The sequence below is a fragment of the Protomyctophum parallelum genome (genome assembly GCF_964188405.1).
Source record: "Protomyctophum parallelum genome assembly, chromosome: 13".
Classification (NCBI taxonomy): domain Eukaryota; kingdom Metazoa; phylum Chordata; class Actinopteri; order Myctophiformes; family Myctophidae; genus Protomyctophum; species Protomyctophum parallelum.
This window is the reverse complement of record NC_139708.1, coordinates 21431544-21503632: the sequence shown is the minus strand read 5'-3', so window position 1 is coordinate 21503632 and position 72089 is coordinate 21431544. Positions and strand designations below refer to the sequence as shown.

Here is a 72089-nt window from a genome sequence, read left to right as displayed (position 1 = left end):
TGTTTTTTGAATTTTTGATTTTTTTTTAAATCCTCAAAAAGGATGAAAAACGGCGTGCTATAGTATGCCGTACGGTAGGGGCTATAGCCCATGTTCAAAAATGATGAAAAACGAGGTAATTCTTTTTTCAAAAATTCAAAAAACGATGGGCTATAACCCATGTTTTTTGAATTTTAGAATTGTTTTCAAATCCTCAAAAATGTAGAAAAACGGTGTGCTATAGTATGCCGTACTGTAGGGGCTATAGCCCATGTTCAAAAATGATGAAAAACGAGGTTAACTTTTTTTTTCAAAAATCCAAAAAACGATGGGCTATAACCCATGTTTTTTGAATTTTTGATTTTTTTTTTAATCCTCAAAAAGGATGAAAAACGGCGTGCTATAGTATGCCGTACTGTAGGGGCTATAGCCCATGTTAAAAAATGATGAAAAACGAGGTTAACTCTTTTTTTTCAAAAATCCAAAAAACGATCGGCTATAACCCATGTTTTTTGAATTTTTGATTTTTTTTAAATCCTCAAAAAGGATGAAAAACGGCGTGCTATAGTATGCCGTACGGTAGGGGCTATAGCCCATGTTCAAAAATGATGAAAAACGAGGTAATTCTTTTTTCAAAAATTCAAAAAACGATGGGCTATAACCCATGTTTTTTGAATTTTAGATTTTTTTTCAAATCCTCACAAATGTAGAAAAACGGTGTGCTATAGTATGCCGTACGGTAGGGGCTAAAGCCCATGTTCAAAAATGATGAAAAACAAGGTTAATTTCTTTTTTTTCAATAATTAAAAAAACGATGGGCTATAACCCATGTTTTTTTTTTTTTATGTTTTCAAATCCTCACAAATGTAGAAAAACGGTGTGCTATAGTATGCCGTACGGTAGGGGCTATAGCCCATGTTCAAAAATGATGAAAACGAGGTTAAAGTTTTTTTATTTTTAATTCAAAAAACGATGGGCTATAACCCATGTTTTTTGATGTTTTTTTTTTTTTTTAATCCTCAAAAATGATGAAAAACGGTGTGCTATAGTATGCCGTACTGTAGGGGCTATAGCCCATGTTAAAAATGATGAAAAACGAGGTAAATTATTTTTTCAAAAATTCTAAAAACGATGGGCTATATATAACCCATGTTTTTTTGAATTTTTGATTTTTTTTCAAATCCTCAAAAATGATGAAAAACGGCGTGCTAGTATCCCATACTGTAGGGGCTATAGCCCATGATCAAAAAGTATTAAAAACAAGGATTAAAAAAATAAAAAATAAACCATGTTTTTTGAATTTCTGAATTTTTTTCGAATCCTCAAAAATGATGAAAAACGGCGTGCTACTATGCCGTACTGTAGGGGCTATAGCCCATGTTCAAAAATGATGAAAAACGAGGTTATTGTTTTTTTCAAAAATTCAAAAAACGATGGGTTATAACCCATGTTTTTTGATTTTTTGATTTTTTTTTAAATCCTCAAAAATGATGAAAAACGGCGTGCTATAGTATGCCGTACGGTAGGGGTTATAGCCCATGATCAAAAATTAGTAAAAACAAGGATTACATTTTTTTTTTAAACCATGTTTTTTGAATTTCTGAATTTTTTTCGAATCCTCAAAAATGATGAAAAACGGCGTGCTACTATTCCGTACTGTAGGGGCTATAGCCCATGTTCAAAAATGATGAAAAACGAGGTTATTTCTTTTTTCAAAAATTCAAAAAACGATGGGTTATAACCCATGTTTTTTTTTTTTTTTTTTTTTTTTTTCAAATCCTCAGAAATGATGAAAAACGGCGTGCTACTATGCCGTACGTTAGGGGCTATAGTCCATGTTAAAAAATGATGAAAAACAAGGATAAAAGTTTTTTTTAAAAATTCAAAAAACGATGGGCTATAACCCATGTTTTTTGATTTTTTGATTTTTTTTTAAATCCTCAAAAATGATGAAAAATGGCGTGCTATAGTATGCCGTACGGTAGGGGCTATAGCCCATGGTCAAAAAGGATGAAAAACGAGGATAAAAAAATAAACGAAAATTCCAAAAAACGATGGGCTATAACCCATGTCTTTTTTTAGTTTTTGTTTTTTTTCAAATCCTCAAAAATGTAGAAAATCGGTGCGCTATAGTATGCAGTACTGTAGGGGCTATAGCCCATGTTCAAAAATGATGAAAAACGAGGTTAAAAGTTTTTTTCAAAAATTGAAAAAAAACGATGGGCTATAACCCATGTTTTTTTTTTTTTTTTTTTTTTTTAATCCTCAAAAATGATGAAAAACGGCGTGCTACTATGCCGTACGTTAGGGGCTATAGCCCATGTTCAAAAATGATGAAAAACTAGCTTATTTTTTTTTTTTCAAAAATTCAAAAAACGATGGGCTATAACCCATGTTTTTTTTAATTTTTGATTTTTTTCCAAATCCTCAAAAATGATGAAAAACGGTGTGCTATAGTATGCCGTACTGTAGGGGCTATAGCCCATGTTCAAAAATGATGAAAAACGAGGTTAATATCTTTTTTCAAAAATTCAAAAAACGATGGGCTATAACCCATGTTTTTTTAATGTTAATTTTTTTTTCAAATCCTCAAAAATGATGAAAAACTGCGTGCTACTATGCCGTACTGTAGTGGCTATATCCCATGTTCAAAAATTATGAAAAACTAGGTAATTTTTTTTTCAAAAATTCAAAAAACGATGGGCTATAACCCATGTTTTTTTTAAAAAAAAATATATTTTTCAAATCCTCAAAAATGATGAAAAACGGGGTGCTACTATGCCGTACGTTAGGGGCTATAGCCCATGGTCAAAAATGATGGAAAAAGAGGTTATTTTTTTTTCTTCAAAAATTAAAAAAACGATGGGCTATAACCCATGTTTTTTGAATTTTAGATTTTTTTTTAAATCCTCAAAAATGATGAAAAACGGTGTGCTATAGTATGCCGTACTGTAGGGGCTATAGCCCATGTTAAAAAATTATGAAAAACAAGGATTTTAAAAAATTCAAAAAACGATGGGCTATAACCCATGTTTTTGTTTTTGTTTTTTTTCAAATCCTCAAAAATGACGAAAAACGGCATGCTACTATGCCGTACGTTAGGGGCTATAGCCCATGTTCAAAAATGATGAAAAACTAGCTTAATTTCTTTTTTCAAAAATAAAAAAAACGATGGGCTATAACCCATGTTTTTTTTAATTTTAGATTTTTTTCCAAATCCTAAAAAATGATGAAAAACGGTGTGCTATAGTATGCCGTACTGTAGGGGCTATAGCCCATGTTCAAAAATGGTGAAAAACTAGGTTAATATTTTTTTCAAAAATTCAAAAAACGATGGGCTATAACCCATGTTTTTTTAATGTTTAATTTTTTTTCAAATCCTCAAAAATGATGAAAAACGGCGTCCTACTATGCCGTACTGTAGGGGCTATATCCCATGTTCAAAAATGATGAAAAACGAGGTAATTCTTTTTTTCAAAAATTAAAAAAACGATGGGCTATAACCCATGTTTTTTGAATTTTAGATTTTTTTTCAAATCCTCAAAAATGATGAAAAACGGCGTGCTACTATGCCGTACGTTAGGGGCTATAGCCCATGGTCAAAAATGATGGAAAAACAAGGATTTAAAAAAATTCAAAAAACGATGGGCTATAACCCATGTTTTTTTTTGTTTTTTTTTTCAAATCCTCAAAAATTATGAAAAACGGCGTGCTACTATGCCGTACGTTAGGGGCTATAGCCCATGGTCAAAAATGATGGAAAAACGTGGTTATTTTTTTTCTTAAAAAATTTAAAAAACGATGGGCTATAACCCATGTTTTTTGAATTTTAGATTTTTTTTTAAATCCTCAAAAATGATGAAAAACGGCGTGCTATAGTATTCCGTACGGTAGGGGCTATAGCCCATGGTCAAAAATTATGAAAAACAAGGATTTTAAAAAATTCAAAAAACGATGGGCTATAAACCATGTTTTTTTTTTTTTTTCAAATCCTCAAAAATGATGAAAAACGGCGTGCTACTATGCCGTACGTTAGGGGCCATAGCCCATGGTCAAAAATGATGAAAAACCAGTTTTTTTTTTCTTCAAAAATTCAAAAAACTATGGGCTATAACCCATGTTTTTTTTTTTGTTTTTTTTTTTCAAATCCTCAAAAATGTAGAAAAACGGTGTGCTATAGTATGCCGTACGTTAGGGGCTATAGCCCATGTTAAAAAATGATGAAAAACGAGGTTAAAGGATTTTTTCTAAAATTAAAAAAACGATGGGCTATAACCCATGTTTTTTGAATTTTAGATTTTTTTTCAAATCCTCAAAAATGATGAAAAACGGTGTGCTATAGTATGCCATACTGTAGGGGCTATAGCCCATGTTCAAAAATTATGAAAAACGAGGATTAAAAAAATTAAAAAAAACCCATGTTTTTTGAATTTCTGAAATTTTTTCGAATCCTCAAAAATGATGAAAAACGGCGTGCTACTATGCCGTACTGTAGGGGCTATAGCCCATGTTCAAAAATGATGAAAAACGAGGTTATTGTTTTTTTCAAAAATTCAAAAAACGATGGGTTATAACCCATGTTTTTTGATTTTTAGATTTATTTTTAAATCCTCAAAAATGATGAAAAACGGCGTGCTATAGTATGCCGTACGGTAGGGGTTATAGCCCATGATCAAAAATTAGTAAAAACAAGGATTACATTTTTTTTTTAAACCATGTTTTTTGAATTTCTGAATTTTTTTCGAATCCTCAAAAATGATGAAAAACGGCGTGCTACTATTCCGTACTGTAGGGGCTATAGCCCATGTTCAAAAATGATGAAAAACGAGGTTATTTTTTTTTTCAAAAATTCAAAAAACGATGGGTTATAACCCATGTTTTTTTTTTTTTTTTTTTTTTCAAATCCTCAGAAATGATGAAAAACGGCGTGCTACTATGCCGTACGTTAGGGGCTATAGTCCATGTTAAAAAATGATGAAAAACAAGGATAAAAGTTTTTTTCAAAAATTCAAAAAACGATGGGCTATAACCCATGTTTTTTGATTTTTAGATTTTTTTTTAAATCCTCAAAAATGATGAAAAACGGCGTGCTATAGTATGCCGTACGGTAGGGGTTATAGCCCATGATCAAAAATTAGTAAAAACAAGGATTACATTTTTTTTTTAAACCATGTTTTTTGAATTTCTGAATTTTTTTCGAATCCTCAAAAATGATGAAAAACGGCGTGCTACTATTCCGTACTGTAGGGGCTATAGCCCATGTTCAAAAATGATGAAAAACGAGGTTATTTTTTTTTTCAAAAATTCAAAAAACGATGGGTTATAACCCATGTTTTTTTTTTTTTTTTTTTTTTTTTCAAATCCTCAGAAATGATGAAAAACGGCGTGCTACTATGCCGTACGTTAGGGGCTATAGTCCATGTTAAAAAATGATGAAAAACCAGTTTTTTTTTTTTCAAAAATTCAAAAAACTATGGGCTATAACCCATGTTTTTTTTTTTGTTTTTTTTTTCAAATCCTCAAAAATGTAGAAAAACGGTGTGCTATAGTATGCCGTACGTTAGGGGCTATAGCCCATGTTAAAAAATGATGAAAAACGAGGTTAAAGGATTTTTTCTAAAATTAAAAAAACGATGGGCTATAACCCATGTTTTTTGAATTTTAGATTTTTTTTCAAATCCTCAAAAATGATGAAAAACGGCGTGCTATAGTATGCCGTACGGTAGGGGTTATAGCCCATGATCAAAAATTAGTAAAAACAAGGATTACATTTTTTTTTAAACCATGTTTTTTGAATTTCTGAATTTTTTTCGAATCCTCAAAAATGATGAAAAACGGCGTGCTACTATTCCGTACTGTAGGGGCTATAGCCCATGTTCAAAAATGATGAAAAACGAGGTTATTTTTTTTTTCAAAAATTCAAAAAACGATGGGTTATAACCCATGTTTTTTTTTTTTTTTTTTTTTTTTTTTCAAATCCTCAGAAATGATGAAAAACGGCGTGCTACTATGCCGTACGTTAGGGGCTATAGTCCATGTTAAAAAATGATGAAAAACAAGGATAAAAGTTTTTTTCAAAAATTCAAAAAACTATGGGCTATAACCCATGTTTTTTGATTTTTTGATTTTTTTTTTAAATCCTCAAAAATGATGAAAAATGGCGTGCTATAGTATGCCGTACGGTAGGGGCTATAGCCCATGGTCAAAAAGGATGAAAAACGAGGATAAAAAAAACCCCGAAAAATCCAAAAAACGATGGGCTATAACCCATGTCTTTTTTTTGTTTTTGTTTTTTTTCAAATCCTCAAAAATGTAGAAAATCGGTGCGCTATAGTATGCAGTACTGTAGGGGCTATAGCCCATGTTCAAAAATGATGAAAAGCGAGGTTAAAAGTTTTTTTCAAAAATTGAAAAAAACGATGGGCTATAACCCATGTTTTTTTTTTTTTTTTTTTTTTTTTATCCTCAAAAATGATGAAAAACGGCGTGCTACTATGCCGTACGTTAGGGGCTATAGCCCATGTTCAAAAATGATGAAAAACTAGCTTATATTTTTTTTTTCAAAAATTCAAAAAACGATGGGCTATAACCCATGTTTTTTTTAATTTTTGATTTTTTTCCAAATCCTCAAAAATGATGAAAAACGGTGTGCTATAGTATGCCGTACTGTAGGGGCTATAGCCCATGTTCAAAAATGATGAAAAACGAGGTTAATATCTTTTTTCAAAAATTCAAAAAACGATGGGCTATAACCCATGTTTTTTTTGTTTTGTTTTTTTTTTCAAATCCTCAAAAATGATGAAAAACGGGGTGCTACTATGCCGTACGTTAGGGGCTATAGCCCATGGTCAAAAATGATGGAAAAAGAGGTTATTTTTTTTTCTTAAAAAATTAAAAAAACGATGGGCTATAACCCATGTTTTTTGAATTTTAGATTTTTTTTCAAATCCTCAAAAATGATGAAAAACGGTGTGCTATAGTATGCCATACTGTAGGGGCTATAGCCCATGTTCAAAAATTATGAAAAACGAGGTCATTTTTTTTTTCAAAAATTCAAAAAACGATGGGCTATAACCCATGTTTTTTTAATGTTTACATTTTTTTCAAATCCTCAAAAATGATGAAAAACGGCGTGCTACTATGCCGTACGTTAGGGGCTATAGCCCATGGTCAAAAATGATGAAAAACGAGGTTATTTTTTTTTATTCAAAAATTCAAAAAACGATAGGCTATAACCCATGTTTTTTGATTTTTTGATTTTTTAAGAAATCCTCAAAAATGATGAAAAACGGCGTGCTATAGTATGCCGTACGGTAGGGGCTATAGCCCATGTTCAAAAATGATGAAAAACGAGGTAATTCTTTTTTCAAAAATTCAAAAAACGATGGGCTATAACCCATGTTTTTTGAATTTTAGAATTATTTTCAAATCCTCAAAAATGTAGAAAAACAGTGTGCTATAGTATGCCGTACTGTAGGGGCTAAAGCCCATGTTAAAAAATGATGAAAAACGAGGTTAAAGGATTTTTTCTAAAATTAAAAAAACGATGGGCTATAACCCATGTTTTTTGAATTTTAGATTTTTTTTCAAATCCTCAAAAATGATGAAAAACGGTGTGCTATAGTATGCCATACTGTAGGGGCTATAGCCCATGTTCAAAAATTATGAAAAACGAGGATTAAAAAAATTAAAAAAAACCCATGTTTTTTGAATTTCTGAAATTTTTTCGAATCCTCAAAAATGATGAAAAACGGCGTGCTACTATGCCGTACTGTAGGGGCTATAGCCCATGTTCAAAAATGATGAAAAACGAGGTTATTGTTTTTTTCAAAAATTCAAAAAACGATGGGTTATAACCCATGTTTTTTGATTTTTAGATTTATTTTTAAATCCTCAAAAATGATGAAAAACGGCGTGCTATAGTATGCCGTACGGTAGGGGTTATAGCCCATGATCAAAAATTAGTAAAAACAAGGATTACATTTTTTTTTTAAACCATGTTTTTTGAATTTCTGAATTTTTTTCGAATCCTCAAAAATGATGAAAAACGGCGTGCTACTATTCCGTACTGTAGGGGCTATAGCCCATGTTCAAAAATGATGAAAAACGAGGTTATTTTTTTTTTCAAAAATTCAAAAAACGATGGGTTATAACCCATGTTTTTTTTTTTTTTTTTTTTTTCAAATCCTCAGAAATGATGAAAAACGGCGTGCTACTATGCCGTACGTTAGGGGCTATAGTCCATGTTAAAAAATGATGAAAAACAAGGATAAAAGTTTTTTTCAAAAATTCAAAAAACGATGGGCTATAACCCATGTTTTTTGATTTTTAGATTTTTTTTTAAATCCTCAAAAATGATGAAAAACGGCGTGCTATAGTATGCCGTACGGTAGGGGTTATAGCCCATGATCAAAAATTAGTAAAAACAAGGATTACATTTTTTTTTAAACCATGTTTTTTGAATTTCTGAATTTTTTTCGAATCCTCAAAAATGATGAAAAACGGCGTGCTACTATTCCGTACTGTAGGGGCTATAGCCCATGTTCAAAAATGATGAAAAACGAGGTTATTTTTTTTTTCAAAAATTCAAAAAACGATGGGTTATAACCCATGTTTTTTTTTTTTTTTTTTTTTTTTTCAAATCCTCAGAAATGATGAAAAACGGCGTGCTACTATGCCGTACGTTAGGTGCTATAGTCCATGTTAAAAAATGATGAAAAACCAGTTTTTTTTTTTTCAAAAATTCAAAAAACTATGGGCTATAACCCATGTTTTTTTTTTTGTTTTTTTTTTCAAATCCTCAAAAATGTAGAAAAACGGTGTGCTATAGTATGCCGTACGTTAGGGGCTATAGCCCATGTTAAAAAATGATGAAAAACGAGGTTAAAGGATTTTTTCTAAAATTAAAAAAACGATGGGCTATAACCCATGTTTTTTGAATTTTAGATTTTTTTTCAAATCCTCAAAAATGATGAAAAACGGCGTGCTATAGTATGCCGTACGGTAGGGGTTATAGCCCATGATCAAAAATTAGTAAAAACAAGGATTACATTTTTTTTTAAACCATGTTTTTTGAATTTCTGAATTTTTTTCGAATCCTCAAAAATGATGAAAAACGGCGTGCTACTATTCCGTACTGTAGGGGCTATAGCCCATGTTCAAAAATGATGAAAAACGAGGTTATTTTTTTTTTCAAAAATTCAAAAAACGATGGGTTATAACCCATGTTTTTTTTTTTTTTTTTTTTTTTTTTTCAAATCCTCAGAAATGATGAAAAACGGCGTGCTACTATGCCGTACGTTAGGGGCTATAGTCCATGTTAAAAAATGATGAAAAACAAGGATAAAAGTTTTTTTCAAAAATTCAAAAAACTATGGGCTATAACCCATGTTTTTTGATTTTTTGATTTTTTTTTTAAATCCTCAAAAATGATGAAAAATGGCGTGCTATAGTATGCCGTACGGTAGGGGCTATAGCCCATGGTCAAAAAGGATGAAAAACGAGGATAAAAAAAACCCCGAAAAATCCAAAAAACGATGGGCTATAACCCATGTCTTTTTTTTGTTTTTGTTTTTTTTCAAATCCTCAAAAATGTAGAAAATCGGTGCGCTATAGTATGCAGTACTGTAGGGGCTATAGCCCATGTTCAAAAATGATGAAAAGCGAGGTTAAAAGTTTTTTTCAAAAATTGAAAAAAACGATGGGCTATAACCCATGTTTTTTTGTTTTTTTTTTTTTTTTTATCCTCAAAAATGATGAAAAACGGCGTGCTACTATGCCGTACGTTAGGGGCTATAGCCCATGTTCAAAAATGATGAAAAACTAGCTTATATTTTTTTTTTCAAAAATTCAAAAAACGATGGGCTATAACCCATGTTTTTTTTAATTTTTGATTTTTTTCCAAATCCTCAAAAATGATGAAAAACGGTGTGCTATAGTATGCCGTACTGTAGGGGCTATAGCCCATGTTCAAAAATGATGAAAAACGAGGTTAATATCTTTTTTCAAAAATTCAAAAAACGATGGGCTATAACCCATGTTTTTTTTGTTTTGTTTTTTTTTTCAAATCCTCAAAAATGATGAAAAACGGGGTGCTACTATGCCGTACGTTAGGGGCTATAGCCCATGGTCAAAAATGATGGAAAAAGAGGTTATTTTTTTTTCTTAAAAAATTAAAAAAACGATGGGCTATAACCCATGTTTTTTGAATTTTAGATTTTTTTTCAAATCCTCAAAAATGATGAAAAACGGTGTGCTATAGTATGCCATACTGTAGGGGCTATAGCCCATGTTCAAAAATTATGAAAAACGAGGTCATTTTTTTTTTCAAAAATTCAAAAAACGATGGGCTATAACCCATGTTTTTTTAATGTTTACATTTTTTTCAAATCCTCAAAAATGATGAAAAACGGCGTGCTACTATGCCGTACGTTAGGGGCTATAGCCCATGGTCAAAAATGATGAAAAACGAGGTTATTTTTTTTTATTCAAAAATTCAAAAAACGATAGGCTATAACCCATGTTTTTTGATTTTTTGATTTTTTAAGAAATCCTCAAAAATGATGAAAAACGGCGTGCTATAGTATGCCGTACGGTAGGGGCTATAGCCCATGTTCAAAAATGATGAAAAACGAGGTAATTCTTTTTTCAAAAATTCAAAAAACGATGGGCTATAACCCATGTTTTTTGAATTTTAGAATTATTTTCAAATCCTCAAAAATGTAGAAAAACAGTGTGCTATAGTATGCCGTACTGTAGGGGCTAAAGCCCATGTTCAAAAATGATGAAAAACAAGGTTAATTTCTTTTTTTTCAAAAATTCAAAAAACAATGGGCTATAACCCATGTTTTGTTTTTTTTATGTTTTCAAATCCTCACAAATGTAGAAAAACGGTGTGCTATAGTATGCCGTACGGTAGGGGCTAAAGCCCATGTTCAAAAATGATGAAAAAAGAGGGTAATTTTTTTTTTCATAAATCCAAAAAACGATGGGCTATAACCCATGTTTTTTGAATTTTTGATTTTTTTTTTAATCCTCAAAAAGGATGAAAAACGGCGTGCTATAGTATGCCGTACGGTAGGGGCTATAGCCCATGATCAAAAATTATGAAAAACAAGGATTTTAAAAAATTCAACAAACGATGGGTTATAACCCATGTTTTGTTTTTTTTTTTGTTTTTTTTTCAAATCCTCAAAAATGTAGAAAAACGGTGTGCTATAGTATGCCGTACTGTAGGGGCTATAGCCCTTGTTAAAAAATGATGAAAAACGAGGTTAAATGTTTTTTCAAAATTTAAAAAAACGATTGGCTATAACCCATGTTTTTTCTTTGTTTTTTTTTAATCCTCAAAAATCTAGAAAAACGGTGTGCTATAGTATGCCGTATGGTAGTGGCTATAGCCCATGTTCAAAAATGATGAAAAACGAGCTTAATTTTCTTTTTTCAAAAATTCAAAAAACGATGGGCTATAACCCATGTTTTTTGAATTTTTGATTTTTTTTTCAAATCCTCAAAAATGTAGAAAAACGGTGTGCTATAGTATGCCGTACTGTAGGGGCTATAGCCCATGTTCAGAAATGATGAAAAACGAGGTCATTTTTTTTTCTAAAATTCAAAAAATGATGGGCTATAACCCATGTTTTTTTTATGTTTAAATTTTTTTCAAATCCTCAAAAATGATGAAAAACGGCGTGCTACTATGCCGTACTGTAGGGGCTATAGCCCATGTTCAAAAATGATGAAAAACGAGGTTAATTTTTTTTTCCAAAAATTCAAAAAACGATGGGCTATAACCCATGTTTTTAGAATTTTAGAATTTTTTTCAAATCCTCAAAAATGTAGAAAAACGGCGTGCTATAGTATGCCGTACGGTAGGGGCTATAGCCCATGTTCGAAAATGATGAAAAACGAGGTAATTCTTTTTTCAAAAATTCAAAAAACGATGGGCTATAACCCATGTTTTTTGAATTTTAGAATTTTTTTCAAATCCTCAAAAATGTAGAAAAACGGTGTGCTATAGTATGCCGTACTGTAGGGGCTATAGCCCATGTTCAAAAATGATGAAAAACGAGGTTAACTTTTTTTTTCAAAAATCCAAAAAACGATGGGCTATAACCCATGTTTTTTGAATTTTTGATTTTTTTTTAATCCTCAAAAAGGATGAAAAACGGCGTGCTATAGTATGCCGTACGGTAGGGGCTATAGCCCATGTTCAAAAATGATGAAAAACGAGGTTAACTTTTTTTTTCAAAAATCCAAAAAACGATGGGCTATAACCCATGTTTTTTGAATTTTTTATTTTTTTTCAAATCCTCAAAAAGGATGAAAAACGGCGAGCTATAGTATGCCGTACGCTATGGGCTATGGCTAGCCCATGGTCAAAAATGATGAAAAACGACGATAAAAAAAAAGCCCATCCCACTGATCATTCTTTGGTCTAATAGATGTCTAATATTCGTCTAAAGGGCCGTTTAAAAATGGGATAAAAAAACGTCTAAAAATGAAAGTTTTTTAGACGTCTATTCTTAGATTAGACGTTGATTAGCTGTTGATTAGACGTCTATATAGACGGTCTATATATAGACGGTCTATATATAGACGTTTAAACAACACTATTGTATTCGAAGGATTTGAAAAAAAGGTGAAAATATCGGAAAAGCGACAGGCTATAATCCATCGTCTTGGAGTGCATGATATAGGGTGATAAATCATGTAAATACAACAAATTGAGCAGGGCACTGCAGGGAGTTGAACCCCGTTCTGGTAAACCAAGAAGTACCACACTAGTGCCTTAGTTTGTTTTGTTGTAATTTACAGTACATTACATACATTTCAACAGTGAAGTCATTTCACAATTTACACTGTAGGCTATAATAAAAGTATATAAAAGAATAAATCACAAAGCTAACATTTTCGATTTTTGATTTTTCCGTTTTCTCGATTTTTCCGTTTTCCGATTTTCTCGATTTTTCCGTTTTCTCGATTTTTCCGTTTTCCGTTTTCTCGATTTTTCCGTTTTCCGTTTTCTCGATTTTTCATTTTTCTCGATTTTTCCGTTTTCTCGATTTTTGCGTTTTCCGTTTTCTCGATTTTTCATTTTTCTCGATTTTTCCGTTTTCCGTTTTCTTGATTTTTCTGTTTTCCGTTTTCTCGATTTTTCCGTTTTCCGATTTCTCGATTTTTCCGTTTTCTCGATTTTTCCGTTTTCCGTTTTCTCGATTTTTCCATTTTCCGTTTTCTCGATTTTTCCGTTTTCCGTCTTCTCGATTTTTCCGTTTTCTCGATTTTTCCGTTTTCCGTTTACTCGATTTTTCCGTTTTCCGTTTTCTCGATTTTTCCGTTTTCTCGATTTTTCCGTTTTCTCGATTTTTCCGTTTTCGGAAATGGAAAACGGAAAATGGAAAGATCGAGAAAACGGAAAAATCGAGAAAACGAAAAATGGAAAGATCGAGAAAACGGAAAAAAGGTGAGAATATCGGAAAAGCGACCGGCTATAATCCATCGTCTTGGAGTGCATGATATAGGGTGATAAATCATGTAAATACAACAAATTGAGCAGGGCACTGCAGGGAGTTGAACCCCGTTCTGGTAAACCAAGAAGTACCACACTAGTGGCTTAGTTTGTTTTGTTGTAATTTACAGTACATTACATACATTTCAACAGTGAAGTCATTTCACAATTTACACTGTAGGCTATAATAAAAGTATATAAAAGAATAAATCACAAAGCTAACATTTTCGATTTTTGATTTTTCCGTTTTCTCGATTTTTCCGTTTTCTCGATTTTTCCGTTTTCCGTTTTCTCGATTTTTCCGTTTTCTCGATTTTTCCGTTTTCTCGATTTTTCCGTTTTCCGTTTTCTCGATTTTTCCGTTTTCTCGATTTTTCCGTTTTCCGTTTTCTCGATTTTTCCGTTTACTCGATTTTTCCGTTTTCCGTTTTCTCGATTTTTCCATTTTCTCGATTTTTCCGTTTTCCGTCTTCTCGATTTTTCCGTTTTCTCGATTTTTCCGTTTTCCGTTTACTCGATTTTTCCGTTTTCCGTTTTCTCGATTTTTCCGTTTTCTCGATTTTTCCGTTTTCTCGATTTTTCCGTTTTCTCGATTTTTCCGTTTTCGGAAATGGAAAACGGAAAATGGAAAGATCGAGAAAACGGAAAAATCGAGAAAACGGAAAATGGAAAGATCGAGAAAACGAAAAAAAAGGTGAAAATATCGGAAAAGCGACAGGCTATAATCCATCGTCTTGGAGTGCATGATATAGGGTGATAAATCATGTAAATACAACAAATTGAGCAGGGCACTGCAGGGAGTTGAACCCCGTTCTGGTAAACCAAGAAGTACCACACTAGTGCCTTAGTTTGTTTTGTTGTAATTTACAGTACATTACATACATTTCAACAGTGAAGTCATTTCACAATTTACACTGTAGGCTATAATAAAAGTATATAAAAGAATAATTCACAAAGCTAACATTTTCGATTTTTGATTTTTCCGATTTTTCCGTTTTTCCGTTTTCTCGATTTTTCCGTTTTCCGTTTTTCTCGATTTTTCCGTTTTCTCGATTTTTCCGTTTTCTCGATTTTTCCGTTTTCCGTTTTCTCGATTTTTCCGTTTTCTCGATTTTTCCGTTTTCCGTTTTCTCGATTTTTCCGTTTACTCGATTTTTCCGTTTTCCGTTTTCTCGATTTTTCCATTTTCTCGATTTTTCCGTTTTCCGTCTTCTCGATTTTTCCGTTTTCTCGATTTTTCCGTTTTCCGTTTACTCGATTTTTCCGTTTTCCGTTTTCTCGATTTTTCCGTTTTCTCGATTTTTCCGTTTTCTCGATTTTTCCGTTTTCTCGATTTTTCCGTTTTCTCGATTTTTCCGTTTTCTCGATTTTTCCGTTTTCGGAAATGGAAAACGGAAAATGGAAAGATCGAGAAAACGGAAAAATCGAGAAAACGGAAAATGGAAAGATCGAGAAAACGAAAAAAAAGGTGAAAATATCGGAAAAGCGACAGGCTATAATCCATCGTCTTGGAGTGCATGATATAGGGTGATAAATCATGTAAATACAACAAATTGAGCAGGGCACTGCAGGGAGTTGAACCCCGTTCTGGTAAACCAAGAAGTACCACACTAGTGCCTTAGTTTGTTTTGTTGTAATTTACAGTACATTACATACATTTCAACATTGAAGTCATTTCACAATTTACACTGTAGGCTATAATAAAAGTATATAAAAGAATAAATCACAAAGCTAACATTTTCGATTTTTGATTTTTCCGTTTTCTCGATTTTTCCGTTTTCTCGATTTTTCCGTTTTCTCGATTTTTCCGTTTTCCGATTTTCTCGATTTTTCCGTTTTCTCGATTTTTCCGTTTTCCGTTTTCTCGATTTTTCCGTTTTCCGTTTTCTCCGTTTTCCGTTTTCTCGATTTTTCCGTTTTCTCGATTTTTCCGTTTTCTCGATTTTTCCGTTTTCTCGATTTTTCCGTTTTCCGTTTTCTCGATTTTTCCATTTTCCGTTTTCTCGATTTTTCCGTTTTCCGTTTACTCGATTTTTCCGTTTTCTCGATTTTTCCGTTTTCTCGATTTTTCCGTTTTCGGAAATGGAAAACGGAAAATGGAAAGATCGAGAAAACGGAAAAATCGAGAAAACGGAAAATGGAAAGATCGAGAAAACGGAAAAATCGAGAAAACGGAAATCGGAAAAAGTGTGAATGGAGTTTCTAGGTGAAAGTGATTTTTTGACGTGCCACTATATCTGCCATTATAAATTTCTTAATTTGAAAGCACTATATTTCTAAAACTATGAAACATTTCAAAGATTCCTTTTCAGGCAAACATGTCCACCGTAAGATGAACCTAAATAGGTTTGAATGGGGTTTCTAGGTGTAATTATGTAGGACTAGTAGCATGCCAAAGTTATACATTTCTCATATTTGGTTTCGGACGGCATACTATAGCATGTCGTTTTTCATGATTTTGGAGGATTCGGAAAACAATGATGAAAATCATGAAAAATCGACATATATACTATAGTCAATGGTTTCGGACGGCATACTATAGTATAGTAGGCTATGTCATATTTTCATTATTTTGGGACACTATGTCAGAGCCAGGACTTGAACCTGCGGCCTCCTGATTCCCAGGCAGGCTCTGTACCCAGTGACCACTGTGCATGCTGTTCTCAAAAGGCAGAATAGATAATGACAGAAGAGCCACTTGTTTCCATTGTGGTTCATAAACATTCGAACGTCTAGAGATAAACAACAGCAAAAGAAACAATAGACAAATCTCCTGTTATTTTATTTTTTGTATTTTATTTTTGTATCAATGTTGTTACTCAAAGGGAACAGCAGACTACATTGTGGCAGGTAGCAAGTAGATCAGTGACTTAGCACACTGGCTGCATGATCTGGAGGTTGTGGGTTCAAACCCCACTCAAATCTTTGCTTGCCAAAATCTGCCATTGACCCCCATTCTGAATTTCTCAAATTTGAAAGCACAATATTTCTAAAACTATGAAACATTTCAGGCAAACATGTCCACCGTAAGATGAACCTAAATAGGTTTGAATGGGGTTTCTAGGTGTAAGTATGTAGGATTTATAGTAGCATGCTAAAGTTTGTGCCATAGAGATTAATGCATTGGGCGTTTAAATTAACACATTTCAAAGTAAAAAGTTCCAGCATGTGTGCCCACAGTAAGCTGAATTATAAAAAGTGTGAATGGAGTTTCTAGGTGAAAGTGATATTTTGATGTGCCATAGGCCCATAGCCTGCCATTGAGCCCCATTATAAATAAAATTTGAAAGCACTATATTTCTAAATCTATGAAATTTTTTTTGTCTTGGAACTTATACGGAACGCTTTCACCAGGCATAGTGAAACGGGAAACAATTTAACGGAACACCGGAAGCATACTGCGAAATTTCCAAAACATCCGCCGCAATCATCGTAGGCGCGGTAACTTCATTTTCAACCTCAATGAAGTACTACTAAAGTAGTGTAGACTACACTGCGTCATGTCACGGTAGTATGAATAAAACTGATGTAATTACGGGGGACAGAAAACGACCACCGCCCATTAAAGTTCTCTCGCGTCAGCTGAGAGAAGGAGAATGTAAAGGAGGACTGCACGGTAACAACACCGAGTGTCTAGTCAGAGTGGGACGCGGCAGGTCGATCTCCGTCTCAACAGTATGGATGCAGGGGACGGTGCTGGAAGCCAAGCTGGACCGCAACACCGTCGTTCTTCTGGACGAGACGGGCAACTTTGTAGTGCAGGGTGTCAACAACATCCCCAAAGGCAAACCGTGCTTATCTCAAGGTGAGTGAGTAAGTGAGTTATTACTATACTTACTTACAAACATTCACTGGCTGATGTAGCCCAACATTTTAGATTCTCGTAGAGGTTTTTTTCGATTCTGATTCGTCAGAATCGAAAAAAACCTCTACGAGAATCTAAAATTTTGGGCTATGGCTGATGATGAATTGAAAATGGTGGACGGCCCTTTCATGTGAAATGTACCCATTCTGCAAACTGTTATTAAATACTTCAATCAATCTTTATTATTAAATTAACAGTAGAAACACACACACACACACACACAGAGAACACTCCCCATGGAGGACCCTCAGTCCCTACGCTCATTCTGTATGCGTAGGGACTGAGGGAACATATTGGGGCTATAGGACAATACTAATGTAAATATGTATTAGTGCTTTTTCTGGTTTTATCCTCCTAATTTTTGTATTGACCTGTAGTCCTGTACCTTCCTTGAACTATACCCATTCTGCAAACTGTTAACATGTTTCTATCAATCAATCAGGTCTGGACATTAACTCTCAGTGGTTCTCAAATCTTAATTAAGGACCCTCAAATTGACGTGCATTTGGCCACGCAGCCCCAAGATTTGTGGTGGCACTGTGGCAGAAATGTCAAAATGTTCAAACATTAAACAAAAATAGCTTTTTTAGCTATAGAAAATAGCTTGTGTATTATATATTGATTCCTGTGCGTTACAATATGAAATCAGACCACGGACCACCATAATTCAGATTTACAGCCACTTATAGAGGGTATGCGCATGCATAAAGTGATTGGCAAATTGAGTGGCAAAGTGAGTTTAAGATTGCTTAACGTTGTTTAATCAAATGCAATCATATTGGACTTTTCTGATTGGATGTATGGGCTGTCGATGCCATAAAGTTGTCTTTTGCCACTCAGTAGGCGTTCCCTCCCGCATAACTTCCTGGTTTGATGATGTCACGCGCATACCCTCTATTGGTTCCTATTATGCATTTATCTTGAGACCCCTGGGGTCCCCAGATCCCGCTCTGAGAACCACTGCTCTAGGATTATAGGATATAACATTCAGTTAATGCATATTTCTGAGATTGTTATGGCATTGGATTATGGCTAAATATTTTGTTCTTACTCCTGTTTCTCCTAGGTAAATATGTCATGGTGATGGGTCTGATCCAGGCGATTTCCCCGGAGCCTGTGATCCGTGCTGTGAAGATGGCAGACCTCTCAGAGCATGCTGCCCTTCACAGGAGGATGTGGAAGCTGGAAGTGGAAGATCTGCAGCAGATGCTAACTTGAACAAAGTCACGTCCATCGTGAATGCTGTCTTGGGACTGTGTTGCTTCTTGCTTGGGTTATAACCCTATGGATGTCACAAGGATATCTATTCTATACACTATTGGATATTGGTGTCAGGAAAGGGTGCCACTGTCCCCATCGTTAACTTATTTTATTCCTACTCATTAAACTGTCAGGTGAAATAAAATAAATTTTAGACTATCTTTAAACTTAGTGTATATTTAAGGATCACTACATTTCAGTACCTGTTGCAGATGATCTGAAAATAACATGGATACTACTGGATATGGGTTGCAGAGGGTGTCACTTTTCCCATTGTATGTTGACTTATTTTATTCTTAAACTCTAAGTGAAATGTTCAGATTGAATACTGTAACAAGATTGTTAGCAGTACTATTATATCAAAGGTTATACTAAAACAGTGGTTTTCAACCCATTTCATATCAAGGCTCATTATTTATTCAGCATTTGAGTCACGGACCACCATTTGATTACATTTAGCCTCTCGGACCCAAAACTTAGAATATTTAGTTGTCGTTTGATAATATTTTGTGCACATTCCATGCTGTATTGATGTTGGTACCATTAGGAGAGATAACAGGCAAACGATCAAAATAACAATTCTTCTACATTCTCTAATTGTGGAGACTTCTTGTAAATTAACTATTGAAGATGTTAATAATTTAACTCTTAAAAGTGGTTGCACACTGGGCGCGTTTTGGGGAAAACCGATGGAGAAACGCAGCAAAAAATCTGAAAAATGAGCTTGTGTGTGGGGACCTTTACTCTTGAGGTACAAAACATTTTACGCTCAAGAGTTAAAGCTCTAATAAGGTTCCATTTGGTTACCAACTCCATTTAGCTGGGGACCACCTGGAACCCTCTCAAGGACCACTGGTTGAAAACCACTGTACTAAAAGGATAGTATTTACAGCTCGTTTCCATTGTGGTCCATGAGAACATGAATACAGTATGAACACTCCCTAGTGGCCAAGGAAAAACATCTGGTCTGCATTTTCCAAATGTACCTTTTATAGCACCACCAGGAGGCCAACATGTGAAATACATTTTATATTAGTACAAATATCACAAATCTGTACACATGATCTTTAGCCATGTTATCAAGACAGATCTGTCTGATATGCTGTAAGTAATTGTCTATTGGCTATTAACTGCTACTTTGACTATAGAGGGTATGCACATACATAAAGTGAATGGCAAATCGAGTGACAGTTAATTTAATGATGTTTAAAGTCATTTAATGCAATCAAATAGGACTTTTCTGTTTGGATGTATGGGCTGTTAAGGACAAAGTAGTTTTTTGCCACTCAGGCATTCCGCATAACTTCCGGGTATGTCACACGCATACCCTATAGCAAACTGCACGGCTGCACGCCCACAACAAACAGTAATGACCTGGTGGAGACCTGTACTCCTAGAAGCATTTTCAGTTCACACCTACAGATTGACAGGTGTCAGAAGACTACCATTTAACCCATTTAGATCGGATGCCAATTTTAAAAACGCTTCTAAAACCTTAAAATGTTTATTAAAACAGATTGTTGGTACATGTATAGCAATAACTAATGACACAGGTAGCATCCGGATTCAAAGGTAGAATAATGTATAGGTTGCACCAAGTCTAAATGGGTTAATAAATGACTCCCACACACTCACTTACAAATAAAATAAAATATGGGGAACAGGAATGTTTAAATATAGACCATCAGGTCATCTTAATGTTATCTTCAAAGATAAATTGATGAAGGTCTGTGTACTGAAACATACTGTTGCCAATCATTTTTATTTCCTAGTGAAGATCGTGTGAAGGAGTGCTCTTAAACAAGTTAAATATTTTGAGTCTTTGATTTTTTTCATCTCTAGCATGCACATTTAGTTATTTTAAACACAACTGTAGTTAAACAAATCTTTATTTGGTTTTGGTGCCCTTTACATTTGTAACACTATCAAATAAATGGAAAAAGGGTAGAATAACATAACCAAACATTTTAACTTTCAACTAAAAGTATTCCATTTTTAAAAGTTCTTTGATGGGTGAAAGAAAGTCCTCAACCTATATAGGCCTCATTAAAATTAACATGACATTACAGATCAGCTGTAAATACTAGAACACGTCTGATCAGTATTTCCTCATGCCATTTTCAGACAAGTCTACTGAGAGATGCATAGCAAAGCTTCTAGGGTGATCCTGAACCAATTGAAATGCCCCATGATTTCTGCTAACAAGACATGATGTGCCTTTGTCTTTGACCACAGTACCCGGACATGCTCCCTCCGTTTAATTAATTTTGTGATCGGTTCCCTTCATACCATGGAGCCCCGTCAAAGCTCACAATTCAGCAGTTTGTGCCTTACACTGCAACATAGTCTAACCAAGTGAACATGAATATATCAACTTCCCATTATCAACTTCTCATTATTACTTAATGTCTTTAAGCAGAAAACTGTATTTACCAAAGTCATTGTCATTTGGTGCTAAAAGATGGTCTTTTCTAGCTTTGGCCAATTTCATCAAAAGGAATTCCCTGCGCTCTATCCACTCTTTAAGTTCCTGGTTCCCATGTGCCAGTTTACACAAGTTGTCCTCCGTGCAGGTGCTTTTTAGGTATCTGTAGAAATGTGCAAAAAAATTACATTTTCATACATAAAAAAGCAGAAATAGCAGTTAGCAGCAAGTTTTACGTGTTGTAAGCTCTTTGTTGTATAAAATTGATAAAAATGCCAGTAATGTCTTGGAATATTTCAGTTCTGTGCACTTTTATTAGGAAGCCTAATATAAAATCCAAACATAAATCGTAATCTCAATTAATTGTGTGACAAATAATCGGCGACATAAACGTGTAATCGTGACTACACTATATACCATCACTAGAAGCAAATTTTTTGTGGGTCAATAACCTTACCTTTCACAAACTCTGAAAGTGCCGGTGGGAAAACGATACTGCCAGCAGTTCTGGTCATCTTCAGAGTTGAACACTTTGTCTTTGTGTTTTTCTGAAGTGATGTGCTGCTGCCACTGCTTGTCACTGTTGCAGTTTTTACCACACAGCCAACAGTGATTACCAGCCTGCCAAAACACAATATAAGTTTTTTAGGAATACACTAATATAAGTGAATCACTCAAACCCTATCTATATACAGGTTCTCCCAGGGGTCTTTACTTAAGTTGGCCCCCTTCTTTTTTTCTCCCTCTACACCAAATATCTTTACCGAAAGCTGACCTACAAAGCAAATTGTGTGTCACTGTCACAGCATGTTGTGAGCAGCAGCTTAAAGATCTTGCCATTTTCGCTCGCCACATGAAGCACATTCAGGTTCTCTGAGTATAATAATAACTGTGCCTTCACTGCCTTGTGCGGGAATGTCCCGCATAAAAAATTCTGACTGCTGAATGCAATGACTTAAAGATGGGGGAATTATCAAATTTAGGTACCGGTACTGTTGAAATGTCTAAACTTTAAGCAAATGTGTCTTTGAGCCTTGTGTGTTTGGGTGGCACGTTTATCAGCACTGCCGTGTCTGGAGATGTGCTCTCAGAGGAGGTCTGTAAAAAGTTCTAGTACTCCCTCATTTCACCTGATAGAGGACAGGCACTTCACAGAAGCACTATTGTTCAAGATCTGCTCTGAAAGAAAGGCTTACTCCAACTTCTGCTAAATCCAGACAATATTCAAGGTCAAGGCCTTTTATCCGGATAGAGGGGAGAGTGATATATAAAGTTAATGAGAGGAAATGGGGTGATTTTCACAGTGTAATGTGATTGTGGTTTTTGTCCATTATGCATACTCAAAAGGTCCATTGTTCATTATATACATTTCCAGACGCCCTGTCAGGAGATACCAAGGTATATGGCCTACATGAAAGGAAAAGCACTAATGACTATTTACGGATTCATTATAGTTAACTTAATAACTTTCACTAGCTTTTCTAGTATATAGGTAAACAATCCACAAAGAGCAAACTTTCATTTTAGCTGGTCCAGTGTCTATATGGTAGACATTCAAAAGGCATGAAAATTATGCACTGCATTAAAGATTTCATTGAGGCAACACAGCTGCCTAATTGGCCCACCTACGCTTCTGTTACAAATAGAACCATGAATGACACATTATTCAAATTATAGTTGCACCATGCCGCCTTCAAATGTTCTCATACAGTGAAGGGAGTGTATTCGGCAATACGATGCTTGCCGAATGATGTAAATGCACCCTGAGAGTCCAGGCACCACTGGATGGTCATTACAGTAATCTGCATCCAAAAATCACACCTGTGTGAACTGAGTGGTGCAAATCTCAGACATTGCTGTTCCTTGGAGTGGTTGCACCACTCAAAAAGTGATAATTGCTAGGTACATTTCGGGTCAATGCATACATGACTCTTGAATGTATGTATTGATCCGAGCAAAAAGATTTCCCCTTGTGGATAATAAAGGACATCTAGGTAGGTAATCTAACCTACCTACCAATTCAGTCGACATGATAAATCTTGACAGCCTGCTGTCAGTACCATTCTCCATTAAGATGCTGTAGTCCGTTTGTGTGAATTTTCTTAATAGACAAGGGATGGGGAGCCAGCACACGGCACGGGGACAGCACACTTATTTTAAGTGTAGGGTTGCATATTGTATAATGGCAGCTTTAAGCAAACATGGTTGATTTGCATGTGTCGTTGAAAGTATTGTATCGTACTTTACTGAGACAAAAGCATTGGCTGTTGGGAAAATCAACGTAAAATAATGGCCACCACCATGTCAATCTGTCCAAATTGAAGTGTTTTGGTGCACAATACATTCAATGAGCTGTTCCTACCACTTCTTCACTGTAGTCTGTGGGCATGAGAATCTGCTTGCCATTCTCCCTAACGGACTTGTTGGAGGTCTCCTCACTCCAGCCTGGCTTCTGAGACTGCAGCCACTGCTCATAAAGCTGGTCCAAATCTGGAACTTAACCACGGATAAACAATGGGACAAAATTATCATAATGGAACAGTGTCGGGGGGAAAAAGACATACAGTAATGGCTATGGTGCACTTTGACACATCAGTTAAATACATTTTAGACCATATCTCTGCTGTCAGGCAGAAACCACCCAACTCCAAAATGTACATTTTGCAGGAAGTAAAAAATAATCCAGCTCAAGTGGAGTTAGGTTTAGGCTGAAGCGCTTTTTAATACTTTATTGGTTAAAAAAAATAAACAACAATACAAACAAAAAGATGGCTCAATGGGTGGAGTTACATTTGGCAGCTGAAGTGCTTTTTTTTAACCAACACATACAGACGTAAAGGGTGTTCAATGATGCACTGATTTATGACAAAAAGGGGAAAAAACGTATTTCTTTTGTTAGCTGGTTTCTGCCAGACAGTGACGATATACAGTATGATGATAAACTCACTGTTGTTATCCTTCATGTAGGTCCAAAGGTCTCTTTCCTCTGCACTATGAGCAAAGCTGCAATTCCCAATGTATTGGCACTTCTTTCCTGCAGTCACATGCATGCAAATCTTGAGAGGGGGGAAAAGAAAGTCATTTTCCGGTCACTATGAGATTAACACCAACACGTTTTAAATGTTTTGTGGTCAACCTCAGGATATGCTTGCATTATACACAGACATACCTCAAATTGCAAAGGGACAGGCTTTTTTGTTGGAAGTGGTCTCACTTGGCCCCACTTTTTGCGCTCATTAGAGCTGACCAGCACCACTCGTCTGTCTTTTGACCACCTGAGATTAATCAAAGGTTAAGCGTCAAGGTGGTTACATGAGACAAATTGATACAGTATGAAATGGACAGGACAGAGATTATAATACAGTAGATGAATCAAAAGGTTGTAAGTGACAGGGTTTCATATTAGATTAATCAAAGGTAAGTGACAGAGGTTTGCATATAGTATGAGATTGATCAAAAGGTAAGTGACAGAGGGACAAGATCAATCAAAAGGTACAGTAAGTGCCATTAGCAGTGTTACAATTTGTTCTGCGTGAAAGATCTACCATCTGGTCTGGTTAGTAGGGGTGTCCCGATTCTGAATAGACAGCATCACTGTTTTTAACAGTATGTGCTCAATACAGATGCTCTATTATGTGAAAATAAAAATATACTTTGTAAATTAATCAGGAGACAAACAACCCTAAAGAACAGTTCTCTAATTACGAGGTTCAGCAGTTACTTAAATCCATGCAACAGCTAAAGAAAGAGTTATCTCTAAAAGCAGGGTCTAAAAGTATGTTTTGAGCACATTCCAGCAGCAAGAAAGGGATGCATAGTAAACGGGGCCCTAGAACCTTGCTAGCTCTGAACCACCACTGACAGAAGAATCCTGACCCATGTAGGTTCTGGAACCTGCCTACAACATGCGTTGCAATAGGCTCTGTGCATAACCTGGTTTCCCAAAGGTGTCAGCCATTTTCAGGCTCAGATTCCCATAGCGTTAACTGATTGGAGCGGTAGCAGACACGGAGCAAATGGATATTGAATAATATTGACTTGGTCCAATAATTAATGCAGGGGTGGTTGGTGGAAAGGAGTATTGTTTTTCAAACCACATGTCCACTATGTTGTGGATGAGGCATTTGTTTTGCTATATTCAACTTCACTAGCCAGCCTCTTGTGTCTGCTACCGAAACTGTGTTTCAGTTTAAAATCTGCTGGCGCACCAATGGGAAACACTGAACCGGAACCAGGTATGCCACTTTCAGGAAACCGGGTCTACAGTTATACAAAGCCTACTGCATTGGTGGGGAGGCTGTCCTAGCCAAGGTAGAACAACAGACGAGGAAGGGTTGACTTTATGGCAGAAAAAGAAATGTGCTTCTCCTAAGCAACTCCAAATATCCATGACCACCACTACCACATGGCCAGGGTCACTTTCTGGATAACCCATCAATGAGTGGAGGAAACAAAAGCCAAACACTGTTATATGATGCGAGTGCACCAATCACACAGCTTGTATGCCAGACTGCAAAGGCAAAATTCACTACGACCATTCAGTGCATTATGTACCACTCCTACGCTCACTTGTGATGTTTGGCACAGATGTTCATTAGTATGTTTATCTCTGCACTGCAGTAATACTAGGCGGTTTCCTAAAAAGCCATATGCATCTCCTGGCCAGGAGGGAACAAGTCCATCCAAGTATCTAAATGTGGAGAAGCCAGAGAGTGATTCAGACAGCCATGTAAAGAAAAGGTTAATGATTACCATTCCTCCTCACCAGCTGGAGTAGAGACATGTAAAAATACTCACGTGTGCCTGGCCTTGGCTGTACAATACTTCTTGTTCTTGTCTGCTTCAGAGAGTTGTCCATTTCTCCAACACAGTCCACAGACGAACATCATTTTCAGATTTGGCGGTCCAAACCTCCTCTGTGAATGGAGAATTTGCCAAGAGCAACATAATAAGAAAAGTGTTGTAGCCAAATCTAATTAGTGTCCTTTATAAAAACCAAAATAGGGCTGGGTACCGCTCACATTTGAAGCAATACCCAGAATTTGGTATTGGCCCTCAGTACCAGCTGAATGTCCTTAATCGCCAATATAAAACAAAAGGTGCCTTTGAATTTAGAGCCCCAACACTCTGGAACGCCCTGCCTGAGGAGATAAGGCGTGCTGAATCTCTGTCCTGTGTTAAATACCCAGTTGCGTTCAACCCCCAGCACTCTAAATTGTTATGTTTGTCATTTTCTTTTACTTGTGTGCTATTGGGATGCATTGTTTTTAACTTTGTATGTGTCAAGCACTGTGACTTCTTAAAAAGCGCTATACAAATACAATTATTATTATTATTATATAGTACCTCTAAAAGTTTATTTTATTCTTTCTTCTTTATTTTTTACTAAAACATTTCTATGTTGTAGAAACACCTGTATGAATATAGCTCCAGTGCTAGCCACTGACCGACATGCCAAGTAACATTAAAGCGCAAATAACATGCATTTTAAAACTGCTTTTAATATTTAATAATCATATTGTCCCTCAAAGTTATTTCTAATGGTTTGAGCCTCAATCACCACTCTGATATAAACAGGCCTTGTCAATTCTTTCTGGACTTTGAAAGCAGTTTTAGCTGCAGTACCACACTGTCCTGAGGTGGAGAGGGTGCTGATATGCAGATTATTTAATATTTGAGTCATTATAATACTCATGCTAGATAAAACCAGGCTTGTTCCCATTCCATGCCAGCTTGGAAAATCAACAATGGTGGACATTGTAAACAAAGTGGAAATGCAAATTTGCAACTGAAGAAATGGAGGAATTATACAAAGTAGGGTGACATTGATGACATCACGATGAGGCCAAAATCAGTCGAGCTGTTTCTGAGAGCAATTTCCATTAAAACACCCATATGACATGAAGGCCTGATTGTTCAAAATGGGTTATTTATGGGGATAGAAAACACACATGGGAGCTCCAAAAACACAAAAGAAATTGAAAAAGTAGAATTTTATGTTATAGGTCCTTTAACATAGGTGTTTTGTTCTCTGGGCAAATATAAAGGTTTGGCATGAGTGAGTCATACAATATACTAGTAATTAACATCTCAGCGAGCCCACTTAAAGTACAGAAATTTATCACAGATTGAGCTGAAGTAGGTACTGATATAACTAACTCTGTCAGTGTGCTTAAATGTACAGAGTTTGGTACCCAACCCTACAGAACATAACTCACCCTACAGAACATAGCTCACCATTTCACACAACACAAAGATACTGTATCTACAGTATCTTTGTGTTGTGTGAAATGGTGAGCAGAAGAGACCATGGGATAATGCTTTTGTTCATTAGCACACCTTTCTCTTGGAGTGCAGCATTTGTAATTATGCAGTGTTTTAGTTTTTGTAGTTTTAGTAGTGCATTAGTTGCCACAGCCAATCACACCGACCAAAACATTATTTTTATGGCAATGGTGATGAGTGGCAACTACAAGCAATAAGCAACCAACAAGAATGTGAAGTCAAAAACATACCTGGCCTCCTGGCAAGGTATTTGTACTCAAAAACTTCCGTGCTTCTTGTACAATATTTTCATGAGTGATGCCTATACAGAGAAACAAAGTCAATCAAATGAAAAACAGCATAAATAATCAACAAGTAACACAACCCGACACTGATTTAAATGCAGCACAACAACAACCGTCTTACCAAGGTCCCGTTGCATCATCCAGACCTTCAACTCAATCAGGCTGTGGGCAAAGAAACAATCATCTTCTCTCACACAGCCAAAGCGCACCTCGTGACGACAAAGGTCCAGCTGGCACTGTGGATGCAAGGGTCTAATTTTAGAGTAACGCACTGTGGTTTCCTCTAAAATGTGGACCAGGCACCTGAAAAAAGTAGAACGTTTACATATTATAGTTACACTTCAGTTTTGACTGAATGCAAAACAGCGTCAAGTTATCCTCGCCATAAACCAAACAACCTTGGAGTTAGAATCCTAAAATGTTACATTGCTTACTTATTATCTTCAAAGTCATGCTTCGTCACTGGATGAGAGCAAACAGTAGGGTTGGCCTTGTTGGGCTTGCTGATTATTCTGGGTTTGTGATCAAAACACACCTGTTGACAGACACATTTTAGAAGTTGCAATTTTTGGGAAGAAGTATAAAGAATCAAACCTAGTGCAAATGTACTGTATTTCCATACAAGTAGCAAATCAACAAGGGATTAATACAGATACACACATCACTCGTGTGAAGTGAGGGGCGCCTGGTAATGTTTAACTGCTGTAAATAAACATTAAAAGCCTTAAGTAACTTAGATAGCATTTTATGTAGACATATACATGCGTATAGCTTCATTATATAGACTAGAATAGCCTGCTCATCCTAGCGCCACGTGTCGCAAATGGGAAGAAGGCAATAACGGGAGGGCGATACTCGATGCTGTATTTTTGTTTTGTTTTTCCTTTTTTTTTTTTTTACACAAACATGGCACCCCATGATGTTTTCATATATACAGTTGCTTGGGAAGTGCAAACTTGGCAACGTATTGTTTGTTTTGCTTGTTTTTATTTCCGTCTAAAAGCAAGCATGGCAAGTGGCAATGTTTCTATAATCTATATACCTAGTTGCTTGGATGACGTAAATGTGGCAACCTAGCGGGAAAAGTATACTGTACTCCTCTGTACTGTACTGCACTGTAGTCCTTTGCACTGTCCTGTGCTGTACTGTACTCCACTGTGCTGTACTGTACTCTACTGTACTATACTCTACTGTGCTGTACTCCTGTACTGTACTGTACTAGTGTACGCTGCTGTACTCCACTGGACTGTATTACACTGTACTGTACTCCACTGTGCTGTACTCCACTGTACTCTACTCTACTGTACTGTACTGTACTCTACTGTACGCTGCTGTACTCCACTGGACTGTATTCCACTGTGCTGTACTCCACTGTACGCTGCTGTACTGTACTCGACTATATTCCACTGTACTGTACTCGACTATATTCCACTGTACTGTACTCGACTGTATTCCACTGTACTGTACTCGACTGTATTCCACTGTACTCGACTGTATTCCACTGCACTGTACTCGACTGTATTCCACTGCACTGTACTCGACTGTATTCCACTGCACTGTACTCTACTGTATTCCACTGCACTGTACTCGACTGTATTCCACTGCACTGTACTCGACTGTACTGTTCTGTACTCAACTGTTCTGTTCTCTACTGTACTGTTCTGTATCCACTATACTATACTCTGTTCTGCTCTCTTCTTTACTGTACTGTACTATAATGTACCGTACTGTACCGTATTGTAGCATGCTGGACCGTACTGTATAATACTGAACTGTGCCATACTGTACTATACGGTAGTGTACAATACTGTACCGTACTATACTGTCCGCTACTGTACTGTAGCATACTGTGCTGTACCGTGCTGCTGTGTCCTGTGTATGGGTGTGCGCACGTGCGTGTGTGTATGTGTGTGCAGTGAAAAGGGGAGGTGCCGGAGAATGAGGAAGTTGTGATGTAATTTGGGTCACAGCGAAATGTTGCGCAATAACAGTGTGTCTGACAATAGTAATATTTGTACAGTAAATATAGCAGTTGGGGTGAAGCGATGTAGTGCATATGGATTCGGGTGGCGTGCAGGATTTTTTGAATGATGGAATTGTTAAAAAGTCCATAGACTTGGCTTTAGTGACCTAAACAAACATTATAAAAACATGATGTAATTTCAAAAGCCAGATGTAGGAGGTCCCCTCAAAAACATCACTACAAATACTATCAATTGCACTTGGGGGGGAGGAGGGTCAAAAATGTAATATTCTACAGAAAGAGGACTCACCCTGCAGAGAAACATGAATATCCCACGGTGCTCCTGTAGAACCTTGGGGACTGTCAATTTGGCACTATAGTTGGGCCCAAAGGGATCAAACAGCAAATCCCTGTAGAGAAATCCTTTTCGCTCCAGGGTCCAAACATCAATCTCCTCCTGGCAATATGCAAATGTACAGTGGCCAGGATATAGGCACTCTTGTCCAATGGACACTTCTGCAATAGAATATGAAATATCCGTTTAAAACGTTGCATTTAGCTCAGACCTGGGCATTGTACGGCCCGCGGGCTGATTCTGACCGGCCCGCGAAAGATTACTTGATAATTAGAAAATAAAACATACATTCATTTTGCTTTTATTTTGAAGCCCATGTATTCTCACACTGCACGCAATCTGCACGTCAACTGTGCACGTGAATTGCGTATGATTGATAACCTGTCTTCCTTCCTTCACCCCCCTTATATGCGAAAATGTCTGCTTTTTGGATTTATTGGTGACAACAGCGTCGGTGAATGCAAATAGCCATGAAGCCCAGCTAAGCATGCAGCTCCACAAACGTACTCGCAGGAGGACAAGTTAAATCCCATTATGCTTTATTGCTTTATTTAACCCGCTATAACCCGCCTCGCCAATAAAGTTAAGTTATGTGGCATGCTTCTGAAGTTCAGAACGGTTGGGCGATGCGCCGTGAGCTTGTGGATCGTCTGTTTTCGGCACGCGAGTCGACACCGTTGTACCACAGTAAACCAAGTAAATCTGGCATAACATGCACACATCAATGCCTGCCAGGGTGCCAAGTCTCAACAATATCATCACTGGTTGGCTTGTTATTGTTTTCAGAATGTTGTTGTTTAATGGTTGTGAGTGACTCAACAGTGCTCATCTCACGCTGATAGTAAGCAGTGCGCCATGTGGGTTGTGAAAGTGGCACCACCAGGGTCCTCCATGGAAGAACAACAATTAAAAGCGCTACCTCTAATGTTCTCATTGTTAAAATAAAATGCTAGTATTTACATGACTTGTAACTAACAAAAACATAGTTTTTAACTGGGAAAGGAAACATCTCAAGCATGCAAGTACAAAGTAAAAAAACATCACACCCATGTGAAATGGGGGGCGCTCTTATTGTACAGTACATCATCATAAATGGCCATTTACTGCTTTTTATATAGATTTTCTATAAATATTATGCATAATTAAGTTCAGCTTTTTGGCCCGGCCATCCAAAATATTTGGAGGGCCCCAACACCCCCATCAGGTGTCTGGCTGGTGGTCCTGGAGTACACAATTCAGTCATTTTATATTGGCGACACCTTTAGTTTGAAAGCCGCCATGAAGTGAATTATCGCTACGCAACGGGTCCCATGAATGTTATTTAATTCACCCAAAATATAAATTTTGTAACCGGGGATCATCATATTGTTTAGAGAAATGAGGCGCAAATCAAGCTTGATTTGATCCAAAAAGAAGAATTCTCACTACCGTTGTTTTTCATCGCACCGGAACCGGAGTGTTACGAGCGCATAGAGAACACAGTTAGTTACAGTGAAGAGTGACAGGATAGAGGGAGGAAGAGAGGGGGAGAGACATGCAGAAAAGGTCGCCATGAACGGAAAATGCAAGGCACCGCCAGGCCAGAGCCCACATGTGGCATGCGCCTGGACCACTAGGCCAGCGGGCGCCAGACAGTGTCAATTTCGAAGTTTCTTTGTTGTTGCATTCACACAAACAGGCTGTTTGTGTAGCTGTCTCTAAAGAACGGATATCCATTTAGTTATTGGATACTGCAGCAGGCCGTCTCTTCAGGCTATGGGGTGGAAAGTGAAACTACATAATCTGGGAGATGAGATCCCAAAGAAGCCACACCATGTAGCATACTTCAAAGGGCCTACAAAATGTTTGATCTGCTCATATTCTAATATAAAGATGCTATGGGCCACATGGCTATTGACTTAATATTATTTATTTAAAGAAGGGAAAAAGTACACATTCTTTGCAGACAAAGACTTGATGGAAATTAACTTTCACATAATGAGTGCCGTGACTTCTTGTCCAATTGCGTCTTATGAGTGGTCGGTTCTTTGACAGCGAGCCTGTGTGTGCATGCCTATGTGATATCAGTGTGACATCTATATACATTCCATTATTAGTGATCCAGCTGTATAACATGTTACATGTGAGAGACAAAATGAACCCTGACAAATAATTATGAGCTCAGAAATAATTACCCTTGCACAGGTAATAGGGTCCAACATATTGGTTTCTCGTTGGTCTCGGTCGGATTAGCTTCCAAGATTTGTCTGGTAGATGTTTGATTCTACCAAGCAAAGCATCCTTCTTGCATTTGTGCTCTTCAGTATTTAGTGTGTAGTCTAACATCCCGGCCCCTGTAGAGTTCAAACACATTAAACAATGGTCACTGGATTTGTTAAGTTAGAAAGCAGTGGCACTGTTACCTTAACTATCAAACCATGTCTCACCAGTTTTGACGAAACATTGTGAACATGCTTGTCTGAATTGATGAGTTTCTGCTAAAGGATTTTTTGCCAAATCCACAGCAGGAGGAAGGGCTGGGTTATTGGGCATACCTACAGCCATTCCCATGGGGCAATCATGGTTGTTGACCTAAGAGAAAAACAATTTTGGAAGAAATACAGAATATATTGGTATGAATGTATATAGAAATCATTTAAAATGTAAGCATTAATTATGAACACGTACAGTACACACCTGTGTAATGAAGGGATGCTGACCATATTCTGTGAAGTTCTGATCTATGAATTAAGCAGCCAAAATGATAAAATGTTTTTTACACAAGTAAAAACATGAATACGGTTACATACATACATGAATACATCATTAACAACTACAGTTAAATTAAAGATTATTATTTTTTGACTATGGCTTGTACATTAAAACAAACTATGGACTGCACATTAAAACACAATCCAAAGTACTATGTAGAATGGTATGCGGTCTAGTCTAACTTGGACTCAGGGGGGTGGACGCCTCTGCCTTGCATAGTCCCCAGTGAATAGGCATGTTGCCCTTCACTGGTAACCCTATTTTGGAATCATTTTTAAATATATGAAGGTATTGTGGGCTGGGATTTTACAAAAAAGACCCCCTTTTAAATACATACACATACATCTCAGAAGTTGAAGCAGTTTTTAAGGACCCACTTTTAGGCCAGTGCAACAGAGCATGCTTTTGCCTTTTTTTAAACCCTCCCCATTTTACCCGCACGCACGCACGCACGCACACGCACGCACACGCACGCGCACGCACGCGCACACGCACACACACACACCATTAACAATTACAGTTAAATTAAAGATTATTATTTTTTGACTATGGCTTGTACATTAAAACAAACTATGGACTGCACATTAAAACACAATCCAAAGTACTATGTGAATGATCTTACCTCTTGGATACTCCGATATGGAAAGCCTATCCAATGTATCCATGGGTGAGGTGAATGAATCCAAAGTGTCTGCACCTAAATATACACTTGTTCCAGACTTGTGATATGGTGCCGGCAGATTTACAGTACACGGCTGCGTCATGTTGAGAAATTGGTTCATATGTGAAGGCATGTAGAATGCACTTGGCATGGAATTGCCTGAGGCAATACTGGTTGGCAAAGGAATAGGCCCCTTCATTGTGGGTATATCCTGGAGGGAAAAGAACAATAGTCTAATTTCACATTGGTATGTGGCACAGCAAGGCTCAACAGATGTCTACAATAAGCTGACACTAAAACAAGGACAAGATTAAGCTTTGTTAATTTATGCACTAACCATGGCTGATTCTGGGGGGCCTGCTAGGTCTAGTAGATCATCAAGGTCATCACCAATGATATCACCAATGATATCATTTTCAAAATCTTGATGGGATTCAGGCAAAGAGTAGGATGTGCTTGCTCTAGACCCATTGACCAGTGTGGGCACACAATGAGACACCGCCTTGGGCATAGGCACAGACGCAGGCACTGGGACAGGCTCGAAGTTGCAGGCCTCAATTGGAGATACAGAAGAGATATTGCTGGGAGGATGTTCATCCGCAGCTTTGTCATTCGAAGGCGGGTTCATTGCCACTGGAGCTTGGACCGGTAGTAAAATCCCACTATCCTGAGACACCCTAGAAACTTCTAAAACATGAGGAAGATAGTTAGAACGGTCCTTTGACAATGACTTCAAAGACATTGTCTTTAAGCAAGTGATGGCTTACCTATTTCTATATCATCCACAGAAGCAGACCCAGGAGATGACCCTGATGTTTCTGAATAACTTGATTCATTCAAGACGTTCAAGGCAGGCTAAGAAAAAAGAAAAAAAGAACAGGTTACACAAAGAAACGTGACGCACACAAAGTGTTGTAACGATTTAGCAAACGATTCAGATGTTCATACTGTTAAACTTGGACTTAATGCATAGTGTGAGAAAATAAAAGATCTTGGTTTAAGGCAGTGTAGGCGATATATTTTGGTTGGGGTGTTAAATAGCTCTATATTCCCATAGTACGAATGAATTAATGGTTTATTTCGATCTATTCAGTTAGACAATTACATTAAAAAAATAAATAAACACGATCGAAAATGAATAGGCAGAAGCTTATAAGCCCATCCTTATTACATAACAACTTAGGACTAGTAATCATTGCTAGACAGTGTTTTGTAACAGGAGTCTCTACAGCTCCTGAACGGAAAATAAATGTTCTGGTCAGGATACCAATTGTTTTCAATCAGGAGAGAGAAACCACACAGGATTCAGGATAGACAGGTGACGAAACAAAGAAATGAGCAGACAAATTTGAATTGGAAGACTATAAAATGGGGTAAAAATTGGGTTCTCTCTCCCTGAAATTGGCGACGCACCTGACCATGTATTTTTTGTTCATTAAACTCTCGGAAAGCATGACTATCAGAATAATAGAACTTTAACTTTTTAATCAAAACAATCACTTACAGCACCTTTAATCCAAGACATGCATACCTTACTCCTAACATAAGCTTTACGGATTTTCAATCCCAGCAATTTGGCAAGGTCCTGAGTCAATTGTATGACATTGGGATCCTAGGGAAACAAGATATTTAAATTATATTATTATTATTATTATCAAAACTACTTAGACATCTAGAAATAAAGACGAACTGGACCCTTATAGGCCTGTAACTCAGACCTATTTGTACACCCTGAGTTATTGCAAGACTGGGTGTCCTTGAAATATAAAGGTTTGAGAACCACTGGTCTATAATGTCCAAAGAATGCTTTCATCCATATTGTGAATGACAGGCCAGATTCACAAGTGAGGAACCCGCCTGGGCATGCCTATTGGGTTCACACCATTTCTCTCCATATCTAAGAACAGACCTTGAGCTCCTATTCAAGGTTTTTCTAACTTTAATTACCAAATAGCGTTTCCCCTATATGCATATAACAGTGTTACATGGGGGCCCACCACGCCTTACATTTTATGTAAATTATCTTTATTTTTTTCAATGGAAGAGGACTCTTTTTGCGAGTCTCTTTTTTCTGTAGGCCTTAATGGCCTTAATGTTACACACAGGAGGAGAGAGGGAGGGAAGGGAGATTGTGTTCTCAATTAGTGTTTGTCTTGTTTTTAATTAAAAATGATTGGGCAATCAATGTCCCCAATTGTCTCTGCCAGCAGGTCAGTAATTCTTAGCATCTCCGCTCATGAATAACTAAAGTGCAATTTTGTATAAATCTGTCGTCATAAATTTCTCTGGGGTGTAATCAGTCTCAGAAATTACGGTGCTGATGCAAAACAGCTGGTAGGATTCACTTTTCCTTTTCCACATCCTCCAAGTTATCAAAATGACGCGGCATAAAATGCACAGCTTTACAGAGGTCTTTACACCTACTACAGTCTAGATGCAAGATTTCAGTTGTAACACAACTATAGCAGATCTACAAGCTCGTAGCGCGGCACTCGCTTGTAGATACTTCTTTCACAGCGAACATTTTTAACTAAAATCTTTGCTTCTGGGGGATCCCTGGAAAAACATATTTTCAGATATGTTATACATATAGTTTTTGGGGGTCCTTGACATGAAGATGTTTGACTGACATAGAAACATAGGTTTTTCAGTCATGATTTAGAATACTTTTTTTTAATTTCAACATCAGGTCTAAATGGGTTGAACTGTTAGTAGTGCGTAAATGTGTATTTGCTTACTTAGATGGTGGAGGACCTGCACTGAACCACTAAATCTCAATCTCAATCTCCTGGCCGTTTTAGCCAGGTCATTTGAGAATGGAACTTGGCTGCGCCACAGAGGTGATCAACTTTTGAGAAGGTCAGGTCAAGGATGAAATCAAGGTTATGGTCAGAAAAGATCACTGTCAAAGATCAAGTGATATCTCTGTCAATCGCTCGAGTGCAAACTGAGACATGGTCATGACTCGTAGCTTATAAATTATGTGCTTGTTGTCTCCACCAGGCCGAAGGCCTAGGGGGAGAGTATGTTTTGCACTCCGTCCGTGTGTGTGTGTGTCCGTCCGTCCGTCCGTCCGTGTGTGTGTCCGTGAGCAGCTAATCTCGGCCACCGTTAACCCGGTCGATGCCAAATTTTGCACACACACTCCCTGGATGCCAACGATGAACCTCTGCCCCAAACTTTCCAGAACGGCCTGTTATAGCGCCACCAGGAGGCCGCTTTGTGCAAAACAAGTTTTTGCACAGTACACCTACAGATTTTGTCCAAACATCACGCAAATTGGTACACAGTCTCTCTAGAGCCATTCAACCAAACCGGTCTTTCATATTTCCAGAACGGCCTGTTATAGCGCCACCAGGAGGCCGCTCCAGGAGGCCGCTTTGTGCAAAACAGGTTTTTGCACAGTACACCTACAGATTTTGTCCAAACATCACGCAAATTGGTACACAGTCTCTCTAGAGCCATTCAACGAAACCAGTCTTTCAGATTTCCAGAACGGCCTGTTATAGCGCCACCAGGAGGCCGCTTTGTGCAAAACAAGTTTTTGCACAGTACACCTACAGATTTTGTCCAAACATCACGCAAATTGGTACACAGTCTCTCTAGAGCCATTCAACGAAACCAGTCTTTCAGATTTCCAGAACGGCCTGTTATAGCGCCACCAGGAGGCCGCTTTGTGCAAAACAAGTTTTTGCACAGTACACTTACAGATTTTGTCCAAACATCTCGCAAATTCGTACACAGTCTCTCTAGAGCCATTCAACGAAACCGGTCTTTCAGATTTCCAGAACGGCCTGTTATAGCGCCACCAGGAGGCCGCTCCAGGAGGCCGCTTTGTGCAAAACAGGTTTTTGCACAGTACACCTACAGATTTTGTCCAAACATCACGCAAATTGGTACACAGTCTCTCTAGAGCCATTCAACGAAACCAGTCTTTCAGATTTCCAGAACGGCCTGTTATAGCGCCACCAGGAGGCCGCTTTGTGCAAAACAAGTTTTTGCACAGTACACCTACAGATTTTGTCCAAACATCACGCAAATTGGTACACAGTCTCTCTAGAGCCATTCAACGAAACCAGTCTTTCAGATTTCCAGAACGGCCTGTTATAGCGCCACCAGGAGGCCGCTTTGTGCAAAACAAGTTTTTGCACAGTACACCTACAGATTCTGTCCAAACATCACGCAAATTGGTACACAGTCTCTCTACAGCCATCCAACGAAACCAGTCTTTCAGATTTCTCAGACTCCATCCTGATTGGTTAAGATTGGCTTCCAAAGTGCACAGGAGTGCTCAGTTTAAAAAATGCTGCAAATCATGAACACATCGCGTGATTTCCGTGAAATTGTGCACCCACATTCCCACTAGGCCGAGGACGAAATGCCACATGAACAATTTCAACTCAGCCTCAAGGTGGCGCTATAACTGGCCGAAAACTGTTTTTACCTCTAACTGCACGGATCTGTGGATAACTTTGTATGCCAACTCCCTAGAGGCCAAGGAAAAACCTTTGCCTGGAATTCTTCACATCTGCTCATCCTGGTGGAGACCTGTGCCCAGTAGGGCACTTTTTCTAGTTATTTATTGTATGGAACTATGTGGGGAAAATATCTGTCTTCCATGTACTTCACCTAATGTTGAAGCTGTGAACAATACGTAAAATGAGTCATCCTGCGCCATTGGGCGTACGAAGTTCAAGTGTACGCTTTAAGTTAACCAAATCGCTTTGAAAACTCAATATACACATGACAACTGAAATAACCGTGTGACGGCAACGTCACAAGAAACAAATCCGATCCCTCACCTGAGGCACTGCTAGAGAACACTTGGCAACAGCCTCATAGGCTTCTTGATGTCTCCCCAGCTCCTTCAAGGACTTTGCTTTTCTGTACAATGCTTTGTAGTTTCCTTCATTCAACTGAAGTGCCTTCTCACAGTCGTCTAATGCCTGGTCATAGATCCCCTAAGGAAAATAAATGAAAATGTCTCAAAGACAGACTGATTGTTATACATGTTCACAACATGAAATGGAATGGTGTCATGATTTGAAATACAGGGTGGCACAGGTCAGGTATGGAAGCTATGATGTAGCATGTAATTAACACATATTTGGAGACACTGAACAGAATGTAGGTTTGTTTCCCCCCCTCTTTCAGATGTTACTGCCTGGTTATTGCCATTGTTATTACAGTGTAGATATAGTAAAACTAGATAAAGGAGTGCAGTGGTCTTGGACATAATACAATAAAATATCTCTGATGTGTCCAGTAGTTAGTCAACATGACAACTACTGGTTTTACTCAACGTACTCTTCTCAAACAACCAAGACATGTTTCTGCCTAGGTTTAAACACTCAAGGAATCATGTGCATTGGTTTACAAAAATAATTGTATAAATTGGATATGCGCATTCGCAAATTACTGAAAATAAAATAGAACTTATCATTCTCTCTCTCTCTCTCTCTCTCTTACCGGTACAATATTTAAGTATGCTGCAGCACGATTTGCATACAATTTTTCTAGTAGTCCTGACGGAACAGCGATCTCTTCAGAATCTGCATATTCTGCGATACTCAAGGCCTCAGTGTACATTTCAATGGATTTTGTCCATTCCCCTTCATTAAACACATCATTTCCTTCTCCAAAAAGATTCCACACAAGGTCCTCAATGAACACCTGAATACAGAAAATAATTAGTTTAAATACTACATTGGACATCGTGCATATAATATCTGTGATTTGGCTTTGAATTCATGTAATTTTGTATGGGTCAGCCTTTATCTGTGCCTGTAGCATATTGCTAAATTAATTAAAGTGTTAAATAGCAATATATTCATAGTAATCATTATAGTGTTTGTTCAGTCTCTCCAGTACATGTTTAGGTCGGGACAACAACTTCATCCAATCAAGAGAGAGAACTCATACAGGATAAACAAGTGAAACCCAAAGTGATGACAAAAAAAAGAGGGAAAAAGCCGAGCAGACAAATTTGGAATTGGATCACAAGCTGATAAATGATCTTTGTGGAGTTCTCTTTCCTGACTGGATGAAATTTAAAGCCCGCTTCAAGATGGGGCAACCCCAATAACTGAACAAACCGTGGATAGTGATGATTACTATGAGAATATAGAACGTTCATAAAAAATATCACACACACACAAACTAGCTTTAAAAAAATGAAATAACAAAACACGAGTTCTACTATGAGAATAGAAATAGTGTTATGTTATCCTTACCTCGTACTGCTCTTGTGTTCCAGGAAAAGGCAGAGTTGATCTAAATGCAAAGAAGCAATCTTTCTGTGACAATACAATAACCAACCACTAATAAAAAATACAGTACAGTATGTGAATCTTAATATTTTCTCTGCCCCCAAATTAAGATGGTTTCAAGAAATACAAAACAGGAAAGTCAGACCTAACATTATGATTTCAGCAGGCTCTGTACATAAGGGGAACATATTGATGCCCATCAGGTTCTATGTTACCGCCTAACCCTAAGGTAAGTAGGGAACATAGAACCCGGGGAACATGGAACATAGGGATGCATTACTCATAGTCTTTGTTTTCTGACGACCGGGTGGCTACGTGTTTGAACCAGAAACACGATATGACATCTTCATGTGTGTTGCCGGAACAAATGAGTCTGCTGAACCAACCAAACGAAGCTATGAGAAAGTGAACCAGAAAGAGAAACGAAATGCCACCATCTGGAAACTCAAGACTATAGAAATTCTCTGAGCCCATTCCTTTGTACAGATTCCTAAGGAGGCCTAGCCTGGGCAGCATTCCTTTTCGGGTTTATATCTACGGTCATGATGAAAATGATGATATCGCTACGTCATGTTGTAGTGTTGTTTTGTAGTCATCAGGCAGGAACAATCAATCGGAACTTCCTTTTCCCTCAAACCGATTTTTCTCATTAAAAGCCACAGGCTACGAGAGCTTTTACTGTAATTCTTCCGGTTTGAAGGAAAAGGAAGTTCTGATTGATTGTTTGATGACTACAAAACAGTACTACAACATGACGTAGCAATATCCTCCGCTCCAGACCGGTTCACACAGCGATTTTGTAACAGAGACCAGGCTTTCCTCCGAGGTGGAAAGCCTGGTGAGGTGAGGTCTTCTGTGGCCCAACGTGACACAATGCATAGTAAAACATTATGCCATTTAATTTACACATAGCATAAATGTAATCTTAAAAACACAATATTATGCTATTTTCTTTATAAATACATCTGTCTCACAGCTAATGTTGTAAAATTATGATGTGCCTTAATTACGTTTTATGTATGTATAATGTCGTATGTATAATTTATCTTCTGTAATGAATGCACCAATTGTGTCACTTCTTGCATCAGATTGTCTTCTGTATTTAAATGCAATCTAGCAATCTCAATCTACGCAGAGGACGTCATTTTCCTTCTATTAGTTTGTGTGGTTTTGATTAGAAACTGTCAAATCTCTGAATAAAACGAACATAAACAAAGCATATAACCTGTTGGCCTACCTATAGGTAATAGGCTTGCAAATCTGCAAATTGGGTCAGGAAAGCATTCTCGTGACAATAAGTGCCACGTTTGGTCTGTTTTTCCAAGTACAGTCTCAAACTCAATGTAGGCTAATGATCCAACTAACTAAGCCTGGAACTAGTGCAGCACGATACTTGCTCAAATGTGAATCTCAATCTTCTTGAGATCACGATGCTCACGATTAAAAAGAAATGTCCATGAAAATATGTATTGTCTGTAGTTGCTGAACATTACTACATTCAAAGTGTGGTACCTGGAGCCAACTACTGTGGCTTTAAACAGACATCAAAGTACTTGACTTAAACTCTCTTAAAGTCTCTTTCTTGTAGCAAAAACATAAGACTAACTAAAATGAATTGGACGGTCAACTAGTGCTGCACCGTTCTTGCTCAAATTTAGAAATGAGATTGCATAGGTGTCTGAATCTAGATCTCAATCTTTCTTAGATTAATTGTGCAGCACTACCTGGAACTCATACTGCAAAAGTGATCTAATAAGACGTCATAACTTCAGGGACAGCTGTCCATTTGTGCTGATGAATACTTGCTGTCTTTACTAATGCTAGAAATAAATAGTCTTCTGTTTTGAAGGAACAGACCTTTTTCCTCAGGAGGCATTTTGACACGTGGTGTCATGGTTAAACACAGCTCATTGTAATAACTTAATTAATTCTGGGTATACTTCATTTAGGTCAGTGGTTTGTAACCAAATGGACCCTTATTAGTTATTTAACTTTTGAAAGTGTAAAATCATTGTTAAACATCTGCATAACTTACAGTACAATAAGTCAACATAATTAGAGAATGGAATCGTGGACAAAATCCTATCCAATGATAACAAAATTCTTTAGTTTTGGGTCAGTAAATCTATAGATCTCATCAAATGGTGGTCCGTGGCTCAAATGCTGAAAAACATAATGGGCCTCGATATGAAAAGGGTTGAAAACCACTGATTCAGGGGTCACTGTGTGCCTGCATGGACAACTCATGTACTGTTAACTTTATGCTGGCACACAGAAACCCCTACAGTAAACAAATTAAATGGACCACCAGGCCAGCTAATGTCATTGGCTTCAGATGCGTTTACCTTTCTAATCTATGGCGTGTCAAAATGTCACAACTTAATAAATAAGCATCCCCATTTTCTTCTCACAAATCTGATTAGGTTTAATAACAGTGCACACAGTGAAATCCTCTGTATTGATTTGTAATGTCCATCCATTTGTAGTGTGTACTAATGTAACAGTAAGAGAACAACCAAATGTAACCCGTATGGTTATTATTAAAAAATATATAATAATCAGCGTAAAATGAACACGGAGGGTTTCAGTACTGTGTGGAGCAGCAGGTGACAAGCCGCATTCAAGAAGAAAACTTACTGAATGAACTGTAGTCCTTTCTGTATCTCATGCCAACGACTCCGTCTGTCCTGACACGCTCCAGACATGTTTGCGTGTTGATATCAGGTCCTGGGAGTCAGTACCTACAATATTGACATAAATGACAACTGTTCACCGTCTCTTGGAAAAGAATAATTAAACATCTGCCATCTACAGCGTAAAAGGTTTTTTTTTTTTAAGTCAACTTCAACTTATCAATTATTACACACAAAATATTTATGGACTGTCTAACGACCCATCGAGTGAAGTGAAGGTGGGGTTTGTTTACACATACAGAAATGTAACCAAATTGGTCCTTGAGGAGTTTCCCAGCTAAATGAACATTTCGATCATGTTTCATGCTAGAAGTTAGCTGTGACATGATCAAACTGTTCATTTTGACAATGACAGGAGGAGACAATAACAACAGAAACAAGTCCACAGGACTTCTTTTTGGTTTTGTTATCCTTTTAGCCCAAATGTCGTTACATTTGCATTTCTGTCTAGGGTAATCAATCAAGACTAATCAGATGGTAGAGGTTTCACTCTGCATTATCTCCCCATTTACAAAATGCAGTACAATGCGATACGATAGTGTACAGTAGATGACGAATTCTAAATCTAATCAGCAACCAAAATCATCTTTTATCGGGGTCCCTGGCACAAAATATTTTCAAATAAGCTCAGGGTTCTTGACATACTAATGTGGGAGAAGCACTGATCTACATTAAGAGTGAACCTGAGGCTGAGGATTTTACTGCTTATAGAGTAGACTGTATAACTAGCTCTGGTCCATATAGCCTTCTAGCTGCTTCGATTCTGCCCTGCAAGCATTAGAGCTATGGACCAGAGCTAACTGTCTAACCAACAACATATTTAATAGTTTCTTGCAACTTAAATACTACAATCTGATCTGGTGTATAAATAAATGTAACCAAATTGACCGGTTAGGCTACTCTCAGACTTGGGAGTCAGTTGAAATAAACCAACAAAAATTACTGAAAGATATTAATATTTACAACATGATAAAGTGACTCTTGATAACGTCTCTGCTTCCGCATTCGGCTAGACAGTGACGACATTTCCCAATAAGAGTATCACGAAAGTGTCTGTCTGAATAAAAAAAATTTTAAAGCCAATAATAATAAAGATTATCAGTGTTGTATACGTGTTTGCGAGATTCAATAACGTCCACTCCAGCACAGCGGTGCCAGTGACAGTACATCAAACTATAATTCACCGAATGTCTGAGTGTGTGTGACTGTGAGTGTGTGTGTGTCCGACCGCATTTTATCTCCTCATTATCTCCTCATTGCCTGCACCAATCGCTCCCACTTTTCACACAGGCATTGACCATATGAATATGGAGGGCGTGACGGAGCCCTTTTTTCGATTTGACACATTAATGATTATTAATTAATTTATTAGTGAATTAACCTCGCACCCTCACACACCTCCGCCCCTTAGCGACACCTGCATCACAGGCCACCGTTCTCACCGTTACCCCACTGGCATGCTTCCTCTAGCTACCGCCGCAACACAACAAAGAGTGCCCTATACAATTTGGCGCCGCGTGTGTGTGTGTGTGTTGATCTGCTCCACACACACCACCTCAGGCCCCTCCCCATCTGGCTACTGTCCTTTGCATGGACAGGCGAATGAGGGTTGAGGCGAACACTCCACCTTAGTAACAGTAGCCTACGCATCGATTCGACACAATTACTACATACATCAAACAACATGCCACGAACAAAACGACCATCACTTTCACTTTCTGGAAGCTGCAATGCAAAGCGTCAGTGTCTCACTCGCGCTCCTGCCCGTACCAACAACAACCAGTCCACCACTAACGCAACAGGTAAGCATTCCGTCTCATGTTGCTTCTTTGCTTGCATGCCTGTGTATCGAACAAGTTACCTCACAATTTACTTCACGCACGCACTACCCGTGTACATTAACTGCAAAGCGTATTCCACTCAGGACCGCAGGCATGACAAAATCCCCACCCCCCGTGTGTGTGTGTGTGTGTGTGTGTGTGCGATAAAATCCACGTAAGAATCTTTGTACTATTAACAATAACACAGTCTGACGGGCGCCACCATCTTGCTCAGAGAGAGCGCTGAGTAGTGAGCGGAGCGCTGCGAGCGCAGCCTGTAGACCAGAGCCGTTTAGAGAGAGAGAGTGACGACAACAACCCGTGTACATTAACTGCAAAGCGTATTCCACTCAGGACCGCAGGCATGACAAAATCTCCACCCCGTGTGTGTGTGTGTGCGATAAAATCCACGTAAGAATCTTTGTACTATTTGTAACAACATAGTCTGACGGGCGCCACCATCTTGCTCAGAGAGAGCGCTGAGTAGTGAGCGGAGCGCTGCGCTGCGAGCGCAGCCTGTAGACCAGAGCCGTTTAGAGAGAGAGAGTGACGACAACATACCGTTCAGTGACCCATGAAGCTCCGTGAATAAACAGTGAACGGGGTTGTCGCAACTCTCTCCTCTACACGGCGCTGCAGCCTCCGACAGAAAGACGGGAACATTGTTGAGCATAAACGGAGTATACCCGATTTAATGGGAAACACATTGTGTAACAAACGCCGACACTGTTGTATGTTGTGTGTTGTGGACCGGTGCCATCACAGATTAACATGCCGCCCCCCCACCCCCCCCCCGAAAAAGAAGTGCCAAAGCCAACTGCAGGGCAACAGAAAATACTAGCAACCCTATTTTCTAAATCTAACATCATCATCTGCTAATGATGATGATGTGTGCTGCTGTTCACAGCCTACCTCCTTTATTAACAGTTAAAACTGGCAGAATTATTATAGATTTCATATAGCCAAAATAATATGTAGTATGAATGTTTATTTATTTATTTTATTTTAATTTATTTTGCTACCTTTAGTTATAATAATAATTTCTTCTTCGTTTTCTACATGAATATAACCACAGTATAACCATATAAAATGAAATTGGAGTTAAATGCTGCAATTTATAAAAATGGCAAAATATGTTAAACGTCGCTGAAGTGGGACTCACCTTTGTCCCTGTGTGTGTGTGTGTGTGTGTGTGTCGTAAAATGCATAGTGTCACTTATCTGCTAAGCAGGAAGGTCAAAACCCCCAGGTGGTCTATTTTAAGACCCTAAAGATAATATCAGATCAAATATCACTCAAAATAATTTGGAATCACTGTCTTCTCAGCCATAGATTGACTTCCTGCCTGTGGAGGGTGGAACAATTGATATGCAAATAGACTTCAGTTCAAGGCATAGCAAGGCACCACTGTTACGTTCTTAGCTTACACATGTGATGATGACTACTTCTATCTATGTGATGTATTGCCAATGTGTGTGACTGCATGTGCAACTATCAGCACATTGAAATGTAAGGGAAGATCGAGATAGTGTGTGTGTGTGTGTGTGTGTACCAGTGTCACACCTCCCCCACTCCCCTGCTGTATGTGTGTGTGTGTGTGTGTGTGTGTGACTGCATGTGCAACTATCAGCACATTGAAATGTAAGGGAAGATCGAGATAGTGTGTGTGTGTGTGTGTGTGTGTGTGTGTGTGTGTGTGTGTGTGTACCAGTGTCACACCTCCCCCACTCCCCTGCTGTGTGTGTGTGTGTGTTTGTGTGTGTGTTTGTGTGTGTCATTGCCCACACATTGCCCAGAAACTACTCTCCTTCTCCCAGTCAAATTGTATATACCGTACTACATGTATCACATTACCTTCCTTCCACAGATGACATGTTCTCATTACTTCTCATAACACAATATTTACATTTCATCCCTACCTTCTCAGGTCAGCACCATGCGGACAGTCACCACACAACGACACACTTCCCCTCATTGGAAAGGCCTCTGGCCACAGGTAACTACTCCTCTTATCCCCTGTACTGCATTTTTGCTACTAAACTCATTCACAACATAACCATAAAATATGTCATCATGCACACAACTCTCTCCATCACTATTAATAACTCATGAATGCTACACATTTCAGAACCTGCTGACTTCAAAGGCGACCCTAACCCATCCACCACCAGTGCTACTGCTCCTCCCCGTGCCCCAAATACACAAACTAGACCAAAGCGGAAAACCAAGTTCAGCACAAAAAAGAAAAAGAAAAAAATGAACCCCACAACAACCCCAAACACTGTTTCACTTGACACGCAAAGGCGTGCTAGGACAAACGCACAACAACAAGCTCGCACAGCAGAAACACCTGCCGAACGTCACCGCCGTCTACATGCTGAAGCTACTTCAAGAGCTACTGCTCGCGCAGCTGAAACACCTGACCAACATGAGCGCCGTCGACGTGCTGCTACTACTGCACAAGCTACTGCCCGCGCAGCTGAAACACCTGCCCAACATGAGCGCCGTCGACGTGCTGCTACTACTGCACAAGCTACTGCCCGCGCAGCTGAAACACCTGACCAACATGAGCGCCGTCTACGTGCTGCTAATACTGCACAAGCTACTGCCCGCGCAGCTGAAACACCTGCCCAACATGAGCGCCGTCGACGTGCTGCTACTACTGCACAAGCTACTGCCTGCGCAGCTGAAACACCTGCCCAACATGAGCGCCGTCGACGTGCTGCTACTACTGCACAAGCTACTGCCCGCGCAGCTGAAACACCTGGCCAACATGAGCGCCGTCAACGTGCTGCTACTACTGCACAAGCTACTGCCCGCGCAGCTGAAACACCTGCCCAACATGAGCGCCGTCGACGTGCTGCTACTACTGCACAAGCTACTGCCCGCGCAGCTGAAACACCTGCCCAACATGACCACCGGCAGCGTGTTGACACTACTGCACACGCTACTGCACGCGCAGCACTGTACTCTCAGAGGTTGGCTCAAACAACGCAACAAGGACGTCGCACAGCATGTCCTGATGACATGCAATACTTTGATGAGACTCTGTATGATGCCACACACACACTCGGCACAGTCAGCCTTTTCGAATGCTCCAAGTGCTCAGCATGTGGCGCATATTGTTGGAAAGAGGAGAGACCAGGATTCTGCTGTTCCAATGGTCGTGTCGATCTCCGTTACGACCCTGACAGCCCCAAACCAGGTTCAATCCCTCCCAAACCTCCACAGACCATCAGAGAATTATTTCTAAACCCACAGTTTGTGCGAGATGCCAGAAGGTACAACAACGCTCTGGCTATGGCCTCCATTGGAATGACACAACCCCAACCAGAACCTGGCTTCAACCCAACCCTGCGTATTCAAGGCAAGATGTATCATACAATTGGCCCTCTACTTCCTGAATCCGATTCTGCTATACCCTGTTTTGCACAAATCTATGTGCATGATCCACAACATGAACTACGCAACCGCAGAGCACACCATTCGAACCAAAACCTCGACGAACACCTACTGGAACAAGCACAGGCAGCTTTGCACAACTGTAACCCTCTCATACAACAGTTTAAAACAGCTGCAGAACTTGCTGCTAAAGATCCTGCTACAGAGATGTACATCAACCTCAGTGCCAACGCTCCACGGAACATCCACCCAGGTTTGTAACTCACAACACTTTCACATTCGCTACACCACTCCACATGACACTACACATCCTTGATCACAATATCGCAAATACAACCTTTCACAGACATTACTACAGCTACTATACTCATTCCAGAGACAATTTTCACAACACCCTCCCCCCTCTCCACACAGGTACAGTCAACCTCCCAAGTGGCACAGACATTGCTGTCATTGTTCCAGGAGCTACAGAAAACCAACAGTTTGGACCCATCGACGTACAGATACAACTTCGGAGTGGTGGGCCAAAGCGGATCCACCCTCTTCACCCACTCTATGATCCCCTCAGTTATGTACTGCTCTACCCTGAAGGCAACTATGGCTATCATCTCGCACTCAATCAACGACTACCTGGTGGTCGACAGGGGATCACTGCCACAGACTTCTATCGCTACCATCTTCAACTACGTGACCCAGCAACTCACTTCAATTTGTTCCTCCGTGCAGGTACTTCACATAACACATATATGTAATGTACCTAATTCCACACTTACAACTACGCAGTACAATACCTCCATTCACATACCCTCATTCCACATATTTTGCATTTGCCTCCACCCTAAGCCCTGCATTTACAACATGACATTGTCTTACATTTACTATTTTTCTTACAGGGAAACTGAGCCAACAGTTTGTATGTGATCAGCAAGTGAAAATTGAGGGCCAGAGACTAAAATTCATGCGCAAAAATCAGAAGACACTCAAAGCAGAAAAGTACAAATGTGTACAAGATGCCATTGCATCTGATGAAGCCATCCTTCCAGGAAGGATCACAATACTACCCTCTACTCTCTACGGATCACCACGTTGGTATACACACCAGTTCCAAGACGCAATGGCTATCGTTCGTGAAAAAGGAAAACCGGATTTATTCATCACTATGACCTGTAATCCAAAATGGAAGGAAATAACCCAGTCACTTCTGCCAGGCCAACAGCCTCACGACCGCCCTGACATCATTGCACGGGTCTTCCACATGAAGTGGAACGCGATGATCAACGACGTATATAACCAACAAATCTTTGGTCGTGTAGATGCATATGTCACAGTCAAAGAAACACAAAAACGCGGACTCCCACATGCACATGCACTGTTCACGCTGCTTCCTGCTGACAAGCCTCGCGTCCCTGCTGACATTGACCGCATTGTATCCGCCGAAATCCCCGATGCCACCACTAACCCTACACTGCATCGTGTGATCGCCAATAACATGATACATGGACCATGTGGTGCACTGAACATGACTTCTTCCTGTATGGACAAGGGCAAGTGCACAAAAGGATTCCCAAAAGAATACAGGACAGACACAGCCATGTCTGAGAGCTCCTACCCTTTATATAGGCGTCGAGAAGAAACACATGGAGCACCAGGCTGTTCGTTTTTGAAGACTGGCAGGGGTGGCATACAATTCCTCATCACCAACCAGTGGGTTGTTCCATTTAACCCATACCTATCTCTCAGATATGAGGCTCATATCAATGTTGAGGTCGTGTGCTCTGTCACTGCAGTCAAGTATCTCTACAAATACATTGACAAAGGTCCCGACGTATGCATGGTCAGTGTTGATCGCTATGATGAAATCACACAATATGAGGTGGCACGCTACATCACTGCCTCTGAAGCTTTCTGGAGGATTTATGACTTCCCTATCCAAAAGAAATATCCACCTGTTGAACAATTGGCAATCCATTTGGAAGGAGAGCAACTCATCACCTTCAACAATGACGAAGATGCCCAGGCCCTCATTGATTCCGGACCACCGCGTACAACTCTCACAGCCTACTTCACAGCAATGCAAGATAATCCTGATAAGAGACACATCACTTACCCAGACGTCTTCAAGCATTTCTCCTTCACCAACAAGACGTTCAAGCGCAGGAAACAGAGAAGGAGTGGTGGTCATAACCAAGACCAACTGGCTGACACAATTGGGCGCATTCCTGTACTTGCCTTTACTCCTCACAACACTGACCTGTACTTCATGCGGATGTTGCTCTACCGTGTTCAAGGTCCAACCTGCTACAACGACCTTCGCTCTGTTAATGGAGTTGTGCATGACACATACGCTGCTGCCTGCATTGCACGAGGCATCTGTGAGGATGACCATGAAGTAGACATGGTTATGGAAGAAGCAGCATTGGTTGCATTTGGCCCTAAGCTACGTGAGATCTTCGCACACATACTCATATTTGTACTAAGGAAAGACCACATTCAATTCTGGCAAAGACACAACCATTCCATTTCAGAAGACCTCACACATGCTGCAGGCCTTACCGAACCAAATGACAACATACTCAACCAGGTACTTTTGGAGATTCAGCAGCATCTTGAACGATATGGATATGACCTCACTATCAACTTCAATCTCCCTCAGCCAAATCGTGATCTCATTCGACAAACCGAACCCCATGACATCCGACATGAGACACAACACAATGTTCCTGAGCTGCAGCGTTACATTGATGCAACACAACACCTTCTAAATGACAAACAGAGAGCAGTTGCAGATTGTGTCCTGGAAAGTGTTCAGAACAACCGTGGCAAGCTTATTGCACTTGATGCAAGTGGGGGTACTGGAAAGACCTTCACACTTACCTTCATCCTTAAATCTGTGCGTGCAGATGGAAAAGTAGCCCTTGCAACAGCCTCAAGTGGAATTGCTGCAACATTACTTCCAAAAGGAACCACCTTTCACAGCCGCACCAAGTGTCCCATTGTACTCACAGAGGAGTCAATGTGTGCTATCGGTACTACGTCCAGTACAGCAGAGCTCATCCGTCGGTGCTCTCTCTTCGTCATTGATGAGGTGTCCATGATGGATCGCCGTGCTGTTGAAGCTGCCGACCGCACATTCCGGAAACTCAGGGACTGTCCTAACTCACCATTTGGAGGTAAGACTTCATTCAAACGTATACACTTTATTACTGTACATTCTGACGGCATGAATGACTATATTGTGGCCTTTTTATGTACAACAATAACAGCTGCCAACACCTTTGCCAGCCAATCTTCATTACAAGACAAACACAACTACAAAAGAAACACAATATAGTATCACTTCCATAATAATTGTCTATAATGCAGCAACTTTGTTATTACACTCTCAGGTATTACCACCATCTTCAGTGGAGACTGGCGCCAGATCCTACCAGTCGTTCCCCATGGCACACGACCTCAGATAATTTCACGATGCCTGAAGAGTTCCCCTCTCTGGAACCATGTTCAAACCATGAAACTCACCAACAACATGCGCATAACACATGCAACAGCAGGGAGCATGGAAGATGACACTTTGTTCCACCAGTTTCTGCTTGATCTGGGCGAGGGGAACATCCCCACTATTCAGGATAAGGGAGAATTTACAGTCACAATAATGGATCGCTTTCTCATGCCAGGATCAACTCTGCACGAAATGGTCGACTGGGTATTTCACAACCTTGCACACAATATGACCGACCATCAGTGGCTTTGTGAGAGAGCAATCCTCTGCCCAACCAATGCAGAAGTGGACACAGTCAATCAATACATTGCCCACAAATTCCCAGGTCAGGAGCACATCTTCCACAGTGTGGATTCTGTGGAACAACATGACAACCATCAGTACCCAGTGGAATTCCTCAACACACTTTGTCCATCAGGCATGCCACCACATCGCCTGTCACTGAAGGTCGGCATGATCATAATGCTACTGCGAAACTTTGACACAGTACATGGCCATTGCAATGGCTCACGCTACATCCTGAAGCAAGTCCGCCCACATCTTCTCCTAGCAGAGCTGGTAACTGGGGTCCATGCCGGCGCCCAGCTACTCATCCCTAGGATACCTTTCTCACCGTCTGAGAATATGTTCCCCTTCACACTCACCCGCAAACAGTTTCCTGTACGCCCTTGCTTTGCCATGACTGTTAACAAGTCACAAGGTCAGTCACTGTCACGAGTGGGTGTATACTCTGTGAAAGACTTCTTTTCACATGGACAACTCTATGTGGCAGCAAGCAGAGTTGGCAACCCCCAGCAACTCCGAATCTTGCTAATCAATGAGGAGGACAACACCAAACGTACCGACATGAACAATGTTGTATACAAAGAAATATTAACACATTGACCATCAAACTGAACTGCTGAACATTTCCTCTTTCACTGGGCCAAGCCACATACATAATAACCACATTTGCCCATGAAACTACCGGTATATACATACATAAATGCAATTACTACACTACTAACATGACAATGACTGTTTGACACTTTCAGTTCTATATATGACTATGATGTACTGTTTTTCCATTTCCAGTGAACAAGTCTATATTAAAGCAATTCTTCCTCAAAATACATATATCAATAATATGATCTATTACATCACATTACCCACACTGTACATTTGGGAATACCTGTGCGACAGTCCATACTTTCTATGCTGCATGTCAAACTGGGGTCTTTCATACTTTTCAAATGGGGGTCTGTGGGCTAATAAGTGTACATTTTACAGTCCTAGCCATGAAAACATTTCCCTACCATGCATTTATACAAATACTGTCGATTCCTTCATTTGACTTGAGATAAAAGGTTAACGTGAGTTTTGTTTCTGACTGTTTTCTGCTTGCTTATTTAGGCTATTTTCATTACATTCCCTTTATCAATCGTATCCTAAGAGGAGATCATTCACAACCCGTGATATAAATAATTCGTAGCAGTGATAGCGATATCTGACCGTTACATATGGTCAGATATTACATACAACAAACATGCCACGAAGAAAATGTTATCTCCTTCCTGAAGGTAGCAGATATGGTGTACCAGCATACAATAAAGTAACATTCATCTTAATTTAATTAATTTGCGTTACAATAAAAAACATCTCCCCGCTGATCACGTGTCACCACCAGTGAAATGCATGTTGGGACAGACACACATTAATACTGGGACACATTTCTCTGCGCAACAGACCCACACGGGAAAAACAACTTGGACCCAGATACTACTAGCTACTCTTGCGTCAGTCGACATAACTTCTTCTTTGGGAAGCATCGCAGCCAACGCGCGGGTTGCGTGGCACAGGCACCTGAAAGCCAGCTCTGACAGTTCTGATGGGGGCATGTTAACGTGAACGAAAAAATTCAATAACTTCCATTTATAGACAGAATATCACCACCAAATTTACATCACACATCAATGGTGTACTTATGATTGTACTACAGCATTTCCTTATTAAACTTACGTTTAATTAGCCTACTTTTGTGCCCAACCCAACTTCACAACACCATCTGTAAACAACCGCCCCCCCCCTATCACATTACCCACACTGAACATCATTTGCTGTTCATATATTCAGAACGGGTAAGGACTAGTGGTACAGTAACACATGACAGTTAACACACACGTGTTAACAAAACGGCAACGGTCAAAGAGAAGTACCCCGTTTTGGTATGAACTATGAACACGTGTTCTAAGCTGTCCACTGACCAACTGTAATAATCACCAAGTAACGTTCATCACGTCGTTACTGTCAATTTCCCTGTAACGTTGCTCTCTTCCTGATAGCTAACATGCTAAAATGCTATCGTTAGCTTCCCCTGCTTCACCTACCACCTTTATATATTTATTTATAATAACGTATGCGAGCCCGACAACAGTTTAACAGCCATTTTCTTTAATCGGAAATAAAAAACTAAAAAACTTAGTTTATTGTTATTATTTCCCCCCTTTCCCTTCAGAACAGAACAGCAGCTGGGCTCGAGTGAAGTGTAGTGTTAACGTAGGGCTGATGTTTAGCTGCTCTGACAATCATGTGTGTTAATTAAAAACACTGCTTGTGTTTGTTGTTTGTGACCGTCGTCTCCGATAATAATAACGACACATTATGATGTGATATAAAGTTGACAGCTTAGTATTTATTCCGGCGGCACACCCGGTGGTTTCCTGCCTCGCTTGATGTGTGTTCTTATGCTGCTGTTCTAGGAAGTAACGTTAACAAAGCGAAGGCATGTTGTCTCTGACTGGACTGTGTGTGTGTCTTTCTTTCTTCTCCCAAGTTAGTATCACAACCAACCAACGCTAAACAATGGCCCGGGCCAAACAGTCAGAAAGGACACGAACCGGGGACACATGATATGGACCAGAATCACAATACTCACATGAATGGATCGCAACGTCTGATAGTGTGCCGTATAACATGCGCTATCCGTGGGGAAACTGGGCGCAATCCGTGTGTCTTTTTTAGCTCAAAGTGTTGTAGCCAGGCTAGGCTAGCTGCTAATGTAGACGTGCTGCTTCTGTCGCTAAAGGCCGCGCTTCTCCTCCGTTTTTCTTCTCGTGACAGATTTGAGCGTCTCCCGCTGCGTTACTGCCCCTGACTGGTGCTGTGGTGAAAGTGCAGTAAATTACAGGAAATGTGACTATCATGATAATATCATTCATCATTGTCATGTCATGATGTCAGTCATGTCAAGTCATGTCATTATGATATTATGAAAATGTCACATTTTCTAATCTAACTAAATGCACCAAGTCTCTGTGTTTGTGTGTAGGTGTGTGTAATCCAAGTATAACGCGAGAACCGTTCGCCCCACCGACTTCAAATTTGACACACATGTTCCACCCCACCACAGGGGTGCAGTGCCCGGGGCCGAATCAGTCGGACCCACGGTTGTCCTGAACCGCCCCCAAAAGGCCTCTGCCCAGGCTCTGTAGAGCTAGGGCCCCTGCCCAGTGTCCATACAGTATATGGAGCTGGCCTGTTCTGACATCATTCTGACGTCTGCATAGACATTCCTGACAAAGAACTCCATATATATTGGCCAGTGCCCAACGGGCACCGCTGTAGATGTTCCAAAGGGCACCACTCTAGTATCTAGTATCTATGCACCACGTCTCTGTCTCTCTCTATATGTACGTCTGTAATGCACATGACGTAACTCAAAAACCGTTCGCCCCACCGACTTCAAATTCCACACTCCACACTCCACAGAACATCCCACTCCACTGACACATGCCTCCTCTATTTGAGCGATCACATCAAACACGAGGTGGATGCTGGAAAATACTGTGGCATGGTCATGCTGGACCTCCAAAAGGCTTTTGACACCGTGAACCACTCCATACTGGTTAACAAGCTTAAAGCTATTGGTTTTGATAGCACATCAGTGAGCTGGATGCAATCCTACCTGGAGGGGAGAGAACAGATGGTGGAGGTGAACGGAACACTGTCCCCTCCCCTCCCAGTGAGCTGTGGCGTCCCACAAGGAAGCATACTAGGGCCTTTACTGTTCCTAATTTATGTTAATGACATGACTTCAGCTTGTGACTGCAACTTGTTCCTGTTCGCAGATGACTCAGCACTGCTGGTCTCGGACAGGAACAAACTGCAGGTTGAAAAGACCCTCAGCTCTGAACTCGGTAGAATCTGCACCTGGCTCGCTGATAACAAACTATCCTAACACCTGGGAAAAACTGAATCCATCCTCTTCGGATCAAATAGTAAACTCAGCAAGGCAGATGGCTTCTTGGTTAGAGTGGGTGACAATATTATCACACGAAAAGATCAAATTACCTACCTAGGTTCCATCCTGGAGGCCAATCTTTCCGGTGATAAAATGGCCACCAACGTAATCAAAAAAGTCAATCAAAGAACAAGATTCCTTTACAGGATCTCCTCACTGGTCAGCAAAAACACCTTGAAGACCTTAACAGGAGCCCTCGTACAAGGTTTCTTTGACTATGCATCCACCTCTTGGTACCACAGCACCTCAAAGGCCCTTAAAACAAGGCTCCAGACCTCCCAAAACAAACTGGTCAGGCTCCTACTTGGCCTCACCCCACGAACCCACCTCACCCCTGCCCACTTTGACAGGCTGGGATGGCTTAGGGTCGACGACAGAGTACAGCATCTTGCAATGGGTCTGGTCCACAAGATTCGATACACCACCAAGATACCCATGTACCTGTCTAAATACTTCCTTAATGTAAACAAAGTCCACACCCACAACACCAGAGGGAGTGCAACAAACCATGTACAACCCAGATTCGGCACAAACAAGGGACTAAATTATTTTCGCTCCTATGCCACCAAAATGTGGAACGCCCTACCAACAGTCATTAAGACATGTGAATCCCTTGACTCCTTCAAAACCGCTCTCAAAGGGCACCTACGGATGGCTGCAATTCGAAACTGGCCTCTGTAAAATCTGAATCCCCCCCACCCCCCCATTTTCCCTCACTGTATATTGTATCTTTTCCCTTTTTTGCTTCCCATATGATGAATTCCTGTTCTGTTCTTTAGCTACATAGAAATGTCTATTTGTATGTCTCTAAATGTTTGTATGTCTTTAAATGTTTTGATGAATTGAACAATGTGGACCCTGTTGTAAACAAGTGTAATGCTGGCCCAGGCCGTAGCGTAACGGTCTGGGCACCGGACTGGTGATCCAGTCGCGGTGTGCCGCGGGTTCGACTTCCGAACCCGACACGGCCTTTACCGCATGTCATCCCCCCATCTCTCTCCCGTTTCCTGTCAGCCTACTATCTGTCCCTTAAAAAATCAATAAAAGGCGTAAGCCGCAAAAAAATATCTTTAAAAAAAAAAGAAAAACAAGTGTAATGCTTAATTGGGTCGTCCACTCACAGTTGACAGTCTTTGTATTGAGTTTGTGCTTAAAATGTACTGTAAATTACAAACTGTTAATAAATATTTCAATCAATCAATCAAAACTCCCACAGGGAGTACAGTGCCTGGTGCCAAGTTGGTTGGACCCACGGTTGTCCAGAATCGCCACAAAAGGCCAGGCTCTGGACAGGGCCCCTGCCCAGGCTCCATATATGGAGCTGGCCTGTTCTGACATCACAAATTTGTTCTGACATCTGCATAGACTCCATATTGCCTGACAAATAACTCATATATGGGAATAAAGGGACACAGAGAGACAGATACAGAAATCTCCATATACAGTATGAGCATAAAAGAGACACAGACAGATGGGTGGAACGGGTATACTCTGACACTGGTACAACAGGTATTGCATAGCCAGGTGGGGCATAGATCTCCAACTTCCATCGTTACCTACTCAGTGCTCTACAGCCGGGCACCAGTCTAGTTAAACAATTTTTAAGTTTCACTGTTTTGTATCTGAAACAATGATGGATTATAGTGAGGAGAGGGCAAGCCCTCTGGAAAACAAAAAGAAAGGAATTGAGGACCCCAATGGAAACAAGCCAAGAATACGCTTTCTTGGATTCTATCAATCAATCAACCTGATATTATGCACTGGAAAGAGACAACCAAAAGCAAAGCAAAGTGGAATGCTATTTAGCCCTAAATAGAGACGTATGCATTGGCTGAATACCTGAGCACTGTGAATGACCAAAACTAAGGAAAGCCTTGACTAGGTACAGACTCAGTGAACACAGCCTTGCAATATAGAGAAAGGCCACAGACAGATCTCACTCCCAATGGACACTGTCACTGTACACAAAATGTGGAAACAGAACTACACTTTTTAACCACCTGCCCACTATACCAAGACATCAGAGACATGAGATACCCACAGGTTACATCAGGGGTATTCAACTGGCGGCACGCAGGTCAAATGCGGCGCGCCCGCTAGTGGCCCTTGGGAACAATGTTTTGTTTTGTTTTTCAGAGAGAGAGAGCCAATGAAAGTTACAGGTATGGTACGTGCAATATGAAGTGTGAGATTATCATAATGACAATAATCCTTAATCATATTCAAGGGCTTTTGGAGAGGAATGAGACAGGCACAAGTTACTTTAGACTAGAGTACTGCTGGTGTGTGTGTGTGTGTGTGTGTGTGTGTGTGTGTGTGTGTGTGTGTGTGTGTGTGTGTGTGTGTGTGTGTGTGTGTGTGTGTGTGTGTGTGTGTGTGTGTGTGTGTGTGTGTGTGTGTGAGTTGAACAATCTGTGTGAGTTCTATTTTCATCAACAAATGGAAAGAAAGGCTGCCTGGTTGTAAATTCCCACTTCTTGTTCAAAAGCTGCTTATTCATTTTCTCTGACCATATAGACCAATGTGGAATCTCTTGTCTTTATTCATTTGATTGTAGCCTAGCAATTTCTGTTACATTCAGTGTTCCTATATTCATTAAAGAGGTTGCAAGAATGGCCACCAATGCAAGAGAAAAGGCCATTTTACCACTATAATTTTGCCTAATTTAGCCCAAGTCCCCCAAAAGAAGACGGGTGTAGACCCACATCTAAAAATATTCCTAAGTACCACATCCTTGTAAAATTACACAGGAAATCCTGCGAACTGTAATAGTCCTATATTTGAAGAAGGAAAAAAATCACAAGCACGGTACAGTATACATAGCCACGGAAACCTAGGGGTGCTGCGGATGCAACACTTCCATAGGTACCGTTCCCCTCATGCAGGAGGTTGAGAATGACTGCCATCTGTCCACTGTTTACTTTACGCAAGGCAGCTATCCTCATTGAGTGAACTGGTTGTTTACAACATGACACAGAAACAAATTTCTGATTTCTTTGGTGGGCCTAAATCAAAGAAAAGCATAGAAGCACCCCCTGGTCAAAAATAACCACCTCTGCTTCAGTAGCCTATACCAGTCATGCCAGGGTGTGCGCTTTGACAATGAACATTCAGATGATGCAGTAATACCAGTAAAATACTCCAGTAAAGTAAATTAATGAATGAATAAGACAAACATAAAAAGTCCATAGACTTGGCTGACACATGACGTCACAGGGGGGGGGGGGGGGGGGGGGGGCTTAAAGCAAACATTAAAAAGTCCATAGACTTGGCTGTCACATCACAAAAGGTCTGACAAAAATAGCTCAGAACTGAACTTAAGTACAGTACTTACTACAGTAAATTTGCATAGTTACTTTACATCACTAAGTAATAGGCCGCTATACCAATTGCATTGTTTTGTGTACATATTAATGGTGTGAACATGAAGGATGAAGATAGGTCGATGTCAATGTCGCTTTGCATCCTTTATGGTGCAGAAATACCAACAGCAACCACTTTATACAAAATCAAATTTATATAACAACATAAACACAACATAAACACAAAGTTTGGGTACTACTACTAAGTAAGGTAAGTTTGACACATGCTTTCAGCCACACTGACACTCAACTTTCTTAGTAGTGTTAGTAGTATAATTGTTGCCGTAGTAGGGATTATGTCTGACCCCTTTTCACCCATGGCCTCTTTTGTTCAACCATACAGTAGTATAATAACATCTAGATTCTGGGCCTTGCACACTGCATGGAATGTCTGGAATCTCAGAACTCCTTTTATCTGAAGTATGGCTCATTAACCTGCACTGACATTATTGAATTACCTTACCAGACATTGTTAGATACATTTTCTTTCCATAATTCTAATATCTAATATTTAAGGAAGTGACTGATGTGTTATATCTCTATAGACCAAATAATCATGACCTCACCAAAACAAAACATGTAGACCTATACAGTATGTCCAGCAGAGCATAGCATCGGAGCAGTATATTCATGAACTCTATTTCTGGTATGTTGACAAATTAACATACTGTAACTAATGTTCTGGATACTTTATTTTATATTATGAAAATGACATTCTATGTTTGTTTACAAACATTCAAACTTTCTGATCTCAGTGATTAGCTGGTCTAAGGTTATTAGGAGAAGTTGGTACTCCTCTCTCCTCATCTGTCCCTAGGGGGCGCACCCAACACTTTGAGAAACACTGGATTAGCCTATAGTGTGAACAGGCCAATGGAGGGAGTGATGCACAGGAGATTATTCAAGACAGAGTCTAAAAAAAGCCATGCACTGAATGCCTACACTCACTAGAGGAGCGGAGGCAAACCGTGCTGTAGTACAAGGCAAACAGTAGAACTTCCGTTGGAGCTCGACTGCCTGTTGCACATCATGACAGGATTGTATTGGATAGTTCTTCTTTTCTCTGGTAAGTTGCTTATTACTATAGGTAGGCTAGTATCTAATTTACTGATAGACTGGGTAGGTCATTCCATTGTATTTAACCAAGAATTGTTTATCCTTAAAAAGATTAATATTGCATATTCATAATATGCTCTCATAAAGTCATACAGTATATTGTATTGTACAATTATACATGTACATTGCTCTTTCCAAGTGTTTCTATGTTAATAACTATTTACATGAACTCTTAACACTTATCTTAAATTTATGTGTATATTTCCTTCAGAAAGATTAATTAAATTCCAGACCATTACTAGATCTGGTTTAGGTTTTTTGCAAGGGCATAATTTTGTATCTATATATTTTAGCCTATACTAGTGTATCTTTGTGTGTGTCTGTGTGATAGTATAAAGTCACACCAATAGCAGAGTTGTGTTCACCATCATATCAAAGTAACTGAGACACTGCTTTTGTGATACTCTAAATTCTGTTGCAACTAAAATTGCACCAAACCCACCCCTCCACTCCCGTTGTCAAATAATTCAAAACAAAAGAAGTGATGGATAGACCTATATCACACGGGTTCACACAAAGTGGACGTAAATAGACCGTGTTTATGTGTTTATGCACTGACGTTTGAGTTTCTTTCCCCTCTGTCATTTTTTTATTTGTTTCCTTCATAGTGGGCATGGCCTCTGTGGCCAAACACAGATCTACTCCACGAACTAAAAGAGGTTTACTGGAACTCGCAGGAGCCATCAAGTGCAGCACTGGGAGATCTGCCCTGTCTTATATGATGTACGGCTGCTACTGCGGGCTGGGGGGACAAGGATGGCCAAGAGATAGGGCAGACTGGTGAGGAAACAGGTTCTGAATTGCATGGCAGCACCAGAAATAGTGCGAACACATTGTACCAGGCGTGTGATGATTTGGTCACGACTCATTTTCTTCTGCAAAATTCAAACAATAACAATAAGGAGAGGATGCCTCATTATGTGTGTGATGACTCAGTGCAACAAAGTAAACAATAAATCACTACAGGAATCGCCTATACTTAGTGTCTTCCCAGCTCAATGGATGTCCCACTTTTGTGTTCCCACTATTTCCGGTTCTGAATTGCATGGCAGCACCAGAAATAGTGCGAACACATTGTACCAGGCGTGTGATGAGTGGGAAAGGCCCAAAACCCTGGATTCAAATTCCACACCCAAATCCTAATTACCGTCTCCTTCTTTTCCTTCCTAACCACAGGCATCAGCCCTCGCAAACCATTTCAATGTTAACTATCTGTTTTGCTAACTCAAGTGGTCTTTCCATTCCTTCAAAAGAGACATGTTGTAATTTAAATCTCAGCACTATGACTTTCCATCACATCAAATGTCAAACTATTCTCTTGTTATGTGACATACATTTTGGTCTAGCCAAAGTGGTTGTTGTGTTATTCAGTCTGTTTTGACCTTCATAACGGATACAGCTACATTTAACACTACAATCATATGCTGTAGGTGTTGTCATAAGCATGACTGCTGTTATGGAGATGCAGAACTGGCTGGCTGTGAAACCAAGATGTACAGGTATCACTGGACGTGTGAAGACAATAAGGCTGAGTGTGGTAATTTTATTTTGTATTATTCAATACAATCTCCAAAGTGCTGCAACACAGGGTGAAATTAAGAATCAACATAAAAGCAAATGTATTATTTCTTGTGTGACTGTACAAGCACCCATGTTCTTTATAAGACAAGATGGTTGCACAGGGAGCCGTTTATAACCCACATTTAATGGTAATCTGGTGGTAATTTTAAGCTATACGAAGTGCTACTGTAATTATGAATAATAACAGCCATAATAAGGCTTATACTACTTAGTTAAGTACCCACTAGAAAATATAATTTGTGGAAGATGTTCTCAAAAAGGTTCCCTTTAAAGGACCACCATCTTCATATACTACTGTAGGTCCTTACTAATAATCATGATAAAATGGCACGATTCTTTTCTACTCAGTCTGTGTCTCACAGGAGGGCTGTGGGCAGTTTAGAAACCAATTTCCAGTGACATCATCATTAGGCAGATCTTTTTTTAGATTTTCATTATCGTGAGAACGATGGCTTCCATTTTCGCATTGCAACTTTTCAGGAATAGAAAGCCTGCAGTTTCTACTAGCTTGGATTCCCTATCAATGATGTCACTGGAAGACGGTTTATGAACTGCCCAGTGCCCACAGCCCTCCTATGAGACACAGACGAGTAGAAAAACATTGCGCCATTTTTTCATGATTATTAGTGAGGACCTATTATATAAAGATAGGTTGAAAAGTGGTGAAGTGGTCCTTTAAGCTCAAAGCTATGGCGTATATTATGCTTGGGATGTTTGACAGTAAGGCATCAGAATGAGTCATCGCCAGTCCATTTCACAATGGGATGACATACAAACATAAAAACCTACACATGTACTGTGCAGTCAGTATATGATTGTGCTGTTTCCTGTAATCAGCGAGAATACTTGCTCTTTAACCATCAGCCAGTCACCAAAAGAACGTACATGTTAACTCTCTTTCTTCATTCCAGATGATCTTAAGGACAAGTGTGAAAAGCTGCTCTGCAAGTGTGACAGGGAGGCTGCCAAATGCCTAAGAAAGGCACCGTTCATTCAGAAATATGCCCTGTGGCCAGACTTCCTCTGCGGCTATGACCATCCAACATGTAATATTTACTGACACAATAAATGTACACATTTTCTTCTCTAGCGATTGAGCTGGTGTGTTAAGTCTGCTATATGAATCATGTTTTTAACTACGAAGCAGGGTTTCCCAAATACATATTTTTAGATTGGGTGCCAGTTCAGAGTAAAAAACTGTGGGGAGGTGCACGGACTGCACTCACACGCACGCATGCACAAATGCAAGCAAGCACACACACACACACACACACACACACACACACACACACACACACACACACACACACACACACACACACACACACACACACACACACACACACACACACACACACACACACACACACACACACACACACACACACACACATTGATTGATTGATTGAAAACTTTCTTGAAAATTAATTCAAAAGGATACAGACACAAGAAAGCCGTTAGGCTTGTTTCCGTTGTGGTCCTTTTGGGGAAAGGGGACATGGGGAGTACCAAAACAAAACAGACAAAAACAAAATACCCTTTGTATTTTGCCCTGACCCTGTTCCTTTTAGGGAAGGGGGCAGGAGACAAAGACATAACAAGAAACAAAAACACAGAAAAAGGTAAAAGAAACCCAACCAATAACCACCCACACACACACACACACACACACACACACACACGTGCACGGACACACACACACACACAATGACATTATGTGCTTGGGCTATCGGCTATCACAAAATGCCGAATTCTCTGTGGAATATCTTTCGGACCCAATATGAGCTATTATTGTGTTTGGTAGCATTGCTTATAACATCATTATTATTATTAATATTAATATTTTTAAAGTCCTGCCCTCCCTAATAATTACAAATTGAGGCAGGAAAAGCAAATACAAAATAATAATATTATTTTCTTCATATTTTGGGATTGCATATATTCACAGAGCACCCAAATGTATACACTCATTTTAAACCCTATATACTTCACGGGTAACCCCCTGATAGCTCTATGCGCCCTTATTCTCCCCCTGAAATATCGTTGCCAAAATCGTTGTGACGAGTTGTGAGCTTGTAGATCTGCTATTATTGCTCCAGAATAAGAATGCTGCAGCCAGGTTCATGTTCCCTGCTATGTTGGGTGAAGTACTACTACACTATACACCTGACTACCCTATTGTCTTGTAGAATAAGCTCACGTTCCTCCGTTTGGAAGCTGGATAAAGCTCACTTTGGCACAGATGACATGAGTGTAGGTTGTATTAGCTCAGGAATTAAACCCTCAGGCAATGGTATGAACAAATACAGCACATCCCCAGGTGTTAAAGGAGATACATAGTACATGATGCATTGTGAGACAAGGATCCTGACAGTCTGTAGCCTACTACAATCTGTGTAGTAGGCACGCGCACACACACACACACACACACACGCACACACACACACATACACACACACACACACACACACACACACACACACACACACACACACACACACACACACACACACACACACACAAGAATCTTTCTTAGCCATGGCAACAGGAGCCCTTGAGAATGACCCTTTGTTGCAAATAAATACCTATTTCCTCCTGATTAAAATGTGATATGTGATACAGCATATAAGTTCCCTTACTTTCAGGAAAATATACAAGAGAATTATAACAGTAGTTTCCTCCGTCTTCTCGGAAACTCAGTCGAGACTGAAGATTAGATGTTGACCAGCAAGGGACAGATCAGGTATCTGGTCCTAACAATAGCATTATTGTCTCCTGAAACATATAGCTGAGCCTTATAGTTCTGGAGTCTTCCAGTGCTCCAATATTGTAGACAAAATGTTACTTTTCTTTTAAATAATAATAGCCTAATGGTATTTTATTGTGCTTGTCTATTGAACTTTTAATTGTAAACATTGTATGTACTATTTGATAAAATTCCACTTAGATGACATGTGAACTTGGTAACGGCATGCTCATGGTTTGTATTTTATTTGGCATATTTACTCCTGCCACTTCCATATCTTGATGATGTATTGAATAGTGTGTATAACATGATGTAATGTCTGCACTGTAGAAATATTTTCCTTTTGTGACACAATATGATTAAAACATGAAATGAAACACCAAGGGTATAAGTCTGCATTTATAATGAGCATATTGAGAGTACAGTACAGTGACTTGAAACAGGGGTCAGAAGTAAACAGCAGTACGGGCAGTGTTAGTAGCATGAACAGGTTGAACAGGTTGTTTTGAGGTGTAAATACAGGGAAGGTTGTTCCAGTCAAATGGAATGACATGTGTCCGGTTTCAGAGAATATTCTTCTGGGAATAGCAAAGTAGGGATGTAGAGTATTTCTAAGTGGGTATGGGGATGTATATAGTACCAGTGACTGTTTCAGGTATGGGGGGCAGTTGAAGTGCACACATTTAAATAAGAATTGCTACCAGTGAAGCTGTCTTCTTGCCTTAGGCTGCAGCCAGTCCCCTATATGTCCATATATATGCATGTTATTGTCATCAGTATACTGTATCCCCATATGGGCATGCGGCAGGGTTGTGTTACAGTATGTCTCAGTCAGAGTGACAGGCCTCAGGCCCACCCACCCATTAGCCAATTTTAATATCATCATCATTATCATCATCATCACAAAATAGATTTCAAGATACCTTTCACTACTATACCTACAAGGCCCTCAACAACCAGGCTCTCCGACCTGCTATAGACAAATTCACAGAGGGGTGCCCTGGGCGCGGCCATTACTGAGGTGTAATCCATGGAGCAGGTGCTCCGTAGGCCAGGTGTAGCTAATCAGTGCTGCTGTGCTTAATAGTACACACAGTTTAATGGCCGCACCCAGGCAAGCCTCTGTGAATTTGTCTATACCTTTCTGAACTCCTCCAATGCCAAAGAAACAAACCTGGAGTGGGGTAACCGCTCTCCTGACTGTATGCCTGCCTCACCCATATATGCAATTCAATTCAATTAGCATTTATTGTCTCCGAGGAGAAATTTGTCTTGGGCACCAAGAGACAGCGTTATACATTACATACAGTACACAATACAGGTCATACCCATTCTCAGAGTATACCCGTTGCCCGTCTATGTCTGACGGTGTCTTGTTATAATGCCCATTAAGTTTTACATGGAGATCTCTGTGTCTGTCTGTCGTCTGTCTGTCTGTCTGTCTAAACTTTTAAGCCAATTTCCAATACTTTTACTTCTACTCCACTACATCTCAGAGGTAAATATTGATTGTACTTCTACTCCACTACATTTATTTGAAAACTTTAGTTACTAATTACTTTGTAGATTATTATTAGGAATAGGATTAGGATTATTATTACAAAACATAGGTAGGCTATACATTAACCACTTCAGCCCCATACACATTTCGACCATTTGAAAATAGTAGATCTACAAGCTCACAATGCACTACATTTGAAAACTTGAAATGGGATATTCTGCACAATGAGTAGTTTTACTTTTGGTACTTTAAGTGCATTTTGATGACAATACTTTTGTACTTTTAATCAAGTAGGCTACATTTAGAATGTTTGACTTTTCCTTAGGCTAGTTCTACATTGCAGTATTGATACTTTTACAAACTTTTAAAACATTTGAGTAGGCTACTTTTTCCACCCTGGTACAAGTAGCCAGGTCAGATGAGCGAACATTGGTCCTTGATAATAATCTTAAATGTAGGCCTATAGACAGTACAGTAGATTGCACTGTACCACTTTATGAACATAGAATTAGGAGAGGAGGATGCTATGGTGCAGTCACTGCAGTGTCCAAGGTCCAAAACTAGAAATAAGTAGTATCTCTAGGTCATCATGGCCCACAAACACTAGCTTGCTCAATTGTGTCCAAAGTTAACTTCACTGGATAGGCCTAATGAGCTTTGAAGTTGTAAAAGTCATATGCTCTATTCATAACATGCATGGCAAGGATTCATAGGATTATTATTATTTTATTTTTTACTTTACTTGTCCCAAATGTCTTAAATGAACAATTTAAAAATTTGGTTTTTGTATCACATATCAGACATTTGATTCACTAGGGCCGAATAATCCATTTGGAAGGCAGAATTTCACAATTGCGGAGGGTTATCTTCCTCGCAGCTTCCGAGATAGAAGAACGTCACACACACCTCATGCACAATTTACAAAAGGCACGGACGGGGTTCGAACCCGCGATCTTCGGTTTACGAGACCGACGCCTTACCACTTGGCCACCGCGCCTGCGCCTTACGGCTCGCCTTGAGAGTTTATCAACAATAATAGCCCTACAAAATAATTCTGCGTTGATGGATAGCAGTATCCGAAGTGCGAAGACGCTGCATGCAGGACACATTTGTCAACCATGCACGTAAAGCCATGTCGCTAGTCTAGCTAGCTAGTTCTACTAGCTACACAAAACGGCTTCTTATTCACTGACGTCTGACGGACCAACAAAGATGACGAAATTATGTATCTCTTTGGCTCAGCCACTAGAGGGAGGTGTTAGCTTCAATTTACCTCTCAGTCAGGCTACGAGGCTAATTTATACACTGAAATCAGCTCTTGTTTTCCGAGGCAAAGCGGCAGCGTCACCAATGACACACCATCTGAAACGTCATTGTCGTCATATCACAATGGGTGAGTGTGCTTAATAATTATTGATTGGTTGATTGGTTGATTGGTTGATTGATTGATTGATTACTTTATAGTCAGAGATGTAACAGCACGAGGTACAATCAGATATTAAAGCTAAAAGGATAACAAAACACAAAAGTCCAGGGAACTTGTTTCCAATTATTGTGGTCCTATGTATTCACTTCATCAACATTTAGGCCTATAAACTAAAATAAACACAATAATACATATCAGCAACGAATACAAACCACTATAGGCCTAGTATATATAATGCCCCCCTTTATTTACCTCCCCTTGTGGTCTCCTGATAGATAGCCTATAGCTCTTCAGGCCTGTTTTGAAAGAAGCTAGTGATCCACATTTGTTTTAAGGGATGGTGTCAGGGCATCCCACAACTCACTTTGGAGAAGTGTATGTCAAAAGCAGTATGTTTCTGTATTGGGCTACAACCAGTAAAATGCTCTGACCTCGCCCGCATTCACCTGGGTGACGGCAGACTCCTGGGCGAGCACTGGCACTTTGGCATGGGGGGGTCAGAGCAACATATGGAATGAATTCTGTACTGGCCATATATGGAGTGTGTCTTGAGTGTACAGGGTTTGATGAGGTCAGATCAACATAAGGAATGTCAGAACAGGTCAGCTCCATATATGGAGAAGGAGATGTAAGGGTGGCAGCAGGGGCAGTGTCTTGAGTGTACAGGGTTTGATGAGGTCAGATTAACATATGGAATGTCAGAACAGGTCAGCTCCATATATGGAGATCTAGGGGTGGCAGCGGGGGCAGTGTCTTGAGTGTACAGGGTTTGAGGCGGGCCCAGGTAGTTTTCGCCGGCTGCCGGGCGCAGCTACACTAACTAATAACTTTGGGGCGGGCCCGTCTAGTGTTTGAATGGACAGGTATCCGTCAAAAGGGAGACATCGAAGAGGAAGGACAGGTGGGGGAGAATCAACATATGGTATGTTAGAACGGGTCAACTCCATATATGGAGATGGAGGCATGATGTCACAAGGCATGACCATATATGGAGGTGTGACGTGACACACAGAAATACAGGTTTTCATAGTAAATCACTGTTTATTCTTCCAGGTAGCCCTACTCCGACTTAGCGTATTGGTCAGTCTTTGTCCCTTTCTGCCTTTTATGTGGAGATCCCTGATTTTGTGCCCATATCCCTGATTTGTTTGTGCTGACGCCATGACGACACACTGAGGTTAGATAACATACATATATGGGCGTAGCTGCATTGGGAACTCCTTGCATGGTTATAGCTGAATCATGGCGACATGAACGTGATAACAGAGGTCTGTTATCTGCGGCCAATTTTAATTTTAACAACCTGCACCAATCCGACCGACTTCCCACCGGGCATCACTCCCTCAGATCTACGGCGATATACATGCCAAGTTGAAGTTGATCTGTGGGAAAGTTCTTGATGATATGAAGGGAAACATTAAGCAGACACATAAACTGAGATTCTGTGAATTTAGATGACGAATGGCAAAACTAGCCAAGTCTGTAGATCTACTATTTTAGCTAATTCTTTTTACATTTTGACAATTGTTTTGACAATTTTTGCCTATAATGACATGTCCAATAAGGGCACCAGATTGAAAGTGGTTAGATTTGATTCTAACTATTCTTTATAAAGGTTATTATACTGTAAAACATGAACAGTGCTCTCCGCTGGCATAGCTAATAGCCATTCTATGAGATCCAGTTGGGTGTTTGCAATTCCTTAAGTTATACAATATGCATGAGGCCAGGCTGAGTCTTCTCTTCAAGACATCAAAGATAGCGCTTGCCTTTGGCGTCTCTATTTGATCAGGTATCCTAGAGGCTATTTGAAAAATGAATAAGGTCCATTTCCATTGGGAATGCCATGGCGTTGCAAATCACACATGTTGAGTAGCTATTCACTTTGACCTGCCAAATTAACACTGAAGGGTTCTGTTACACAACATGCTATTCAGTTTGTGCAGCAAACATTGAGCACCTTGAAATGTTATAAAATTCCACACGTCACGTAACGTCATGTGCATTTGTACCTACACGGATAACAATAGGTCCACTTAGCTCTACAATAGTAGAATATTGTTGAATATAAAAGAGCAAATTATTCAGTGACCTAGAAATGTAATTAGTGTTTCCCCTATATATAAGCATGACAATGGACATGGCTCCATCTTACGTCTTATAATTTCGTGTGTATGTTTTTAGTATTGGCTGGAGTGGAGGTGGTCCACAGGGCCACCATGACTCATCAATCTCAAAGATACGATTTCTTAATTTAATCTCCACCAGGTTGAGACTGAGACTATGTTTTGCACCTTGTCCGTCTGTGTGTCCGTCCGTGTGTGTGTCCATCTGTCTTTTGTCTTTTCTAATTTATAAAGAGAAGACTTCCGCACACCCGGCAGGCAATTTGGAGCAGGTGCGATGATGACAAAGAGTATACAATGTGGAAGAAGGGACATCCGCACACTGCCACTTGCTAGTTCAGAGCAATTTTATTAATTGAGCAACGTTTCGGTCTTGCGACCTTCCTCAGGCTGAGGAAGGCAGTGTGCGGATGTCCCTTCTTCCACGTCTTTTCTAATTTGAAAAACATTTTAAAATAGTTCAAATAGTTCACAAGCTCACAACATATCAATGTCGATCGGCTAGTTAAACTATTTTGAAATGGTTTTTTTTTAAATAGTAAAATATGGCAAATAAGTTTAGGGATAAGGGGTAGGTAGCACGCAAGATAGGGCCCTAATCTCCAGCACTGTTGGCCCGAAATGTCTCTATAGTCATGTGATCAAGGCGGATCTGTCCGATTTTTCATATTCCATCGTGACAGCCCACAATAACCTACCTGACCTGGTGGAGACCTGTGCTCTGATGAAAACATAGAAATGTACTTCACTGAAAACGAATCCATAGTTATCAGGTTGAGATTGACTTGTTACACTGCAGCAATTCTGTGTGTGTGTGTGAGTGCGCGCGTGCATGCGTCTTGTTGTTGCCGCGGGGGGTACTGCGCCCTGGTCGCATTTTTTATTCACAAATAAATTCATTATTAATCATTAAAGGTCTCCGTTACGCCCTCCATATTCATATGGTCAATGCCTGTGTGAAAAGTGGGAGCGATTGGTGCAGGCAATGAGGAGATAATGCGGTGTTTCTGACACACACACAGTCACACACACACACACACAGACATTGTTAGAATTATAGTATGACTAGAATTTCGTGGCCGCTTCGCGGCCGCTCATCCCAGAGTTACTTTGCCGCGCACTATGGGAAGAAGGAAATTGCGGGAGTTGACTCCACATGTAGTAACGGATGGGTTATTAGTTATTATTATGTGTCCTTATTAGTGTAGTGTAGTAGTCAACACGTTATGGCTTATACACACTGCCCGGTATTTGCTCCGATTATGCTGTCGGGGAGCATTTTTGGCGCTGGCCGAGATCGTGATCTACCTTTTGGGCACCGCTTAACTCAACCTTTTTTGTCCCAGGGCACACTTTTCATAGCCTATCTGGGGGAACACCTAGATATACGGTTTGTGTACACTGTATATATACCGGTGTGTATATATAGTAAATATATATAGTAAATATATATATTATATATAATATATATATAAATATATATATATATATATATATATATATATATATATAGAATATTAGTGGTCCATGACATGAAAATGTTTGAGAACCACTGCTCTAAAACAACATTGGACAATTATGTTTGACAGTCAGCAATATTGTTGCTTATTCTAGATTTATTTTCTGACTTTTTCGGATTTTCTGACTTGATCTGGCCTGTTAATATTTTCATAGACCTGGTTGCTTGTTTCCCTCTCAGTCAATGTGGCAACCCTGGTCAATGCCGTGTTTACTGTTGTGGTTCTGTATGATGATTTAGCTTAGCACACAACAGCTAGGAGGATGCAGCAGGCTGATGCCGTCATGTTTAACAGTATTTTGCGCAATTTATGTCCCTGAATTTATGGATATGGACTTATGGCTCCATCGCTGCCTCTTTCTTTAGTAGAAGTAGAAATTTAACGTGTTGCTGACTGTTTACCTCCCTCTCACACGCGCGCACACACAGCTGACGTCCTCTCCCACCGACGTCAGCTGTTCATTTATCTCCTTATTCATACACGCTTTGAGCTATAAAGCGCCTTTTAAATATGACAATGCTGTATATATATATCAGCTGCACAGTTCAGGCAAGTGTCTGTGGCATATTTAACTTTAACAAAATAGGTCTGACAGCTTAAATCCGCGTGGCAGTGTTGTGTGTGTGGGACACGGGGTAGTGTGTGTGTGTGTGTGTGTGTGTGTGTGTGTGTGTGTGTGTGTGTGCGTGCAATCAGAAGTACTGGCAGTAGCGAAATAACAAACGCGATCTGTCTAATTGTAGTAGTTAGGCACAAACCAAGTAGTTTCTAAGAACAATGTTAATGTAACCAAGACATTCGCTGAGCGAGCTATATTTTAAATTCAGAGATTTAGAAGGAATAAGCGAAATGGTGAGGCGACCTTCCGTGAGGTAAGGTTTCTCTGCAGAGTGCGGAGAGGGAGATCCATAGGGGAGATCACATTACAGCAGCCAAAGAGGGAGGGGGGTGAGGGGGGTTGCGAACTGTTTTTCATTGGCTTGTCGCCACATGCGCACATCTTTTCATTGGCTAGTGGCACATCTTATGGGCACATCTTTTACGGGCACATCTTTTCATTGGCTAGTGCACACATCTTTTGCGCCACGTGACAACTTTACAACTATTAAATTAGATAGTATGATGATGATGATGATGAATCAATTCAAAACCTGAGACCCAGAAATTCAGTCTGAGATCATATTGTTCTAAGGTATTCTTATTCATAACTCACTCCCTGAGAGCAGAGCACAAGACAATTGTTTAATGTAGCCATCTTTTAAATAATTCATTAGTTTGTGTTTCTTCTCATTGAAAAACAAAGCTTCTATTGCTGTGTATATGGGATTATATTGTAACTCATGAGAATCGTTTGCTGAACAAAGACATTATATGCTAAATAAATATTTAGTCTGTCATTAGGTCGAAACTT

General features: G+C 39.6%; 4 protein-coding genes across 4 annotated transcripts; 3 read left to right on the top strand and 1 right to left on the bottom strand.

The window, feature by feature from the left end:
• The first annotated feature begins 16887 nt into the window (after positions 1 to 16887).
• Positions 16888 to 19021, top strand: rmi2 (RecQ mediated genome instability 2). The gene is made up of 2 exons (XM_083779971.1): positions 16888 to 17294; positions 18421 to 19021. The coding sequence occupies exons 1-2, from the start codon at positions 17003 to 17005 to the stop codon at positions 18570 to 18572; spliced, it is 444 nt and encodes a 147-aa protein (XP_083636097.1). The 5' UTR covers positions 16888 to 17002; the 3' UTR covers positions 18573 to 19021.
• Positions 19022 to 20127: 1106 nt separating this feature from the next.
• Positions 20128 to 54071, bottom strand: zc3h7a (zinc finger CCCH-type containing 7A). Its single transcript, XM_083779700.1, has 22 exons — positions 53936 to 54071; positions 42245 to 42348; positions 39572 to 39611; positions 38808 to 39011; positions 38141 to 38299; positions 34870 to 34950; positions 34106 to 34193; positions 33676 to 34025; positions 33300 to 33549; positions 32603 to 32646; positions 32353 to 32497; positions 32101 to 32259; positions 29882 to 30087; positions 28043 to 28143; positions 27730 to 27911; positions 27555 to 27625; positions 25837 to 25955; positions 24209 to 24314; positions 23987 to 24095; positions 23402 to 23535; positions 21497 to 21660; positions 20128 to 21202 (listed from the first exon to the last, which is right to left on the bottom strand). Exons 2-22 carry the CDS (start codon positions 42310 to 42312, stop codon positions 21013 to 21015), a joined length of 2970 nt encoding a protein of 989 aa, XP_083635826.1. The 5' UTR covers positions 42313 to 42348; positions 53936 to 54071; the 3' UTR covers positions 20128 to 21012.
• Positions 50612 to 52094, top strand: LOC310868419 (ATP-dependent DNA helicase PIF1-like). The gene is made up of 2 exons (XM_083778868.1): positions 50612 to 50692; positions 50909 to 52094. The coding sequence occupies exons 1-2, from the start codon at positions 50614 to 50616 to the stop codon at positions 51904 to 51906; spliced, it is 1077 nt and encodes a 358-aa protein (XP_083634994.1). The 5' UTR covers positions 50612 to 50613; the 3' UTR covers positions 51907 to 52094.
• A 5492-nt stretch (positions 54072 to 59563) lies between the features above and the next one.
• pla2g10 (phospholipase A2 group X) lies at positions 59564 to 62456 on the top strand. The gene is made up of 4 exons (XM_083779466.1): positions 59564 to 59728; positions 60387 to 60558; positions 61209 to 61315; positions 62271 to 62456. The coding sequence occupies exons 1-4, from the start codon at positions 59692 to 59694 to the stop codon at positions 62417 to 62419; spliced, it is 465 nt and encodes a 154-aa protein (XP_083635592.1). The 5' UTR covers positions 59564 to 59691; the 3' UTR covers positions 62420 to 62456.
• The last annotated feature ends 9633 nt before the right edge of the window (positions 62457 to 72089 follow it).

What these genes read in the sequence shown, in the direction of transcription:
- zc3h7a (XM_083779700.1), bottom strand. Translation starts at nt 42,312, where the DNA reads ATGTCTGGAGCGTGTCAGGACAGACGGAGTCGTTGGCATGAGATACAG. An exon ending in GAACACAAGAGCAGTACGAG is followed by an intron (nt 39,012 to 39,571) that starts GTAAGGATAACA and finishes TTCTGTATTCAG; the next exon opens with GTGTTCATTGAGGACCTTGT. An exon ending in ACTTTCAGAGTTTGTGAAAG is followed by an intron (nt 21,203 to 21,496) that starts GTAAGGTTATTG and finishes ACATTTCTACAG; the next exon opens with ATACCTAAAAAGCACCTGCA.
- rmi2 (XM_083779971.1), top strand. Translation starts at nt 17,003, where the DNA reads ATGAATAAAACTGATGTAATTACGGGGGACAGAAAACGACCACCGCCC. An exon ending in CAAACCGTGCTTATCTCAAG is followed by an intron (nt 17,295 to 18,420) that starts GTGAGTGAGTAA and finishes TGTTTCTCCTAG; the next exon opens with GTAAATATGTCATGGTGATG.
- pla2g10 (XM_083779466.1), top strand. Translation starts at nt 59,692, where the DNA reads ATGACAGGATTGTATTGGATAGTTCTTCTTTTCTCTG. An exon ending in CCAAGAGATAGGGCAGACTG is followed by an intron (nt 60,559 to 61,208) that starts GTGAGGAAACAG and finishes CATATGCTGTAG; the next exon opens with GTGTTGTCATAAGCATGACT. An exon ending in AGACAATAAGGCTGAGTGTG is followed by an intron (nt 61,316 to 62,270) that starts GTAATTTTATTT and finishes TCTTCATTCCAG; the next exon opens with ATGATCTTAAGGACAAGTGT.
- LOC310868419 (XM_083778868.1), top strand. Translation starts at nt 50,614, where the DNA reads ATGATGGATCGCCGTGCTGTTGAAGCTGCCGACCGCACATTCCGGAAA. An exon ending in TCCTAACTCACCATTTGGAG is followed by an intron (nt 50,693 to 50,908) that starts GTAAGACTTCAT and finishes TTACACTCTCAG; the next exon opens with GTATTACCACCATCTTCAGT.